This window comes from Ambystoma mexicanum, chromosome 1p (assembly GCF_040938575.1).
Source record: "Ambystoma mexicanum isolate Mex_15411 chromosome 1p, UKY_AmexF1_1, whole genome shotgun sequence".
NCBI lineage: Eukaryota > Metazoa > Chordata > Amphibia > Caudata > Ambystomatidae > Ambystoma > Ambystoma mexicanum.
The window spans coordinates 514,262,426-514,334,514 of NC_090921.1; positions in this window are offsets into that span (position 1 = coordinate 514,262,426).

Genomic DNA, 72,089 nt, shown 5'->3' on the forward strand with positions numbered 1-72,089 from the left:
GCCACTAGAGCATAAGGCTTTTTTCTAAAGCCTGAACCTCTAGCTCATATGCGAGTGCTTCAGGCTTCAGAAACAAATGCCTTTTCTCCATACTGATGGCTCCAGCACCTGCGAGGTATCCCATTAACCAACAGATGCCCGTGGGCCGGTGTCACCATTATATTATAGAAGAACAGGTGAGACCGCTGGGCAGTTTGTTTCTAAAGCGTGAAGCTCCTGCTCATCTGCGGGAGCTTAAGGCTTTAGGAAAAAAAGACCTAGTCAAATGCCTGGCGAGGGGCAGCACAGCCATTAAGTCGAAAAACATGTGGCTGCTGTCCCTCGCCAGGCATCCTTTTAGGTAATAGATGCAGAGATCAGCACCCTGTTTGCCAGGGGCAGGGGTGCTTGTCTCTACAAAGAGCTGCCTAGCGGGGGTGCCTGTAGGCCATTAAGGCGGGGCTCGTCAAGGGGGTATGGGTTATCGAATCAGCAGGCGACCCTACGCCGTTATGCCACGCCCTCTCGATGAGCCCAGGCTCGTTTTGCTGTGACAATTAAGGCACTGCACCCAACACAAGACATTCAAAACTATCATGCACACAGTCATTCAATTTATTTAAATTCTGCACTCTTCTCTCCTGTCCAAGGGTCTGGCAGGGCAGCAGGAGGCACTGCTGTAGTCAGACAAACACATGGCAGGGCATGATGGGAATCTGAAGTTTGCCTACTCCTATTTTGGACAGACCATGTTATGTTGGTGGCTTTTATTGCATTTCAAACCACAGTCGAGCTGTCTTAAGCTGTTGATGGTGAACAGGAGAGAGGCTAAGAAGCAGGGCAAGAGACGGAGTAGCCAAGGGAAGAGGGCAGCATAATATTATGTTATGTGATCTCCTTGCATAGCGTTTTACAGCTCTGCCACACCATTACAAAGGCCAAAGGTTGAAAAATAAACATCTTTTCACCCATGTTCTTTTGGGGGGATTGTAGCATAGTGTTGGAGTGAGTGTATTTATCACATTCATCAATTTCCTTTTTTGTCTGTTGTTAACACTGCTGTGTTTGGTTTTGTGAATGTAGCATTGGCAGGTTCATTTTGAGGGAGCCAGCAGTTTCATCAAAGCCCACCACCTCCCTGATTTCTTATTTTTTTAAAAAATTATTTTGTATAGTTTATTACAAACCTTTAAAATATATTTGCATCCTCACAATTCAATCAACATAGAATTAAATTTCCATTCAACAAGTTGTCACATTTTTACTCATTAGTTTCCGGCCCCTTTACCTAAACAAGTTCAGGTGAGGGCAAAGGTTAGTTTTCTTTCTGTCTCATCAAACAATATTTGCCACCAATCATCAGCATTTAAAAAGGGTCTTTAAATAATCAAATCTCCAAGACAGATTGTTCTTTCCTTTCTAAGGGCTGTGCATAACAAGGTAAGATGTTTTAAGGTCTCCTCACACAGTCCACAGAACCTACAAATCTTTGTCAAGTTTTAATGTTTCTGCCATAAACTTTTTCGCTCTTGTGTCTTAAGTAGATTCAGTTTAAATTTAAAATACAGATCTCGCTGACTTGAGTCCGGAAATAGTTTTAGATAATTTGGAATTTTTGTTATATGCTCGTTTTTCATTAGGTACATTTTTCATCAATTATTGAGTTCTCCTTTTATCTTCTGTTGTGATCCAGTCACATCTCCATAATAATTTTTTTTACCAAATGTGGGTTAGTGTGGAGGGTTTCAATGTCGGTATCGAGATCCTTCAGGATCATCTTGCAACACTCTACCCAAGATGTAGCACATTTTGTTCAGTGGTGTTTTCCATGTCTTGTAGAATCTCGAATTGGACGGGGATGTTTATGTTAGTCATTTTGGAGTAAAGATTTAGCTTGTTCCAAAAGATTCTGGCGTGAATTGATATTAGGCCAAGTTCATATCTGATGCATGCTGTCGGAGTCCCTTGTGGTAGGTGTAGGACTTTAGTCCAAAAGATGTTTTCAAGAGTATTCCATAGATAATAGGAAGCACCTAGTGAGCATTCTGCTTCATATATGAGTGCTGGCACTGCTTTTTGTTTATAAAACGCCAAGGCCGGGAGAAGTGAGCATTGCCCATACTTTTTGTATATGATACATGCTTGATTTGTCAGTTGTTGACATTTAGATTTTACACTGGCAACCCAGGGTGCGTCAATAACGCTTGGATTGATGATCATTCCTAGATATCTTGTGGATGGTGTCTTTCGAAGAAAAGTCTTCTCTAGCGACCAACGGAATTTGCTTACTCGACCTTTGTTTTTCCCTCTAAGATTTTCCAACACTAGGATTTCAGTTTTAGTCGTATTGATGGTGAGTCCATTGGTTTGAACATATAGCTCTAGAGCATTTCATTTTCTTTGAAGGCCTATCGGAGTAAGATCTAATAAAATTAGATCATCCACATAGAGAAGACGGCTTACTTGGTGACCATTTATTTTTGGTGGAAATGACTGAACCTGATCAGGAGTGACATCTATATCAGAAAGAAATAGACTGAAAATTATGCGTATGTATGGCATCCGATAATTTACCAGCTCTATCAAGTCTGATCTGTATGTTAGTTTCAGTGTGCAGCTCTCGTATTGCTAATAGGAGGCTTATGGAACAGTTCCAGGAGTATAGCTTGGTTCATACCATTTCATGAGCAATGCTATCGAAGGCGTGTGCAAAGTTGATTACCGCAAGATATCATTTTTTGTCCGATCTTATAGTTTCCATTTTTAGCATATTAACAATCAGAAGGTTCAAGGCACATCCAACTCCTTTCACAAATCCCGTCTGTCTCGGATCCATTTGATTTACAGTGTGGATCCATTCATTTAATTTGCGTGTTAACATTGTTGCATAAACCTTACCCAATACGTCTAAAAATACAATTGGACGGTAGTCCTTCAGATTGCTTCTATCTCCCTTTTTGAAGATAGGGACTACAATAGCACTTTTCCAAGACTTCGGGGTAGAGCATGATGTTGTGGTTTTAGTGAAAAGTACATGACAGAAACTGGCTCATTCGTCTGGATTTTGTTTTAAGATGTAATTACACAACCCATCGGGTCCCGGTGCTCTTGAGGCATTTAGGTTTTTAATGATTGTTAAGATCTCATCTTGGTTGAAGTTAAGATCCCACTATGTCATGACTGGAAGTTTTGGCTCTTTTACGTTTTCCTTTTTACTATATTCGCTGGTGTAGTGAGCTATCCAGTCTTTTTCTTTTACTGCGTTTGTCAAAATAGCTTGTTGCAAAGTTCCATGTTGGTTAATGACACTCCAGAAGTCTCGGGTTGTTTTAGTGAGCTTTGATAACATCATTTCAGCATTACGTTGTTTCACAATTGACTTGTGAGACTTTAACTCATTTGTATACGTTTGTATAATGTGTTTTTTTTTTTACTTTGTGATTCAGGAGTGTTCGTTTTCTGAATAGCACATATTTGGGTTCTCTTTTTGCATTTTTGTTTCAGAATTTCCAGGTCAAATGTGTGTTTTGGTAAAAAGCCTAATCTTTTGAGACCATGATTTTTTTATTTAAATTGGGTGAGAATATGATCATATTCAAGCACATCCTTTTCTTGCTTATAGATAGCTGTAATAAATTTAACTTCGCTATCCTCAGGTTTCAGACATAGTCTTGTGGAATCCGTGATGACAGCATGTTTCCAATAGGATTGTGATTCTGTAGTTAGATTAGCCAGACATATTTCCAACAGTTTGTGATCACTTTCTTTTTTTTCATGGACTTGCATAGTCTTTATTCGTCAGTGCAGGGTCTCGGAGACAAAAAAGTACTCTAGAATGGATTCCTGTTTGTCTCTTCTCCAAGTCATTTTGGTTGGTATATCACCTGGCGTATTGCCATTTAGCATATGCATCTTACGTGCCTCCATCTCCATACACCATTGATTAACTATGGTTAAGTCGCTCTTATAAGCTGGTGTATTTTCTTCTATGCACCTGATCTTCAGGTCACCACAGAGTACAATGTTAAGCAAATCAGCTTGTTCATTGATTTCATCGAGTAATTGCGCTATCATGTCAATAAAGCAGGTTGGTTTCATTATTTTATGTTGCCAGTAGATTTTAATTAAGCAATAGAACCCGAGCGTTGGGGGCATTACCGTCTCAGGTAATGCCCCGGGGCCCATAGGGAAGGACCCGAGCGAAATAATGGCAGCGCACTGTGATGTGATGTGATAGCATGGCAAAGTATGTTTGCCTTGCTGTCACTTTTTCTTTTTTTGTTTTTGTTTTTGGCACTATGAATTACATACATACATGGAGTGTGATGTGATAACATGGCAAAGTGAGTTTGCCATGCTGTCACGTTTGTTTTTGCGCACTGTGATGTGATGTGATAGCATGGCAAAGTATGTTTGCCTTGCTGTCACTTTTTACATATTCACTTTTTACATATTTATGAAATAACAGCTTATGATAATCACAATTGGAGCCGAGCCAGAAATAGAATAGTGGAGTTTATTGAACTAACACATGTGAACATTTCATTAAATACATAGGTACTTTGATGAAAAAATGAATACTTAATTAAGAAAACTGTAGTGCTTTATCTAGCTGTAACATCAAATTACGTGAAAAATGGGGAAAAAGTAAAATTTGAACAGAAAAACTAGTACTTTTTCTAGATGTAACATCAAATTAGATGAAAAATGAGAAAAATGTCAAATTTGAACAGAACAAATGTAGTGCTTAATCTAGCTGTAACATCAAATTAGATGAAAAATGAGAAAACAGTAAAATTTGAACAGAAAAAATGCAGTGCTTTGTCATTTCCTGCCCGATGTGGTCCAAAGGCACATATATCCATGCAGTTCCCGGATTCATTGCCTTTCACACTCCGCCTGTGGAATGATGAGCATTGGAGGCCACCACGTCAGTGAGTCCCTATGGATTCTGATTGTCTTTCTTCAGTTCAGAAAAACGTGCAGAAATCCAAATGGATTATAGCCTCCATGCATGCATCAATATTAGATATGGGCAGAGATGCTGCTTGTCTCTGCATGTATTTATTCCAATCCATACAGGTTTAGACCTCCATCAAAATAAGGACATTTGTGTACAACTCTTAGGCTTTCTGGTCCGAACCACAGCTGTAGTGGTACTCTGAGAGACAGACAGTACCTAGGGCTTGTGCCCCCTACCTGAAAGGATTAGAAGGCCAGAATGAAGCAGGCAATATGTCAGGGTGATGTGGCACCATGGAGCAGGTCTGCGACAGAAAGAGCAGATCACGGACCAGCTGCTTTGCCTGTTAACTCTTTTCTCTGGCCCCTTGAATCAGAGGTTCCACAGCATTTGTGCCGATGAACAAGTGCATGAGATTACATCATCATCCGTGGCTAGATGCCAAATACCTATGTTAAACATTTGAGCATACAAGAGAGCAAGATACTGATAATCCCTCCTTCTAGTGTCCCTTCGCTTTTTTGTAAGAAAATGGGTTAGATCAGAAAATGGAGCCTTAAAAGATTTGCTTGTCACTTTCACATCTCTATTTCCTGCACCACCCCATCTAAAATGAGGGTGACTGTAGACCTCCTAGCTCCTCCAAACTCTTTCCTCTCTCTGCTTCAAGGACACCATACTCAAATGAGTGACCTCTTACCTTTCTAGCCACTCCTTCTCCATCTCCTAAAAACTCGCTCCCGCTTTCCCATCTTCCCTCCCTTCAGTGGATGTCTTGCATGGATCAGCCATTTGCTGATAGATGCAAGATCTCATTCTTTGTTTTCCCATACCACTTGATGATGTAACCAGATCCTCTCATCTTTTCCCTCTTTCACTTCTGACGTCTCTGAGAACAGCTCTGTCTCTCTAGCATCCGACTTTTCATGCATTGTTTTTCCAGATGTTACATTTGTCAAAATAAAAGTTTCTTTCACATGGCTCCCAATTTCTACCCCACTGACCAACCACCTATTCCTTTCCTCCTGACATCACCATTTCATCTCCCAGGTCTCATAACATGGAGGTCGTATCCAAAAGTGACCTCAAAGTACACTACTTCACACTGACACTGTGGCCAGGAACAACCTTCTAAATATTGGGAAGAGTTGCCCGCACCTCTCCTTCCACTCTGTCAAAACACTAGTCTCTAACGTGGTTCTCAATGGACTGTTCTAAATCTTTAGCCTACTCCTGGGGCATGCTCTATATCCTTTTGTTTGCCTCAATACAATACTCAACTTTGTGGCAAGCACACTCCACACATGTGTTCTCCCGCCTACTCATACCATCACAACAACAGGTGGTTCTCTCGGTAGAGATTCTCACTCTTCGAGTTGCTGCTCTTTGTTTTCCAATCTTTCCATGGCTCCTCCTCCTTTTCCCTGACCAAATACATTTATTTCTCCTCTCCCCCTCGGGATCTTTGCTTGCTAACCCTCAACAATGTCTATGTCCATGCACCCCCATACTGCCACCCACATCAGCTCCTTTACCCTACTGGCCCCTCACCACTGGAATGCTATGCCAACCTACATCAAGGCAGTCCATTGATGTGAGGTATTCCAGACCAGGCTAAAGCTCCACCTACTAGTAACAGAAAGGGAATCTTGCATGCCATACACCCTACTTCAAATGAAGGAGTAAATAGGGAAAACCCAGGACACACCTGTATAATTATACATGCAGTCCTGACCTCACCACAGTTTTAATAGTAACTATTAAACAAAACAAAGGTCAGGAAAGGAATCAGTATCAGCAATGGTGGAAAAAACAAAATGACCATAGAATGGGAAAAATTAAGAAAATCTTTCATCAATCACACCCTACATCTCTGTAACTCTTTGCCCCCTCTTAAGGTGTACGTGCATGAGTATGCAATTGCTAGCTTAATGCCTAATGCTTAATGTATTCTATAGTATATTGATGTACGCCATTTGGTTGTCACTCGTTCCCTGTTCCTATCTCCACACCATACCCTTTCCAACAACCGGCCTATTCCTACCCTCACATTATCTGCAAGTTTGTCACTCAGAATTGGGACTGCTTCGGGTGTTTGTTTGTTCGTTGTGCTCTCCTCTGGTGAATGCACCAATACTATCACCCATATAAATACAAATATTCCAAGGTGAGGAGTTGACACAAGTGGCTTGATGCCATCCAAGGACCGCACAGAAAGACCCAACTCCTGTGCTTACAACAGGAGAGTTACTGGCTCAGGGATTACACATTGCCTGCTTTCTGTTTATGGAACGTGGCCTTCTCATGGAGAGATGACCAGGTAAAATTGAGGAGAACAACAGGGTTTGGATAACGGAATGTACTTGGTTTGATTTTGTTCTTTCTTCTGCAGCCCTTTGATCATTGTGCCAAGTTGGTCTTCAGGGGAGTGAATGTGCACCCTGCTTTGTGGGTTTGTGAACCTCCCTGCATTATACTACAGAATGCGACACACACCCTAGAAGGGTTCAGTTGTACATCATCCAGTGTCCCTGAGAGTGTCTCTACCTCTCACCCAGAAAGTGGTGCCCTCTCTAAGTCAGTGACAGCATTTTAAGTTAAGTTGGTGGCAGACCCAAGTTAGCATCTGCTACATTACCAGCACCAAACCATCACGCTCTTGCAGGGGGGTTAGAGCTCAGATACTGTCCCTGTTCCCGTCTATGCCTCCTAAACACAGTGGAGAGCCGAAAGATTTCCAAGGTTTCATTATGCAATGAGAGATTCATTATATGAATTATCCCCAACTTTATACCAGTCATCAAGTCAAGATTGGCTTCATCTCATTTAATCTAGAATGGACGGAAGAAGCTTGGGTGACTCAATTCATAGACAACAACAACCCTGCTGTCCCTCGGAATGACACCCTTGTTTGATGCATGTCAGATCCTGTTTGTCAAACGATATGTTCATCAACCTGTTAGCCACAAGCTGTTCTAGTTGCACTGAGGATCTAGGTGACAGTCAGTGACCTGAAACTCAGTGCCTCTGAAACAGAAGTACTGTTGTTAGGCACAATCCATAGGTTCTGCAACTCCAGCCTCACACCTGCCCTGCCTAACATTTTGGCCAGATGATCTTTTATGCCAGTAAGGCTCATAATCTTGGAAATACTGGCCCGAGCCTCAATGTTGTTAGGTAGATTATACTTAAGCCCTGTGGCCAGAGTCTTTCGGTTTATCTTCATGATTTAGGTAACTGGAATTCCTTAAAAGTGGCAGTGCAGCAGAGCATCACAGGCATCCCATCTCAGGAGGCGAGAGGGGTGGTTAATAGATGCAGTACACACTTTTCATTAATGCCAAATAAGAGACTGCTCACACGCTATGTTTAATAAAACACATATTCTTTATCTAAAAAATGTAACAGATAAAACATTGTACCCAGTTATTATTATTTTTTTTAATTTGGTTTTATTAATTTTGAAACAAAAATAAAAACAAAAAATGAACAAAAGATTTGAGCGTTTCAATTGTTACAACTTCTATTAGCATATGGTTACAACAAAAGAACAAAACTAGAGTCTCATTATACAATTGATCGTCCTTGTGTTCGTTTCCAATCTCTAGTAGTAACAATCAGTAGAACATCCTCCATACCCACCCCCCTCCCTCCCCATGGTTGGGCAGACATCATTGCGGCATCATTTCTCTGTTGACATGTTCATAGCGGGTAATGTTCGGTTCACTATTGTGAGGTTTCCTTGATTCTTGGGTCATAACTGTCCTGTATTGAGAGTTTTTGGGATTCTTAGTTCAATTAAGATCCTGTAGTGTCTTCCGGTTGGGAGTCCGTCGTCTCGGAGATGTGTTTGCTTCGAAATTCCAACCATAAGATCTCGCATTGCGATGCTTTGTTATGCAGGGATGCCGTGATCAATTCCATTGTATAAATGTTGGTTGACAAATTGATCCATTCCTTCTTATTTGGAACCTTTTTGGATTTCCATTTTGTTACTGGCAGTGCACGGGCTGCTAGTAATAGGTGTGGGGCAAGACCCCTGAGTCTAGTCCATTCATCCTCGTTTTTTTCCATTCCGAAGAGAACCAAACATGGATCAACGTCTCTTTGTATGCCGTCTATATCTTTAATCCATGCCAGCACTTCCTCCCAGAATACTTTAATGCGTGGGCAGCTCCACCACATGTGCCAATAGTCGGCAGTTTCTCCACATTCTCGCCAACATCTCGGGCTCAGAGTCTGAAACATCTTGGACAATTTGAGTGGGTCGTATTGCCATCTATGTAGCAGTTTGATGGCGTGTGATTTATATTGGCTGGATAAGGACGTCTTGGATGCGTTTTTGCATATCATTTCCCATTGTTCTGGGTCTATCTCCTCTCCCAAGTCTCTCCCCCATCTGCTTCTAAGATGTTCCGTGGACCCGGTGCCTGCTTCGATAAGTTCTTTGTACATAGCCGATCTCAAACCCTTCATTTCAGACTTAGAATCCAAGAGTTGTTTGAATGGGGTGAGTTCTCTCTGTAGTTTTTCTTTCCATGCAGATTTTGTGAGGACTCCTTTTATCTGGATGTATTGGAAGGTGGATAATGGGCCTATCCATAGGGCTTCAGTTAGGTTGGAATGAGTAATGAATTTGTCCTTCTGCTGGAGTTGCCCTACCCTTTCGAGTCCCGCCTCGTACCAGGATTGGAATCTTCCTACCTCAGGCATGTGATCGTTTATGCCAGGGGAACATAAATGGCTAAGTGGAGATGGCTAGCTGGTGATCATGTTCATTGCCTTGCTTGGTTGCCAGATGTTCCAGATGGTACTCAGTATCGGGTGGCCCTTAATTTTCCGTTGTATCCTTTTGTGAGGGGTCCATAGCCATTCTGACACAGTGGCCGGCGAGAAGTAATGGTTGTCCATGTGGACCCATTGTAGGTGGTTGTGATCACGTAAGTGTGTGATAAGGATACGTAGTTGTGAGGCTTTGTAGTATGCTCACAGGTTGGGGAGACCTACTCCCCCTTTGTCTTTGGAGAGCGTCAGAGTGTCGAATGCAATCCTCGCTTTCTTTCCCTGCCAGAGGAACCTAAGCATACGTTTTTTAGCTTCATCAAAAAACACATTTGGTATCTCGATAGGTAACATCTGGAAAGGGTACAGGAATCGGGGGAGGCATACCATTTTAATGGCGTTAATCCGTCCTAACCACGAAATCGTGAGTTTGTCCCACCTGTTCAGATCGGCCGAGAAGTACTGGAGGAGGAGGGGGAAGTTGGCTTCGTATAGGTCCGTTATGGTTTTGGGGATCTGGATGCCTAAGTATTTAAAGGCAGAGTGTTCGAGTTTGAGGCCTAAGGGCATGAACTTGGTTTTGTTTTCCTCTTTCGTTCCTTGCAAAGGGAACAATATTGATTTAGTCTGGTATTATGCATGCTTATGGTGAAAACAATAATGAGGAAGACTAGGTGGGAGATTCAATTAAAATGATATTTGTGTTCAGCGCAGCGTTGCCACCACCTTTAAGCAGCAGGTTGTTCAATCGAGCGGATTTCATTGGTTATTAAGCGCCAGACCGCTGGAGCGTGACGTACCGTTGGACAGCAGCATTTATTCTGCTCGAAATGGCAGTGCTCATCACTCCGGCAAAGGCAAAGCATTGGAAGTGATCCAGATTCCCGCCAGAGTGCAGGTTCCTGGAAATGTTCAGATGTACAGATGGAAGTTGGATAATACCCAAGTGAGTCGTTGGCTATCCTGATAATGTTGAAGACTGTATTAAAACAAGACCTAGGGCCTCTTTACGAGGCGGGCTGAATGGGTTTAAAAGCGTTGGTAATGGTGCCGGTGCCGGTAAACCAATTCCACCCTATTACGAGGTTCCTTTGCGGGGCCTGCTCTGAACGCCTGTTATTAGCTCCCTCCCCATTCCCATTGAGCCCTATGGGGGTTCGAATGGGAATGGGGATGGGTTTTTTGAATGAGGAATTACCGGGTCCTCCAAGGTTGGAATGGCCCGGTAATTGCTCATTCAAGGAACCCGGATCCGAGTTTGGAGGCAGCCATGCCCTTATTAAGGGCATGGCTGCCTCCAAACTCGTAATGAGGCACCTACTCTTCCCACTTGAGGAGAACTGAGAATGTGACAAAGAATGGACACATTTTCAAATACTGAGTAAATCTACTGGACAGACGAGCTTGTGGAGTTTATGTTTTGTGTTGTTCAACAATTGAAGTGCAGGATGGCCAATGGACCACACGGCGCCATTCATTGGGCAATCTGTTTTCTTTCAGTTTGAATGGCAATGAGGATTGCAGCTTTTGTCATTAATGGATCATCATTTTCTGTGGTAGTGTTCAGTAAGCAAAGGGTTCTCTCCCATAGTCCATTGTGAGGGAGCTGGAGCATGCATCCTGAGATGGATTTTGGAGGGATTTACCTTGTGTCTATACAGGGGTAGTAAACACATCCTGAATGTCATCGTGGGCAGTAGCAGATCCAGCCGTTGGTGCCATGAAAGGGAGTGGGGGTGGGGGGTGCTGGCTGCCAAGGAAGCATGGGCATTCTAAATGATTCAAGGTCTGTGTTGGTTGATGAATATTTATAATGTGGGGCATTAACAGTTCTCCTGAATTAGTGTGAGTGACTGAGAGTATTAAGGGAGCCCTAAGTAAAGCATAGGAGGTCATGGTGATCTCCCCTCAGATTTTATTTTTAAATAATGGGTTGCAATGGTGCATTTTACGGAACACTTTTTGTTAGAAAAATTGGTAAAAAGCCATGCACTTTATAAACTGATCTACAGGATAACACATACAAAATCCAATAGATGCTAGTTCACAAACAGTCCACAGGATCAATATACAACAATTGTATGATGCCCTTGGCCACAGTATATGCCAGCATTGCCACTGTAAACCACTTTCTTGGTGCAGCACCCACAATATTTGCTGGCAATATTCCAAATGTAAATCAGTTTGACGTAGTGCCCACAATACATAAACCAGCATTCCTTCAATAAATGCCAGAAATGACACTACACGTCAGTTTTATCATGTTCACCCACAATATATGGCAGCATTGGCAAGGTAAATCCCTTTCATGCTGCACCTGCAATATGCCAGCATGCCCATGACAGGACACTAAATGACTTAACCATACAGCGCCCACAATGTCTGCCAGCATTCCACTATAAAACAGTTTAATTATGTATTGCCCAAAAACCCAGGACACACCTGTATAATTATACATGCAGTCCTGACCTCACCACAGTTTTAATAGTAACTATTAAACAAAACAAAGGTCAGGAAAGGAATCAGTATCAGCAATGGTGGAAAAAACAAAATGACCATAGAATGGGAAAAATTAAGAAAATCTTTCATCAATCACACCCTACATCTCTGTAACTCGTTGCCCCCTCTTAAGGTGTACGTGCATGAGTATGTAATTGCTAGCTTAATGCCTAATGCTTAATGTATTCTATAGTATATTGATGTACGCCATTTGGTTGTCACTCGTTCCCTGTTCCTATCTCCACACCATACCCTTTTACCAACAACCGGCCTATTCGTACCCTCACATTATCTGCAAGTTTGTCACTCAGAATTGGGACTGCTTCGGGTGTTTGTTTGTTCGTTGTGCTCTCCTCTGGTGAATGCACCAATACTATCACCCAAATAAATATAAATACAAATATTCCAAGGTGAGGAGTTGACACAAGTGGCTTGATGCCATCCAAGGACCGCACAGAAAGACCCAACTCCTGTGCTTACAACAGGAGAGTTACTGGCTCAGGGATTACACATTGCCTGCTTTCTGTTTATGGAACGTGGCCTTCTCATGGAGAGATGACCAGGTAAAATTGAGGAGAACAACAGGGTTTGGATAACGGAATGTACTTGGTTTGATTTTGTTCTTTCTTCTGCAGCCCTTTGATCATTGTGCCAAGTTGGTCTTCAGGGGAGTGAATGTGCACCCTGCTTTGTGGGTTTGTGAACCTCCCTACATTATACTACAGAATGCGACACACACCCTAGAAGGGTTCAGTTGTACATCATCCAGTGTCCCTGAGAGTGTCTGTGCATTCTGGACTCATCATGACAGATTGCAAGAAGCTTATCTTGCTATTCTGGGCCATGGCGGATGTGCTAAAAGAGGTAGCTATAGAAATGCAAAATCTCCAGGGAAATGTCTCTACCTCCCACCCAGAAAGTGGTGCCCTCTCTAAGTCAGTGACAGCATTTTAAGTTAAGTTGGTGGCAGACCCAAGTTAGCATCTGCTACATTACCAGCACCAAACCATCACGCTCTTGCAGGGGGGTTAGAGCTCAGATACTGTCCCTGTTCCCGTCTATGCCTCCTAAACACAGTGGAGAGCCGAAAGATTTCCAAGGTTTCATTATGCAATGAGAGATTCATTATATGAATTATCCCCAACTTTATACCAGTCATCAAGTCAAGATTGGCTTCATCTCATTTAATCTAGAATGGACGGAAGAAGCTTGGGTGACTCAATTCATAGACAACAACAACCCTGCTCTCCCTCGGAATGACACCCTTGTTTGATGCATGTCAGATCCTGTTTGTCAAACGATATGTTCATCAACCTGTTAGCCACAAGCTGTTCTAGTTGCACTGAGGATCTAGGTGACAGTCAGTGACCTGAAACTCAGTGCCTCTGAAACAGAAGTACTGTTGTTAGGCACAATCCATAGGTTCTGCAACTCCAGCCTCACACCTGCCCTGCCTAACATTTTGGCCAGATGATCTTTTATGCCAGTAAGGCTCATAATCTTGGAAATACTGGCCCGAGCCTCAATGTTGTTAGGTGGATTATACTTAAGCCCTGTGGCCAGAGTCTTTCGGTTTGTCTTCATGACTTAGGTAACTGGAATTCCTTAAAAGTGGCAGTGCAGCAGAGCATCACAGGCATCCCATCTCAGGAGGCGAGAGGGGTGGTTAATAGATGCAGTACACACTTTTCATTAATGCCAAATAAGAGAATGCTCACACGCTATGTTTAATAAAACACATATTCTTTATCTAAAAAATGTAAAAGATAAAACATTGTACCCAGTTATTATTATTTTTTTTTAATTTGGTTTTATTAATTTTGAAACAAAAATAAAAATAAAAACAAAAAATGAACAAAAGATTTGAGCGTTTCAATTGTTACAACTTCTATTAGCATATGGTTACAACAAAAGAACAAAACTAGAGTCTCATTATACAATTGATCGTCCTTGTGTTCGTTTCCAATCTCTAGTAGTAACAATCAGTAGAACATCCTCCATATCCACCCCCCGTCCCTCCCCATGGTTGGGCAGACATCATTGCGGCATCATTTCTCTGTTGACATGTTCATAGCGGGTAATGTTCGGTTCGATATTGTGAGGTTTCCTTGATTCTTGGGTCATAATTGTCCTGTATTGAGAGTTTTTGGGATTCTTGGTTCAATTAAGATCCTGTAGTGTCTTCGGGTTGGGAGTCCGTCGTCTCGGAGATGTGTTTGCTTCGAAATTCCAACCATAAGATCTCGCATTGCGATGCTTTGTTATGCAGGGATGCCGTGATCAATTCCATTGTATAAATGTTGGTTGACAAATTGATCCATTCCTTCTTATTTGGAACCTTTTTGGATTTCCATTTTGTTACTAGCAGTGCACGGACTGCTAGTAATAGGTGTGGGGCAAGACCCCTGAGTCTAGTCCATTCATCCTCGTTTTTTTCCATTCCGAAGAGAACCAAACATGGATCAACGTCTCTTTGTATGCCGTCTATATCTTTAATCCATGCCAGGACTTCCTCCCAGAATACTTTAATGCGTGGGCAGCTCCACCACCTGTGCCAATAGTTGGCAGTTTCTCCACATTCTCGCCAGCATCTCGGGCTCAGAGTCTGAAACATCTTCGACAATTTGAGTGGGTCGTATTGCCATCTATGTAGCAGTTTGATGGCGTGTGATTTATATTGGCTGGATAAGGACGTCTTGGATGCGTTTTTGCATATAATTTCCCATTGTTCTGGGTCTATCTCCTCTCCCAAGTCTCTCCCCCATCTGCTTCTAAGATGTTCCGTGGACCCGGTGCCTGCTTCGATAAGTTCTTTGTACATAGCCGATCTTAAACCCTTCATTTCAGACTTAGAATCCAAGATTTGTTTGAATGGGGTGAGTTCTCTCTGTAGTTTTTCTTTCCATGCAGATTTTGTGAGGACTCCTTTTATCTGGATGTATTGGAGGGTGGATAATGGGCCTATCTCTAGGGCTTCAGTTAGGTTGGGATGAGTAATGAATTTGTCCTTCTGCTGGAGTTGCCCTACCCTTTCGAGTCCCGCCTCGTACCAGGATACGAATCTTCCCACCTCAGGTATGTGATCGTTTATGCCAGGGGACCATAAATGGCTAAGTGGGGATGGCCAGCTGGTGATCATGTTCATTGCCTTGCTTGGTTGCCAGATGTTCCAGATGGTACTCAGTATCGGGTGGCCCTTAATTTTCCGTTGTATCCTTTTGTGAGGGGTCCATAGCCATTCTTACACAGTGGCCGGCGAGAAGTAATGGTTGTCCATGTGGACCCATTGTAGGTGGTTGTGATCACGTAAGTGTGTGATAAGGATACGTAGTTGTGAGGCTTTGTAGTATGCTCACAGGTCGGTGAGACCTACTCCCCCTTTGTCTTTGGAGAGCGTCAGAGTGTCGAATGCAATCCTCGCTTTCTTTCCCTGCCAGAGGAACCTAAGCATACGTTTTTTAGCTTCATCAAAAAACACATTTGGTATCTCGATAGGTAACATCTGGAAATGGTACAGGAATCGGGGGAGGCATACCATTTTAATGGCGTTAATCCGCCCTAACCACGAAATCGTGAGTTTGTCCCACCTGTTCAGATCGGCCGAGAAGCACTGGAGGAGGGGGGGGAAGTTGGCTTCGTATAGGTCCGTTATGTTTTTGGGGATCTGGATGCCTAAGTATTTAAAGGCAGAGTGTTCGAGTTTGAGGCCTAAGGACATGAACTTGGTTTTGTTTTCCTCTTTCGTTCATTGCAAAGGGAACAATATTGATTTAGTCTTGTTCACCTTAAACCCGGAGAGTTTGCCATATTCTTCTAATAATTGGAGAGCATGAGGGTCAGATGCAGAGGGGTTGGTAATGTGTAAAAGTATATCATCAGCATAGAGTGCTATCTTATATTCTTTTGTTCCCAATCGCATGCCTTCTATTCTGGAGTTGGATCGTATTTTTTGGGCCAAGGGCTCTAGGGAGAGTGCAAAAAGTATAGCAGAGAGGGGGCATCCCTGTCTAGTACCACATCCCATGTCAAACCATCTGGAATATCCCCATTAACAGAAATAGATGCCGTTGGGGATGTGTATACTGCTTGTATCCCTTTCCTAAATCTCGGCCCTGTCCCCACCTTGCGAAGGACTGCCCTCAAGAATTCCCACTCCACTCTATCAAAGGACTTTTCTGCGTCTATTGACAGTAGGGCAGGGTCACTTGGTAGTTCTGGTGATGAGTGATTGAGATGTGGAGTTTTGCGCATAGTGTCAGCCCCTTGCCTACCCAATATAAATCCAACTTGGTCATTGTGTATGAGGTGAGGGATCAGTACTTCTAATTGAGTGGCTAGTACCCTGGTGTACATTTTTGCATCCAAGTTGGGCAATGAAATTGGGCGGTATGAACCACAAAGTTTGGGGTTCCTTCCCTCCTTTGGGATCACTGTTATGAGCGCCTTCGTAAAGGAGTCGGGGGCCGTCCCTGTTTCTAATATCTTGTTAAAGAGCTCTGTCAGGAATGGTGTTAGTTGGTCGCTGAATGTTTTATAAAACCCAGCGGTATAACTGTCCTCTCCAGGGGATTTACCTACAGTTAGTCTTTTGATTGCCTCTTGGACCTCAGGTTCTGATATCGGAGATTCTAAGAGCTCAGTTTCGGGGTGAGAGATTTTGGGCACATCTATATGGGAGAGATAGTGTTCTGTATCTGATTGCCTTGGAGTCACTTCCGAGGTGTACAACGCCTCGTAGAAGTTGGCAAAACTCTCTGGGATAGTGTGGAGGGTTGGGGGTTTCGTAGGGTTTTCTTCAATTATCTCTTTCACTTTCTGTTCTGCCCTTTGTTCCCTGAGGCTGGCTGCCAATAGTGCGTCGGCCTTGTCCCCCTTCTCATAGAATTTCTGTTTGAGGAAACAGAGTTTGCGTGCAATTTGTTTGTGCTCCAATAGTCTTAGTTCTTCCCTTTTAAGTTGTGCTATGTTGATGTTATCGCGGTCCGTGCCCAGGTGTTCCCTGTTCTCGCTTTCCAGTTGACATATTTCGGACCTAAGTCTGTGCTCAATGATCTTTCTCTCTCTTTTTTTGTAGATCCTTCTCGTATCAGGATGCCTCTCCAGGTGGCTTTGCCCGGCTACCATATTGTCTGCTTGGAGACTTCCCCATTGTTATTTAGTTTGAAGTAGTCCACAATTTCAGTTGCCATTTCAATTTTAAATACTGAATCTTTCAACAGGCTTTCATTACAGTGTGTCAGGTGTATTGACCCACGTTTGAGTCATTAAGCTGCAACATTTGGTCCTGTGGGCTTAGAAAATCCAAGATGGTCAAAAAGCCCACATGTGCGCCAAAATCCAGGAGAACCGCGCAGTTTGTGCGCACACCAAAATGGTTGCCTAACCTTCCACCCACCAGTGCGAGCGTGATGGGCCAGGGGTGCCATGAGTGGAATGTGTGCCAAAGGAAAAACAGCAGTGCTTGTTAGCTTAAAACAGCCCTTTGAAATCACCTTGGTTTCTCTGAATGCAAGCTTTCAAACATTGCAGGATATTCAAAAATCTCACTGAACACCAGCAGACATTTGGCAGAATGAAGTTTTGTGTGCATACAAAATCTGGAAAGAAAAAGAGCCCAAAACCATGTTCATAACAAAACTGGCTGAGCTGTGGAGGTCAGCAGCTTAAGTTAAACTGAACTGAAAACCACTAAAATCGAGATATTTAAATTAAATGAGGGACCTACTTTTGAGTGTCACATAGTTTGTAACTGTTGAAATGTCATAGTTTTGAACTTAGAATCAGCACTCTAGCTGCATGTGTAAAAACTGTCAGTTTGATTTGAATGTAGAAAACTGGGAACAAAAAGTGACATTTAGCTGAAACCTGGCTTAATGAAACTGGATTCTGCCTGACAACTACCCCCGACAGGAGTTGAAACTGGATCAACAGCTGTGTTCCCAGGCCTGGCTGCATTCTGCTGCCCCACAAAAAGGAGGTCACATGGCCCTGTTGATTGAAAGGGGAGTGGCAGCTGGGGACTGCAGGAAACTGAACAATGGACTCAGGCAAATGTTATATTGGGGGGGGCGTAAAGTGGCTTCCTCTTGGGAGAAACTGGGAGGGGCAGTGCCTCTGCTAGCAGCTGAGCTTGGGGGAAGTGGATAAACCAGTTATTCCACCATGTGATGTGGGAAGCCACACCCCATTTTGACCAGGGCATAATTTTAAAAAGATAGATAACTCATAGTGCGGACTGGTCAAAATTATATAAATAATACCATTATTCTTGTGATTTTTCGGAGCACATTTTAAGAGGTGTTAAGACCCTGTGGTATGTTCCTGGGGATAGTAGCAGAAAAAAGGTTGTTACTCCAAATGTCTGCATGTTAAAAATCTGACACTTTATCATCTGAAACCCATATCCCTGGTGCACATTTGTGTAAAATCTGGAAAGGTTTAGAGGTCTTTATCTGGATGAAAAGGGGAGAATTCTGTCATCAGTGGACATGACATCGTACAAAGACAGGGATCGGATGGTTTGGTGCTACAGAAAATGTGTAAACTGGACCTATAATATGAGAAAAATGGTACATAGATAAATATGTATTTGGATCAGAAACAGATTTGTGTGCAATTTGACAAGGGGAGGTTCCTCTGACCATAAAACCTACAGCATCACTCTGACACTCCATTTCCTTCCCCCAATCATGGGAGAGGGGAGAATTGGGCCAATGACAAGTAGAGAGGGGCAGGCTCAGTTATGCCACGCACACATCCACTTCCAAAACACATAAAAAGAGACTGCTGGGAAAGGTAGAGACATTCAATTCCATTTTCTGCGGGACGCTCTGCCGGGAGAATCCAGACTTCACATCCATCAATCTTCAGAGACCAGAAATTTACTTCAGAACTTAAAGCAACTGCCTAAACCCACAAACTGAGAACTCTTCTCAGCAGGCCTCAGCATCCTTAAAATCATCTGCAAACTATTCCACAGCCGGGCGAGCTGTTTGAATTCTTTGTCAAGAACTGTTGCCGGAACCGCAGACCAGACCCAGACCGTTGTGAGCAGAACCGGTGCCTGATTGACCCGCCGTATCCAGAGAGGCTAGATCAGCAGAGCAGAGCTGACCCAGACGCTGTGAGCAGAACCGCCCAGTCCAGTCCAGTTGACCAGATCTGTGACGAGGCCCATTCATTTCAAAATTAGGAGTGAGTATCCGCCAGAACTGTGCAGAACCCAATCTCTTAGTTAAAATAATCTAATCCAAACTATTTTAACCTAATTAGAACAGCCTCCTAGAAATCGTGTCATCTGTCATTACTATACTTTTTCCGTAATCGCGAGACACACACTCGTGAAATTTACCGCGATTTGCGATTTGGCCCGATTTCTTCATCTGTAGAAATCTGCAGCGTTTTGCTTCTCTTTGCTAAAATTTGTTTGCAATCTGCTAATCATTCATAGAGTATTGTTAAAGTGAGCCTGAACTAATATAAATTAGCCATCACCTACCCTGAACCTATAGAGGGAATTAAAAGCAATTTTAGCACCTTTTCACTTGCCTGCAAACCACATTAAAGTAAGTTGCCTGTGTTTAAAACTCATCCCTGTTTTCTCTAAGCTTGCTGGGGGAACTGGAACTGTGTATTGCATTATAAAGTGTGATTTGTTGGGATTCTTGAAGACTGTGTGCTCTCCTTCCATTTCTTGTATTGCATAGGGGGAGTGAATTGTCAAAAGAAAAAGTGATCATATTACCTTTTGCTAAAATCATAACAAGTTATTTCTGTACTTCATTTTATTCCACCTTGCATTTCCTTGAAACCATCAAGCATTTTCAGCTACCTCATCCTCTACACTACTCCTAAGTAACCAAATCAGTGTACCCCTGTAACATTATCCATTGTTGATCACTGTCATATTCTGAAGTGTGATATCAGTTATCAATTTATTTATAAAGTGTGATAGATATATATTGCTGAATCGTCCAAATAAACCTTTTAAATTTGCAAAACAAACCTACTTGTTGGCTCAGTGGGGCCAGGGGGATTCTAAGAGGGGGGTGTTATACAAGGGTTGTCATCCAGAGTACTGAACTGGACATAAAAATACATCAATAAGGGTTTTCCTCAGCATCCCAGACTAGGCATTGACTTAGCTGTAGTGTTGATTGACTATCGCTTACAAGCGCCACTTCCCTCCTGAAACAGGTAAGTCTGCCCATTTTATATCTGACAGTACCATGTCATGGTCTGACCATGTTATCGGAATTATTTCTGATAGCGTTGTGGTGTCAAGGAGGTCCTTGGTGAGGTACAGGTAATCAATCCAGGTGAATGTTTTGTGCGGATTGGAGTAAAATGTGTAGCCTCTTTCATCAGGATGTTTAATTCTCCACACAGCTTGCAGGTCATATATCTGCATAATGTCTGAAAGTCCAGTGTGTTCACTTCTCATTTGGCTTCTTATCTCAGGGTTGCCTGGTTCCCAGTCTTTGGTCGGGTCTGCCCACTGGTTAAAGTATCCTCCAAGAACAACCTGGCCGGATGCTTCCAACATTATTTTGGGTATTGTCTTTTCTAGGAACTTGGCTTGTTCTGCACTGGGAGAGTATATTACTGCGACTGTTACTGTGACCTTTGCGATTGTCCCAGATATCAGGAGAGCCCGCCCGCTTACATTGGACCAGGTCTTATCCACTTCAAAGTTGATTCCTTTCTTGATCAGGATACCGTCTCTGCCTTTCCTGAGGTTCCTTCCCTCCTTTGGGATCACTGTTATGAGCGCCTTCGTAAAGGAGTCGGGGGCCGTCCCTGTTTCTAATATCTTGTTAAAGAGCTCTGTCAGGAATGGTGTTAGTTGGTCGCTGAATGTTTTATAAAACCCAGCGGTATAACCGTCCTCTCCAGGGGATTTACCTACAGTTAGTCTTTTGATTGCCTCTTGGACCTCAGGTTCTGATATCGGAGATTCTAAGAGCTCAGTTTCGGGGTGAGAGATTTTGGGCACATCTATATGGGAGAGATAGTGTTCTGTATCTGATTGCCTTGGAGTCACTTCCGAGGTGTACAACGCCTCGTAGAAGTTGGCAAAACTCTCTGGGATAGTGTGGAGGGTTGGGGGTTTCGTAGGGTTTTCTTCAATTATCTCTTTCACTTTCCGTTCTGCCCTTTGTTCCCTGAGGCTGGCTGCCAATAGTGCGTCGGCCTTGTCCCCCTTCTCATAGAATTTCTGTTTGAGGAAACAGAGTTTGCGTGCAATTTGTTTGTGCTCCAATAGTCTTAGTTCTTCCCTTTTAAGTTGTGCTATGTTGATGTTATCGCGGTCCGTGCCCAGGTGTTCCCTGTTCTCGCTTTCCAGTTGACATATTTCGGACCTAAGTCTGTGCTCAATGATCTTTCTCTCTCTTTTTTTGTAGATCCTTCTCGTATCAGGATGCCTCTCCAGGTGGCTTTGCCCGGCTACCATATTGTCTGCTTGGAGACTTCCCCATTGTTATTTAGTTTGAAGTAGTCCACAATTTCAGTTGCCATTTCAATTTTAAATACTGAATCTTTCAACAGGCTTTCATTACAGTGTGTCAGGTGTATTGACCCACGTTTGAGTCATTAAGCTGCAACATTTGGTCCTGTGGGTTTAGAAAATCCAAGATGGTCAAAAAGCCCACATGTGCGCCAAAATCCAGGAGAACCGCGCAGTTTGTGCGCACACCAAAATGGTTGCCTAACCTTCCACCCACCAGTGCGAGCGTGATGGGCCAGGGGTGCCATGAGTGGAATGTGTGCCAAAGGAAAAACAGCAGTGCTTGTTAGCTTAAAACAGCCCTTTGAAATCACCTTGGTTTCTCTGAATGCAAGCTTTCAAACATTGCAGGATATTCAAAAATCTCACTGAACACCAGCAGACATTTGGCAGAATGAAGTTTTGTGTGCATACAAAATCTGGAAAGAAAAAGAGCCCAAAACCATGTTCATAACAAAACTGGCTGAGCTGTGGAGGTCAGCAGCTTAAGTTAAACTGAACTGAAAACCACTAAAATCGAGATATTTAAATTAAATGAGGGACCTACTTTTGAGTGTCACATAGTTTGTAACTGTTGAAATGTCATAGTTTTGAACTTAGAATCAGCACTCTAGCTGCATGTGTAAAAACTGTCAGTTTGATTTGAATGTAGAAAACTGGGAACAAAAAGTGACATTTAGCTGAAACCTGGCTTAATGAAACTGGATTCTGCCTGACAACTACCCCCGACAGGAGTTGAAACTGGATCAACAGCTGTGTTCCCAGGCCTGGCTGCATTCTGCTGCCCCACAAAAAGGAGGTCACATGGCCCTGTTGATTGAAAGGGGAGTGGCAGCTGGGGACTGCAGGAAACTGAACAATGGACTCAGGCAAATGTTATATTGGGGGGGGGGGCGTAAAGTGGCTTCCTCTTGGGAGAAACTGGGAGGGGCAGTGCCTCTGCTAGCAGCTGAGCTTGGGGGAAGTGGATAAACCAGTTATTCCACCATGTGATGTGGGAAGCCACACCCCATTTTGACCAGGGCATCATTTTAAAAAGATAGATAACTCATAGTGCGGACTGGTCAAAATTATATAAATAATACCATTATTCTTGTGATTTTTCGGAGCACATTTTAAGAGGTGTTAAGACCCTGTGGTATGTTCCTGGGGATAGTAGCAGAAAAAAGGTTGTTACTCCAAATGTCTGCATGTTAAAAATCTGACACTTTATCATCTGAAACCCATATCCCTGGTGCACATTTGTGTAAAATCTGGAAAGGTTTAGAGGTCTTTATCTGGATGAAAAGGGGAGAATTCTGTCATCAGTGGACATGACATCGTACAAAGACAGGGATCGGATGGTTTGGTGCTACAGAAAATGTGTAAACTGGACCTATAATATGAGAAAAATGGTACATAGATAAATATGTATTTGGATCAGAAACAGATTTGTGTGCAATTTGACAAGGGGAGGTTCCTCTGACCATAAAACCTACAGCATCACTCTGACACTCCATTTCCTTCCCCCAATCATGGGAGAGGGGAGAATTGGGCCAATGACAAGTAGAGAGGGGCAGGCTCAGTTATGCCACGCACACATCCACTTCCAAAACACATAAAAAGAGACTGCTGGGAAAGGTAGAGACATTCAATTCCATTTTCTGCGGGACGCTCTGCCGGGAGAATCCAGACTTCACATCCATCAATCTTCAGAGACCAGAAATTTACTTCAGAACTTAAAGCAACTGCCTAAACCCACAAACTGAGAACTCTTCTCAGCAGGCCTCAGCATCCTTAAAATCATCTGCAAACTATTCCACAGCCGGGCGAGCTGTTTGAATTCTTTGTCAAGAACTGTTGCCGGAACCGCAGACCAGACCCAGACCGTTGTGAGCAGAACCGGTGCCTGATTGACCCGCCGTATCCAGAGAGGCTAGATCAGCAGAGCAGAGCTGACCCAGACGCTGTGAGCAGAACCGCCCAGTCCAGTCCAGTTGACCAGATCCGTGACGAGGCCCATTCATTTCAAAATTAGGAGTGAGTATCCGCCAGAACTGTGCAGAACCCAATCTCTTAGTTAAAATAATCTAATCCAAACTATTTTAACCTAATTAGAACAGCCTCCTAGAAATCGTGTCATCTGTCATTACTATACTTTTTCCGTAATCGCGAGACACACACTCGTGAAATTTACCGCGATTTGCAATTTGGCCCAATTTCTTCATCTGTAGAAATCTGCAGCTTTTTGCTTCTCTTTGCTAAAATTCGTTTGCAATCTGGTAATCATTCATAGAGTATTGTTAAAGTGAGCCTGAACTAATATAAATTAGCCATCACCTACCATGAACCTCTAGAGGGAATTAAAAGCAATTTTAGCACCTTTTCACTTGCCTGCAAACCACATTAAAGTAAGTTGCCTGTGTTTAAAACTCATCCCTGTTTTCTCTAAGCTTGCTGGGGGAACTGGAACTGTGTATTGCATTATAAAGTGTGATTTGTTGGGATTCTTGAAGACTGTGTGCTCTCCTTCCATTTCTTGTATTGCATAGGGGGAGTGAATTGTCAAAAGAAAAAGTGATCATATTACCTTTTGCTAAAATCATAACAAGTTATTTCTGTACTTCATTTTATTCCACCTTGCATTTCCTTGAAACCATCAAGCATTTTCAGCTACCTCATCCTCTACACTACTCCTAAGTAACCAAATCAGTGTACCCCTGTAACATTATCCATTGTTGATCACTGTCATATTCTGAGGTGTGATATCAGTTATCAATTTATTTATAAAGTGTGATAGATATATATTGCTGAATTGTCCAAATAAACCTTTTAAATTTGCAAAACAAACCTACTTGTTGGCTCAGTGGGGCCAGGGGGATTCTAAGAGGGGGGTGTTATACAAGGGTTGTCATCCAGAGTACTGAACTGGACATAAAAATACATCAATAAGGGTTTTCCTCAGCATCCCAGACTAGGCATTGACTTAGCTGTAGTGTTGATTGAATATCGCTTACAAGCGCCACTTCCCTCCTGAAACAGGTAAGTCTGCCCATTTTATATCTGACAGTACCATGTCATGGTATGACCATGTTATCGGAATTATTTCTGATAGCGTTGTGGTGTCAAGGAGGTCCTTGGTGAGGTACAGGTAATCAATCCTGGTGAATGTTTTGTGCGGATTGGAGTAAAATGTGTAGCCTCTTTCATCAGGATGTTTAATTCTCCACACAGCTTGCAGGTCATATATCTGCATAATGTCTGAAAGTCCAGTGCGTTCACTTCTCATTTGGCTTCTTATCTCAGGGTTGCCTGGTTCCCAGTCTTTGGTCGGGTCTGCCCACTGGTTAAAGTATCCTCCAAGAACAACCTGGCCGGATGCTTCCAACTTTATTTTGGGTATTGTCTTTTCTAGGAACTTGGCTTGTTCTGCATTGGGAGAGTATATTACTGCGACTGTTACTGTGACCTTTGCGATTGTCCCAGATATCAGGAGAGCCCGCCCGCTTACATTGGACCAGGTCTTATCCACTTCAAAGTTGATTCCTTTCTTGATCAGGATACCGTCTCTGCCTTTCCTGAGTGGGCCCGAGCCCCAGAATTCCTTTCCCCCTCTTCTTCCAAGTATTCCTCTCTCCTCCCACCTTGGCAAACTTTGTCTCTTGTAGAAGGAGAATGTCTATTTGAGATCTACGGAATTCCCCTGCCACTAGTGATGTCTTGGTCGGCGAGTTGAGGCCTTTCACGTTAAGTGTTCCTATCCTTAGGGACTCCCTACCCTTCTGCTCTTCAATTGGTGCCATTATCAGAGTACTTCGGTTGTGGATTCGAGACCCGTGTCAAGGAAATATATTGGTCATAACGACTCAGGTCGTCTTGAGTGATCCTTTGTGTAGCCGATAATGCTTCATCCTCTGTACATTTCTTGTCTGCCCAGCCCCCCCACCTTCCACCCTTCCCACATTGACGGCGTCCGTGCGGACCCAGGTAAAGACACTGGTCCTGCATCGAACCACCTTTAGGGACCGTCGCTTCGGGTCCCCAAGATTATTATAACATCATAATCTTGATTGACCCCCCCATTCACCCCCACCTTTGTTTACATGGTCCGAATCTTTTTGGAGCCTAGACATCCTTACACAGTTCCGGCCATGGACATATGTATTAGAGCATATGCCGTCTTACCAGTGTTGTAGTTCGTCAGTTCTCCCCCCCTGGGGGGGTATTACCACTCCGAAATTTCCTCAATCCCTTGACACGTTTCCTTCTGGGGCCCTGTATACGCCATCCTCTTTCTTCGTGACGCGGGTCTCTCCGATCGTGTTCCTCTGCGCTTGATCCAAGGAGGTCGGAGATGTACGCCTTGATCTCCCCCTCTGAGCTTAGATTGATTTTGTTTCCCTTGTATTCAAAGGACAGAGAGAAGGGGTACCCCCACCTGTATCTTATGTTCTTTTCTTTCAGATGTTTGGTGATAGGCCCGCACATGCGTCGGAGTGCCAGGGTCATGGATGATAGGTCCTGGTATATTGAGATTTGGGATCCTTGGAGGGTAATTGAGTCACTGCTTCTTGCTTTCTCGAGGATCCATGTTTTGTCCTGAAAGCGGTGAAATCGAGCAAGGACAGATCTTGGTCCGCCTGGGGGCCCTCTGGCTCTGTGTATCCTCTCTGTTTTAGGTTCATCAACTGCATCATCGGCAACTAAGAGTTTGATGATGTTGTGCAGGGTGTTCTTCAGATCGCTCTCCATCTCCCCTTCTCGTTCTGGGATTCCGAAAATCCTCAGATTGCTCCGCCTCTCCCGGTTTTCCAAGTCATCAAGCTTGAGTTTGAAGCTCTCCTCTCGTTGCTCCAGTTCGGTCATCCGCTGGTCGAGTTGCGCTTCAAGAGTGTCTATGGACGCTTGATTGTTCTCGACCCCTTCGAGCCTTTCCTCCATGCTATCTAGACGTTGGGTGATCTTGTCAATTTTGGATCCAATGCTGGCGCCCATATTCTTTATTTTACCCAACAAGGCGGCAATGTCCTCTTTGGTAGATGCAGATTCACTCCCCGAGGGATTTGGGTTCGCCATGGCATAGGCACAGTTTTCGGCAGAAGTTGAGACGTAGGAGAATGTGGCTAGTTTCTCCCTAATGTCCATCGGTTCTCCCAAAGTCACCAATGCTGTTCGATGGGGAGATGGAGTCGGGGGCAGAGGAGGCACACGCCCCTGGGTCGGGGGCCCTACCCTCTGCACTCCAACATCGGCGCTCTCTGTAAGTTAGGTGTTGGGAGAGGTGTCTGTTGTGCGTTTGTTGATATGCCCAGGGTACGGGCGGTTCAGTAATGCGTATGGGTTAACCGGGCTGCCCTTTAGGCAGTGTTCAGGTCCGGCGACGCTTTGGGGGTGTTTTCCTCTTGTGCAAGGCGAAAGGGGTCCGAACCGCCGCTGCGTGGTGCTGGCACAGTTGTTCACAGGGTAGGTGGGATGGGCCTACCGTCTCTCCGCTCACTTCTGTCTCAGGGCCTAGCCCAGTCCTGCTCTTCGGAGGCTCAGCCGACTCGACCGAGGCTGTCCCGTCTCCTTTGCGGCAAGGAACGTCGTCGGGAGTGTGAATTCCGTGGCCGGGGCCCATGGTCTTTCAGGCTTTCTTCGTTCGGCAGTCCTAGGGTCCGCCTCCGATCATTGTGCAGTTCCCTGCGAGCGGGCCGCGGAGCCGTTATGTGTGGCGTCTTTTTGAGGGACGTATATCTCCGGTTTGCAGGGGTCATTTTCGATCGGGTTTTTGACCGAACGGAGGGGGCGGTCCTCTGCTGGCGGCACACCGATGTAGAATCTTGGGGGGGTCATCAAAGTAGGGGCTCAATCCTTCCTGGGGACCCAAAGTAGCAGAGCTCACGCGAAGTCAGACCACATCCGTGCGCCCCCTGGTGGCCAGTCCGTACCCAGTTATTTTATTGCTGGAAGTAAACATTGAGGGGGAAACTATATTTTTTTAAGCCACTATCCAACACTTTCTCAAAGTATTCTAGGACTGGAGTTTGTTTATACAATTACCCCATCCTAAAATAAGTTGTGAAGACTGTTTAGTGGGTTAAACAAAATTCTCCTTTACCTGTAGAGGTTTATTACCAGCAACAAAATCACATATAACCTAAAACACCACACATCTAGGTAAGTAAACTTCATTAAAAAAAATATCATACTGCAACAGATGAGTATTTTCCAAAAGTGCTTACATTTTCTGTACAGAATCTTCCCTTAAAGAGAAAATGCAATTGCAGGTAAGTAAATCACTTTTCCTATCTAGGCTAGGCAGAGGTTGGGAAGAGACCACAGGGGTCCAGTGGGTTCGGATTTGGGCAGGCTTTTACAGAAGAGTTATATTTTGCAAAATTGTTCAAAGGTGAAGTTGCTGGAGGTTTGGCCACAGAAAACCTGTTGTTGTAAAGAGGGGACCTCGAGATGAAGATTCAAATGAAGAAAGGACTTTTTAACGGAGCCAGAGAGTAAGGAGAGCGATTCCCTGGGTCCAAAAATCAAATTTCCAGCAGGCAGTTTCACGCTTCTAGAGGCAGTCACTGTGCACGTTGTTTGGCAACCACCTCAGGTACCAGTGTGGGAGAGACCCCAAGATCCTTGTAAAGAATGATTGGATTGTTGACTAGTTGGTATCTTCAGGGTTGGCGTCCTGCGCCAGAGGAGATGAAAGGTGTGGAAACTGCACTCAGCGGTAGGTGGCAATGCAGGGTTCCTCTGTCAAACCTGGGCATAGGATTCAGATTATGCAGCTAGGGTCACCATGAGAGGACCCCAGAGAAGGACGATTCTCAAGATGTGCTTGCAAAGTCACACCAGAGAGGTGCCAGCCATGGGAGATGGACCAGGAGGTGCATTCGGCAGAGCAATTGTAGGACAAAAGGCAGCACAGGCCCATGAAGCTTCCCAGGTGGGGTAGATGGAACCAGGGTGCTTGCCTGATGTCTTCGGATGAAGAAACTCTGGTCCAGTTGGCACACAGAGTCTTCAGGGTCCCATCAGCGAGGGGACTCCCACTTGCTGATGCAGGCACAGTCTGGTGCTTCCGAGAGATGAGGCCTTGGAACAGAAGTTGTAAATCAGTTGCCCCCACCATATCAGGAGTGCTAGAGTTGGCTCCTTCTGATCTTCTGGGGATGCAGGGCTACACTGTTGGATTTCATGGAGCATTAAAGGATGCTGTTGCAGAGCTTCGTTTCTACTCCGAGCAGTAGGCATTTCAGGAATGCAGGTGCAGAGTTCCCTTGGTAGACAAGGTGACTGAGGAAGGGGATCTGACTTTATCCCCCTTGGGGGGCCTTGAGTGCACACAGCACCCAATCATAGACTAAGCATAATTCAATCAGAAGGGAGGTCAGCCAAAGCTGGCCATCTCTCCAAAAGCACCCATATGCTTGGAAGGAGCTCTCCCACACTTTCCCAGACAGGCATCTGCATATGGCAGTCAGAGAAAATTTCAGGCTGGCTCCTGCACCCATTCCTGAGATACAGGCATCCAGTGGCCAAAGATAACACTTTCCCTCACACCCACACAAAGAGGGAGGGACAAGGAATAGCCATGTTGCTCCTAATACCAAGGACAATATCCATTGTGAAATGGAGAAGATGGTCAAAAAAGACCAAGCTGGCTAATGTGATTTTCAAGTGGAGCCATTTTACATGAGGCAATAACCACCACCAGCCTAGCCACATAACTAACAAAGAGGGAGTACACTATCTGGGACCACATAGGGTACCTCTAGGGTACCCATGCCTGGGAGGCATTAGGACTCTTAAGGCAGAGCACAACAAAACAGGCCTCTCCCTCTCAGGCCTTGCTTTAAATCTGATTGGGAGAAATACAATTCCAAACCCAGAAAAGCCAGCAAAAAGCACAGGTGGCTTCCTCATCTGGTAGGAAAGTGGGACTTCCACCGAACACATGCCCAGAGAGTGCCCCTCCCTTCATCACAACAGAGCTACAAGTGGTGGTTGGTTTTTTGATTAATTCCAAGCTTTCGTTTAGGTCTGCCAGCTTACCACCTGCAACATCTCCAGAGTGTGCAGAATGGAGCCCTAGGCTTCCTATTATTTTTTAACATAATGAGCAATACAACTCCTCCCTGCTATACTGGTCTTTGCGTTGGCTTGCAGTTACTATCTGGATTGCCTGTGAAATCCTTTATGGGTCCTTTAAGGGCTCCATCCTACTTGCCCCCCAAACTTTGGCTGTATCAACCCAGAAGAATGCTTTGCTCAGCAAACCTATATTTAATGAGAGTATCATGTCATAATTATAATTAGCATCCAGGAGGAGTGCCATTGTGTCTCCCAGCCAATCGAGAAGCTTGGAAGGCCTCAGGTTATTGCCTGCATTCTGATCCCCCGAGTAGCGAGAGGCTGCCATCTTGCCTCGCAGGGAAAATGCCCACTCTCACCCACCCCCTCTCAGGCCTCTCCAACCTCCATCTAATTGCCACACCAACCTCTCATTTACCTGTGGCGTGATGAGATCATCTCTCCTCCTACCCCACCCTTTCCCTCAGTGTCATTGGGCATCATGGAAATGGAGAAGAAACTTTGTGTAGTTCTGTAGTTTTTTTTTTAATTTCAATATTAGCAAACCCGCTATTTCTCAACTTAGAAAAATGTTATTACCACCTTGGAAAGCATGCCAGCATGCTAATAGCAATAATCCTCTCAAATGGTGGGCATTACCAGGTCTGGCAATGACCATGGGTCACGTCTCTAACTCGGTCCAGGGCTTTTACCTGACCTGGTAATTTCCCCCCATCTCAAGGTTTATTGCTTAAGTTCAGAGAAAGGGTGATGTTCTTTGTCCATGACCCTCTTGTTGTGGAACGCCCGCCCTTTTTTGGCATTCCCTGTTACAAGCCCTAAGAATGTATATCTTCTTTTAAACATTTTCTATAACCCAGGATTTTCTGATTATTTCTTTTCAGGCCTAGAGTTTGGGTGACACAATTCTCCAAAAAGTCAGATCAAATCAGAATCAAACAAGGGGGGTAGATATCACTTGTACTATCAAATCCAAATTCTGGGAATGATTGTGCCGAATGCCTGGCCTGAAGACATACAGTTGATAGTGTTTGACACAGGTCTCATAGACGACTGGAAAGATGTTTTTTAGTCAGGTTTGTCTTTCCTCCTGACAGAATGGAAGATCCCATAGCTTTGGTGTTTTGTTCAGACAAGAGGCAAGGTGAACAGAAGGCATTTTTAATCTCAGCGGTATGTGATGTAAAAAGAGAAAGAAACACCCGTCCCACCCATTGTAATCCTACCATTCCTGTCCACTAGCAGTTGCATCACCCTGACAAGAGCTCTTATACTCTCCAAACTGGATTATTGCATTACTCTTTACCCTGGCACCAGCCAGAGAAACCTCCACAAATTACAAGTATTGCAAAAAAACGCTCTCAGAACAGCCTTAAATATTCCTCGCTCGAAACATGGCTCACAAATCCGACGGAACACTAATTGGCTCCCTATCCAAGACAGGATTACTTTCAGAACATTAATGATCACTCACAAGTGTCTAAACATCTCAGCCCCCAATTACCTCATTGACAAATTCTCTAGAAAGGATTCCACTAGACCTACTAGAGCCAACTATGCCAATTGCATTAGGCAGCACTCGCCATCATTGTTCGCAATGTGCTTAATGGCCGCTTCATTCTTTTGCAACCAGTGAGAGGCGGACCTCTACACTGGAAGCTTAGCCCGTGATTGGCCTGACCCATCTATTTACACGCTCCATCACAGCCAGCAGGTGGAAGCCGGCCGTATCCAAGGGCTGTGACTAGGGCCTGCCTGTGGCTGTCCGTAGCGGGCCGCTGGCGCCTTGCGCCTCCCACACTCTGTAAGTACTTACTACCATTATCCTCCTTCCATCCAAGATTCCCCTTACGCTGCAGGTTCACATCAGTATACCATGGTGAGCCACATGTTGCATCTATATCAACGGGTTTACCCAGGAGCATTGTGCAGCCCCACACCCTAAATACCTTCAACTACCCACAGGTTGGTACGATCCGGCACCCAGTATTGAGGTCCCCTTTAAGTCACAAGGACACCGCTACCGCCAACTGCACCCCATCCTCCCACCGTGTCTACAACCACATAATGGGACATTATGTTACTCAATAACCGCTTTTTGCAATCTACCCATTGTGCTGTGACCCGCTCTGAACCATAGGAAATTTGCGCCCAAACTGTTCCTGTCTACCGGTGTGCTTTCTTCCGGACCACAGAACCTTGTGCAGTGAGCTAGTGATTACTATCATATGATGACTGTTGCGTAATTCATAACGTAGCCTTCTGACTGCTGCTTTTATATAATTTACACTATGACCATTGAGCCACTTCATATCATGCCTCCATTGTCACCATACCTTGTGCCCTTGCCAATACCTAGCCCAAGATAACACCCACTAGCCTTGAGCAGCCAACACCATTACGTTGGCTCATGAACCTGCGCACTGAATTTTGCATTTAGCCCCATGCCTTCTAAACCGTGCATTGAATCTTGTATTTAGCTCCATGCCTGCTAAACTGTGCATTGAATTTTGTATTTAGCCCCATGCCTGCTAAACTGCGCAATGAATTTTGTATTTAGCCCAATGCCTGCTAAACAGTGCATTGAATTTTGTATTTAGCTCCATGCCTGCTAAACTGTGCATTGAATCTTGTATTTAGCCCCATGCCTGCTAAACTGCGCAATGAATTTTGTATTTAGCCCAATGCCTGCTAAACTGTGCATTGAATTTTGTATTTAGCTCCATGCCTGCCAAACCTAGCTCTGCACACTCTTCCCTCTAGCCTCACACCACACCGAATACAGTTATGCTAGGTTGATTATTCATCACCATGCTCCCGTTCTGCCTTATCCAAGATAGCACACCATGCACAGGTAGCCACTTCCTTGTATTCAGAAATGGTCTATCCAGATTGGCATGCCCCAGACATTACCCTATACCCTGCCCAACACCATACCTTCCACCCACTTCACCATTTCCATCCATCCTAGATTATGCCCACAGTCCCAGCCTTACCACCAGGATCCCCGGTCAAGAGCACTTTCCGACGGATCTTACAGCAGACCACTCGCTCATCCCTAAGACTACAGTAGGTCCCAAACCCTACCCCATGGATGGGAATGATAGGACTCTTCACGTTATATCACACACTAAATTACACCACCATCGCCACACCCCTACCCTCATGACATCTAAACCACCAAAGCCCAATGACCTCTAGCAAAATAAAAAGTACAAGCCACTTACTGCCTTGACCTCAAAAAGAACTCCCAATACCCCTCACCCTCAGACACCTAAGATTGCAGCCGCAGTTGAACCCAAGCCACCCATTAGCTTCAAAGGCATCTTTATCAATGCCCGTTCACTAGAGGATCATGCAATCGAAATCCATGACTTAATTATTGAACAAAGCCTAGACCTACTAGTAATCACAGAATCCTGGCGGCACCAAGCTTCTGGACCTCTGCTTTTCTTTTGCCATCCTGCCTGACTACACCACCCTCAGAGCGGATAGAGCCCACACCACAAGAGACAGCGTCTGTCCAGTTCCAATATAACATATCAGATTATGGCTGATGTTGTGCTCTAACTTTGTTACTATGCAAGTATCCACTGTCATGGTCTTTTGCCAGGCAGGAGTTTTCACTGTATATAGCACTTGTCTTTTAACATACGTTTTAGAGACTAACTGTAGGTCTCACCCATTTTCCCTATTCTTTTTCTCTTCCCTCTGTTATCCTTCTCTACCTGACCCTTCCAGAGAGACGAAACCCAGAGACCCAGACGAAGGCTTACCAACAAGCAGCCGAAACGACCCTTGGACAGAGCCCTGAGCTTGCTCTGTAGTCCATACCAACTCTTAAGGGGGCTCCTCCCCCTGGTGTAGACCAATGGTTTTTGGTCCTCTGTTGAATATATTCCCCCCCCTCTTTTCTAGAGCTGGTCCATTTAGTACATCAAAGCAACTAATTCAGCTAAACTATTGGACCAACACACTTGGCATTCCAGCCTTAAAACTTCCAGATGCATTTTCTTTGAAAAATATAAGGGAAAAAATACTGAACAAATAATGATCTGGGTTGATTATTGAACTTGTTAGTCCACTGATGATTTTTGGTTGTTGAATTCCATTTGTGTACAACAAATATGTTTGTATGTAGCTTTTCTTGCATGCTATGATGTGAATTTGTAGCACCGGGACAGTACTAACCCACCAATGATTTTGAAATTGGATGCTTTTTTCTGTACTGTACGTATCTTTGTATGATTATTGTTGTAGATGATGACTTGTATTAAGAGAAATAAAAAAAAAAAACTAACAGATTGACTGTGAATACAATAAAGCAGTAACTCAAGATATCGGATTAACTCCGAAGTAAAATCTCTCCTTTATAAGGATTCTTGGCTTACTACTTGAAGCATTTAAATGTAGTAGAACTAACAGAGCAACACAGGCTCACTTACAGAAATGCAGTGCCTATAAATGTATATGTGGTTGTAGCCCCCCACTTTTGGTTCTCCACACCACAAGAGGTGGCATAGCCATCATAGATTAGAGTAATTTACAACTTAGATCAAGTTCCATCGAAGACAATGCAGGGTATGAACTTCTGCTAGCTAAATTCGCTATGAATGAGAAAACCACCTTCAATATTGTTGTGATCTATAGAACTCCCGTTCCAATAGTCACCCCAAAATAGATATTCCACTACTTCTTGCTCCACTCATTAATGCCAACACGAAATGTATTATCCTTGGAGACCTGAATCTAGGTTTCAATGATGACCAAGACAACAAAGCTGAAATCCTACATTAAGCATTCAAAGACATGATCTTCACCCAACTGGTGAATGCTTCTACGCATATCAAGGGCAGAACACTTGACTGGATCCTTTCACTTAATACCAGACCAACTATTGACTCAATTACTTCCCTTTGCTGGACGGACCACTTCTGCATGAAATACCCCTTCATGAGTGATGAACCTTGTCCTCCCAAGACCAAAGTAATGGACACCCACAAAGCTAGAAATCCCCGAAAGCTCACTGTAGAGAATTTTGCTGCCATCCTCAACAAGACATTAGAAACTAACTTAGTTGCCAGCAAGGACCCAAGTACCATTGCTGACTACTACCATAAGTGCATCACCTTTACTATTGACGAAGTAGCGACTATAACAACCAAAACGCGTTGTGCAGACAAAAAGACTCACTTTTGGTTCGACAAAGAATTAGTTTCCCTAAGAAGAACCAAGCGCTCCCTTGAACACACCTATAATAAACATCCCACCCTTGACTCTGCCAAAGCCTTTAAGGACACCAACAAAATCTATAAAACAGCCATTATCTCCCATAAAGCCAATGCCTACAACACGCATATCAGTAATGCCTCATCAGACTCTAAGGAACTCTTCTCTATCCTTAGAGAATTAGAAAATCCCACCCCAATCATGGCCCCGGCTAACTCCAGTAAAGAATGGTGCACCACCATACAAGATGCACTTGCGTCTAAAATTGCTCTACTACAAAACAAAATAATTACCAAAAGACTGGTATTAGCAGATAAAATTGCCATAATCTCTAACCCCCTCACCATCCCCAACAAAAATACTAATTCCTTATTCCACTTTGCCCCGGTCACTCAAGAACTAGTGCTCGACACTATCTCTAAGTTAAAAGGCTCCAATTGGAAAGGGGATGACATCCCAGCTAAACTAGTCAAAGCATGTGCATTCACCCTCACACCGACCATCACCAACTTTGTCAATGCCTCCTTCAACACTAACACAGTCCCAGCTAGCATCAAAGAAACTTGGGTCACCCCACTTCTAAAAATAACAACACTGGACCCCACAGTACCTACCAATTATCTTCCAATAACAACAGTCCCATTTTTACTTAACCTCATAGATAAAATAGCATACACACAAATCCAAGCACACCTTGAACAGAACCAGCTCCTTGGGACTAGACAATCTGGCTTTAGGCCAAATCATAGTATGGAAACAGCCCTCCTGGATCTCAAAATCCAGATGGACACTCTCAGAGATTCAGGCAAACTCTGTATACTCTTGCTGTTAGACCTTTCTGCAGCATTTGACCTCTTAGACCATGACTAATTGTGTACCTCACTAGCCAATGATTTCAACTTCTCTAATGATGCCACTGTGGGTGAAATCCTTTCTAGCCGAACACACCTCTAGAGTTTCCATAGGTAAAGAAGCTGCTGATCCTATCCCAATCGCCATCGGAGTACCCCAAGGATCATGCCTCTCTCCAACCCTCTATAATGCCTGCACAAAGCTCCTCTTCTCTGCATTAGACAATATGGGTGTCATCTACACCAAGTTTTCAGATGACATCCAGATCCTCATACCCATCTCAGGGAATTATGACCAGGACACTTTGACCATTAATAAAATATACGCCATCATCCAAAACTGGATGCTGTTGAATAGACTCTGCCTCAACGATGAGAAGACAGAAGTTCTCATTGTGGAATCCCAATCTAAAATAGATGCCTTCCATTCAGACAACTCCTCTATTAATATCGATGGTAATCTGATCCCAGTACTGAAGCAAGTAAAAACATTAGGTGTATACCTAGACACCAACCTCACTATGACCGAACATATTAGCATGCTCTCATCATCCATGGTTTATACATCCAAACGTATTGCACTAAGTCGACAATTCCTGTCCCGTACCAATTTTCTCACCTTGGCCAGGGCCCGGGTTTTATCCAAGATGGATTACTGCAATGTGTTACTACTAGGGATCTCCAACACCAACACCAATCTCAGTAAATTGCAACTCATGCGAAACAAAGTCTTAAGGGCAGCATTAGGGATAAAAAAAGTTTGACCACATCTCTAAGATCAGGAAGGATCCATCAAAGCCAGAATTATCTTTAAAACACTTTGCATCACACACAAATGTCTTGCCAAAAAAGCCCCTATCTACCTCAACAACGCTTTACAGAAAAAGGAGTCCACCAGAACACTGAGATCCAATGATAATCAACTCTTAGTGTTACCCCGCTACAAAAATACGAGAGCTGGGGGCAGTAGCTTCCATGTCCTGGCCACCAAACACTGGAACTCCCTCCCCATCAACATCAAAAAAGAGACATCTTTCCCTGGCTTTAAAAAACGGCTAAAAACCTGGTTATTTAACCAATACTAGTTTAACAGTTATTCAACCAATACTGATATAACGCCCACCTGTAGAATTTGTAAATTATGTTCACAAGTTTATTGTGTAATCCTTTGTTTTTAAATAACGCCTGCACTCTGTACTACCAATGCCAAAGCTGTCTGTAACCACGCTGTGATACCCCAGGGTCTGGGCGTTTAACAAATGAAAAAAATAAATTAAATAAATGGCCTCATCAGACCTAAATTCAAACTGACCAAAGCTGGAGGAGCCAGCTTCCCAGTGCTAGCAGCCAAGACCTGGAATACTCTACCACCTGCCCTAAGGACAGAACCAGTGTTCCTATCCTTCCTGAATAAGGTTAAAACTTGGCTGTTATCCCAGTCTAATTAATCGCCTCATCCTACTATCGTGACTATTAACCAAACTGCGAGACCGGACCTTGCCCATAGCTTAGAGATGTATTAACAGGTGACCACCTGAGGGTCACATTTCAATACTGTCCCAAGCTATGATATAAACCTTGTATATATTCTGTACAAACTGGTAACTCGATCTTGTTCCACAAATCGTGGACCTGTGCTTAGCACTGCACTCTGCTTCCTCTCCTTATACCTATCTTGGTATCGCCACATTAGCTAGTAATCTATCTGCACTGTATAAGAATACTACCTATGTTCGGACTCTTAAGGCTTGGGCCGCAAACATATGACTTGATCTGTAACACAAGTGTAACATCTGGTTTCTGCTACGCATCTTGCCTGACACTTCTTTTGCCGCCTATCCTGCAAATATATTTCTTGGTTCCTTTTCAACCACTGTTATATACCTTGTAAATCTGCAACTGTATTTCATTGTTCTCTTTGTAACCCTTGTTGTTCACCAAGTAAAAGTGCCCAGATAACTCCGGGTTCGGCGTGCTATACAAGCAAAAAAACAAAAAAACAAACAAATAAACAAAAAAATACATACGAGGGGTGGCTCTTTTATCAACATGCAGAATACCGAAACTAATCGGATCAGAGTTATTAACCCAAGAAATAAAATGTGCTCATTAGAAAATCAATATGGGACATCTCCTGCAAATGATCTTTTTGTGTCGGCTCTTATTTCATTTTATGCTTCCAACGATTTTACAAGTCCTCCTCTGTTTGGACCAAAAGTTTTCTGTCTCAACCAATATCAGTGGGTGGGGGCACGAGCCAGGGGTGCCTCCTGTCTTCATTGTCATTTGCCTATTGTATTGCATCTTTAGCCACACTTGTAGGCTCTAGACATAATCATCATGGTCTGCGCATCACAGGGTCTCCAAGGATAATTTAACTATATGCAGATGATATTGTGTTGTATATTAGAGACCCAGGGCCTCATTACGACCCAGGCGGTAAGTTACCGCCTGGGCCGTGACTTTACCACCATGGCGTAAACTATGTTTACGCCATGGTGGTTGGCGGACTTACCGCCCCATTCCGACCTTGGCGGGGCGGTAAGTCCCCAATCCCCATTTACTTTTCCCCATTCCCATTTTTGCCCCATAGGGCATAATGGGAGTGGGGAAGGCGTTAATTACGCCACCGTAAATTACGGTGGCGTAATTAACCATGGTCCCTTAGCACCATGGATTTTAACACCTGCTAAAAGCAGGTGTTAAATCTGCCATGGCGCTAAGGGACCTCGTACTCAGGCGGTAAAGGTCGGCGCTGTTTACGCTGCCGTAAACCCCTTACCGCCTGGGTCGTAATGAGGCCCCCAGACGCCAACTTGAGGCTTATTCTTGATGAGAACTGGCTTTTTCCACAATACTCTGGATACTGTATTAACTGGACCAACTCTGAACTATTTCCACTAATTGATTCTACTCCCTAACAATTTGCAAGGCTTCAGATGGGCCCCATACGTAATATCTTATTTGCACATTCACATTTCCAGAACTCATACATCTTTATATGCTGATAATGAGGGCGCCCATCTCCCAATGCTCAGTTCTAACTCAATATCTGGTCGAGACATCCCATTTGTTTTTATAGTCGTCTTTCACTCTTAAAGATGATTATATTACTCCATGGTTTATAATTCTTTACAAATATGACAATCTGGCCCGGTGGGTTCTTTTTCTGCACGATTTGCTCGGCAGCATCTGGGTTTCTCTGTGGTTTGGGTGGTGCTAGACTTACCTGGGAAAGCATGGTGAAACTCTTCAACCAGGGTGGTCTGGCAGCCCCTGATTTTGAACTTAACTACCTTGATGCACAGACACAGTTTGCGTCACTTTGGTATACCTCTTCTCAGATTAAGATGCACGTTGAAATTGACCAACATAGTTGCATCCTTTTTAACTTAGAATATCAGAGTTCGGGAGGATATCTCGCGCTCACACCAATAAGTTTTTTATGAAACCTATTATCACTGTTACTAAAATTCCTCAGGATAGGTTCAAAAAAGTCTTCAAATTACACAATGCTCGTCAATTCAATATAATTTAATTTATCTTCCAAAGTAAAGAACAGCCGACACGTGTTTCGACCCTTGGTCGTTATCAAGGCTGTACAGATTATTACATTCATTCAATATAACGAAAAAAGGAATAGAAAAGAGAAAATTCAAAAACCATACCATATGGTGCCAACATGTCAGGTCAGGTTATGGGAAAATTCACGCCATAGTCAAGAAATAAGATGAATATTCAAAGAGAAATAAACATAAAACAATAATTTAGTTTTTCCTTACAAAAAATATGTGTGTTCAACATAACATCCAGTTATCAACTGTTTTCACAATAAAACTCAACCCCAATATATTGGTTACACAGATTACCGATTATCACCCTGTGACACCATTCCAACATGACCAGAGAATATGTGAATATTCAAGATGCAACATTAGAAAATAGAATTGAAACTTACCCTCTCTATGTCATTTAGTAATATCTTCCATCCCTATGTTGTAGACCCTTTAAATTAAATTTAATGGTATGGATTACATAAACGTTTTATCCCATATTATAGCATAGATTGAAATTTAGAATGTTCACCAACCTGAAAATCTATGTTCTTAGAATACCAATTGTTCCAATAGTCTTTATATTCGAAATGTTTTATAGAATCCACACACAGTGGAGGCCGAAGTTTTTTAGAACAAATTCGCAGACACAAAAAGGGAAACATGCGATTTACAAATTTAAAACAAGTCAGATTTGCAACACCACCAACAGGCACTACACCAATACCAGGTGCCACACTAGGGGCAGGAGAGGGGGCAAGCGGAAGCGGGAGTGGAAGCTCCAACGAAGATCAGGGTCGGCCAGGAATTCTGACCAGATCGAGCAGCAAGAAACGTCAGGTGAACCAGTAAATTGTGACTTGGTTATTAATCTGTCAGATAAATGTCTTTCGGAGGCTGAACACGCTGTGTTGAATAAAGGGTTTTCTTTTGCACCAGGTGTTAGAACAGATTTTGTGAACTTTCAGATAGATATTTTCAAATTTATAAGAAAACTGAAATTAAAAAAAATGTTTGCCACTCAGGTACAAATATTTCAACCTAAGACCACTCTGAGCCCACTTAGCTCATATACTATTTCAGACATTCACAATATCACCACCTTGACCACCTTAGCCCAAGACAGTACAGCGGATTTTGAATCTATTTGCCTATCACTTGGTGTTAATACCAGACACCTTAATCTCAAAGAATTGAAGCCAAAGTCCAAATACACACCTAATTTAGGAACAGAGAATGTAATTGAATCCTTCCATAAGGCAATCACTAAGGATATACATAAGCATATGGACAGTAGATTCTATAAAAGAAAGCGAACTAAAACTAATTTGAGTAAAGAGGAATTGGTAGCTTTAGAAGCTTTAATGAATGATAAGTGCATAACCATCAAAGAAGCGGATAAGGGGGGTAATATTGTGGTGATGAATACGCAGGTTTATATTACTATGGCAATGTCTCATTTGAACACTCCACAATGTTATACCCCTCTTAAATCTAATCCAACGAAGAGAATTGTTTCTGAACATCTGGAATTAATCCAGTTATGGTATGATAGAGGCTTTCTAACAGAGGATGAAAAGAGTTTCCTGACCAATACAGAACCCACCATGCCCACTATGTATTTCTTACCCAAAATACATAAGACTTATGAAATTTTACCAGCAGTCAGACCTATAATGAGTGGGATAGGGTGGGTCACGGAGGGTATGTCCCAATATTTGGATGAAGCTTTAAAACCCTATGTTCTCAAAATGAAATCTTATATCAGAGACAGTGCTCATGTTTTGAAATTTTTCAAATCCTTGAAATGGGAATCAGATTATCTTTTGGCTACCCTCGATTTTCAGCGCTTTATACTAGTATAGATCATGACCTAGCAGTTCAAACAATTGACTACACCTTTGGGAATTCTTCTGCTTCTTATATGCAGCATATGCAAATGCTTAAGAGTTTTCTTGAATTTACTTTGCAAAATAATGTATTCATTTTCAATGGACAGTATTATGCACAAGCCAAGGGAGTGGCCATGGGTGCTAAATTTGCGCCATCTCTGGCGAACTTGAACACATATTTACAATCAGGAGATCTTCCAAACGAATCTAATAGCATGGAGAAGATATATAGATGATGTTCTAATTGTATGGAAAGGGTCTCCTGCTCTATATGACACCTTTGTGCTACATACCAACAACAACAAATTTGGTATTAAGTTTACAGGTCTAGCAAGCACACAAAGCATTGACTTTCTTGATCTGCATATTTTTGTGAATAATGGGCAGATTGAAACACAGACATATCGTAAATCAACAGAAGTTAACTCAATACTGTATGCAAAAAGTAGTCATCAGAGATCTACAATTGATAATATCCCGGCGGGTGAATTTTATCGGGCCAGGCGAAACTGCAGTTTAGATTTGGATTATCAGAAGGAGTCTGACCTGCTTACGCAAAGATTCCAAAAGAGAGGATATAACCTGAAATGTATAAAGAAAGCGGCAGATAAGTACAAAGAATGTAGTCAACTGGAGCTTTTATGTGACCGTGTGAAAGAGAAACCTGAGAGTGATTGTATTTCCATAATAACTCAATTCTCGCAAGACTCATCCTTACTCTATAAAATGGTATCTAGACACTGGGATATTTTGAGACTCGATAAGGATCTGTTACCTTTTTTGACTGAGAAACCTAAATTTACTTTCACGAGAGCACATAGTATCAAACAGAAGTTGAGTCCCTCTTTTTTGGATGTTCAGGCAGACAGTACTGAAGGAACTTGGCTAAAAGGAAAGAAGGGATTTTTTAAATGTGGTAATTGCAATCAGTGCAAATATGCGTATGTTAATTGTGACTCCTTTACAGATGATAATGCAATGACAATTAAGATTAACCAGTTCATTAACTGTAAAACGTGCTTTGTTGTTTATGCTATTATTTGTATATGTGGTAAGCTTTACATTGGCAGCACTATTCGGCAATTGAGAATACGAATAAGGGAACATTTGGCCAGTTTAAAGAGTAGTGATGCTAAGACACCAATGTCCATTCATTGGCAGCTGCAACATCAGTTGGATAGCCAGGAAGATATTAGATTCATTGGTCTCATGCAAGTGAAGATGGGTAAACGGGGTGGTAATCTTAGGCTTAAACTTAGGCAACAAGAGAGCAAACTAATTTGTTATTTTAGAAGTACTACAGTCGGTCTTAACCAGGACCATGAAATGCATGTTTTCTTATGAAGTAATAACATGATTGACATTCCTCTTCTTTTCTGATTTACAATGAATGAAATCAGCATAATTGGTAATGCCATCTATTGTAATTATCACAACTTGTGATGCCGTTCCAGCCTTACCAGAGTATTGTTACATGGGATCAAAAAACATAGGATCTCAGGTACTCATTAGTGAAAGTACAGCCATGGAAATGAAATAGAATATTTTTCATGAATTATATTATTTAAATAATTTAAGGGTTACAATGGGATTTATATGTTTGGTGGACGTATGCATATCATGAGGATGTAACTGTAGAATTAGTTGTGGTTTTATTGTACTATTTTGTATTTACAGAAAGTTAAATTCGAGTTGAAATAGCCCTTTCAATTTAAAGTATTGGGTAACTGTAACTGAGTGACACTAGCCAATGAATAAGATATATTGGCAATATATCATGCTTTCTTAATAAGGGGACTCTGTAATAATGCCTATATAACGCTGAGTGCGCGTGTGTATGGCGCCGTCACACGCGCTTGCGTGTGACGTCATTGCGCGTGCGTGCGCGTGATGCCATCGCGCGCGCGTGACGTCATCGTGCGTGCGTGCACGTGACGTCATCGCGGTGCGGCCCGCGTTCCTGTGAGTGTCAATACATATAAATGGAAGGGGAAACTCGTGGGATCCCCTTAGCATAACGAGGTTCTGGGATTCAGCCCATGTAAAGGTAAGCTCATGGAAAATAAGAATACTAATAGGGGTATGGTATGGTATTTTAAACAGGATATATTCTATTTAACAGAACCATCCTTTTGGAATGGTTGAGGGAGGTCCTTCAATAACTCATGATGTGCATATGGGAACTGAACATAATGCAATATTATTATATTATATATTTTCTTGTTCAAAAATAAATTTAAATGGCATGAAGGATTTATTGACCGATGAGTATTTTTAACTATGGAAATGATTAATATGGGGATCTATAGTTAACCCTATGAAGCATAGTACAATAAACATATTTCTTATAGGTGAAAGCCATTTTTGGACCTAAAACATTTCGAATATAAAGACTATTGGAACAATTGGTATTCTAAGAACATAGATTTTCAGGTTGGTGAACATTCTAAATTTCAATCTATGCTATAATATGGGATAAAACGTTTATGTAATCCATACCATTAAATTTAATTTAAAGGGTCTACAACATAGGGATGGAAGATATTACTAAATGACATAGAGAGGGTAAGTTTCAATTCTATTTTCTAATGTTGCATCTTGAATATTCACATATTCTCTGGTCATGTTGGAATGGTGTCACAGGGTGATAATCGGTAATCTGTGTAACCAATATATTGGGGTTGAGTTTTATTGTGAAAACAGTTGATAACTGGATGTTATGTTGAACACACATATTTTTTGTAAGGAAAAACTAAATTATTGTTTTATGTTTATTTCTCTTTGAATATTCATCTTATTTCTTGACTATGGCGTGAATTTTCCCATAACCTGACCTGACATGTTGGCACCATATGGTATGGTTTTTGAATTTTCTCTTTTCTATTCCTTTTTTCGTTATATTGAATGAATGTAATAATCTGTACAGCCTTGATAACGACCAAGGGTCGAAACACGTGTCGGCTGTTCTTTACTTTGGAAGATAAATTAAATTATATTGAATTGACGAGCATTGTGTAATTTGAAGACTTTTTTGAACCTATCCTGAGGAATTTTAGTAACAGTGATAATAGGTTTCATAAAAAACTTATTGGTGTGAGCGCGAGATATCCTCCCGAACTCTGATATTCTTGTTTACTTTGTACAAACTTTGTGGGAAGTTTGAGGGAGTGATATCACTTGCTGCCGACCCCATCTTTCTTATATATATATTTTTTTGAAGTACGAGAGTGGAAAATAGCGCACGCAATTTGATAGCGATCCCACCACATTTGGTATTTCCCTTTTTAACTTACATTCATTAATATTACCAACAAATATGATAATACCTGCACTTTTGATCCAGTTAGAACTGCAAATTCCTTTGCTAGATTAGTTTGGGGTACCGGCTCCTTGCAGTCATCATATACCCATATGGGATTTTCCTGATATCACTCAGACAATTGACAAAGATATTCAGGTTAGATGAGACAAAGAGGGATCTATTTTGCTTGGCAATATGTTTCCTGAAGGAAGTTTGGAGGACATTTCCTAATGAATAGGCAATGAGCCTGTGCAAGTCTTGCAATATTGAGGGAAGTGTTTAGATACACCTGGTCAAATGTCTCCCATGCACCAGAAATCACCCCCAGGTTTTATTGTTTAGATTTTGGGGCATTCTAAACTAGTCTCAACGTTATGTAATTTAGTACACGGGTTCGGGTTAGATTTTCTCCCTATGGGAGTCTGACCTTAATTGTAAGATATTTGATGAATGTTGAAGAAATGTTATCTAATGACTAAAGATGTTTCCTTAATTGCCAGGTATCATCTAATTCAATTCAAAATTCTTAACAGACCGCATTGTATACCAGCTAGAATTGCACAGTGCAGGTAGTATGTGCCCCAATTGTCCTGTGTCAGCAGCTGATTTTATGCACATGTTCTGGCCATGCCCCAATATTACTTCTTTCTGCTCTGAAATTGCTACTATATGACATAATCCCAGACATACCACCTACTCTAAACCCAATTGAATACCTTTTGGGCAATATTGCCATGGTAACTATTCTGAAGCCACGATTTTTCAATCTTGTCTTCCTTATTGCCAAAAGAGTATTCTAAAATACTGTAAATCCAGTAAAGGGCCATCACAAGTAAAATGGCTAAGATGTCCAAAAGGCATCTGGGAGGGATTCCACTTATATATGGAAAGTGGTAAGAATGTTTAACAAACTGCTATGCAATACAGATCATTGTGCTTTCCAATTTTCTATATTGCTTTTCTGTTTATTATATGATTGATGATATTTTCTGGCCATCCACCCTACTAAAACCTTGTTTGAGTTTGTACTGTCACAGTTATTATCTATTATGTGTTGTACACCTTGCTCATTGTTAAATAAAGTTTCTTTAAAAAAAAACACAAGCAGGATTGCATTTAAACCCTTCAGAACAAAAATGAATTGGCTCCAAAACAGACTCATAGACTAAGCCCTTTGGCATCACCAACAGAAATGGGGATTTTGTGTGCAGATAAGCTTGGAAATCCTTTCCAAGACCTTTACATCACAGACAGGAATGGATTGAAGAATGTTGCTCCATCACAGATTTACAGGATTCAACCTTTCTAGCATCAGTAGAAATGGGGATTTGGGCAGATTCATCCAAATTGCATAAAAAATGGCAAAATAGCAAATAACAAAACTAATATGTTTCAAGACTGCCTCCCAAACAAGATACCTTCCGCTGTAGGAGGACAGATTATATGGCCTATTCATGGAACAAATGTGCGCCGAAAAATGTTGCACAAGCTGGCGCAAGCGTGAAAAAGCAAGCGCACGCGTGCGATTCATGGAAGGCCCTGCACATGTTTACCCAGGGACGTGCGCCAAATCCGTGGGTGGCGCACACCTCATTGCAACATCCCGAACGCCGTGCGCGGACGTGCACAGCTAAAGCGCACAATGTGTAGCGCACACACCAAAAGGGGGCGGAACACGCGGAATGGGGAACAACATGTGAAAATGAGGGCATAACTGGGGAAGTACTGCTGGGAAATACACAGAACGCCCACACGCAAGCGAACTACACGTATTCATGGAATCGAATACGGGAAACCCGCTCATGCCAAAAAATGCGCACAGGCGTCAACACGTCCACCACACGAAGGCAGGCGGAAGTGTCCCCGCGCAGTATAAAAATGTGCGCAAACAACAAACACGTATATACAGCTACGATGAATGCCCCATTTGTCGCAGCACTGATCGTGGGACACCGCAGGAGGAGGAGAATAGCCAGGCCCCGCATTTTTTTGCCCCGGACCAGCCTTTTTGGGATGCTTGAAGACCAGGTATATGGCAGGTATAGGTTTCCACCTTGTATCATCCTAGACCTGGTCAGGGAGTGGGAAGATGACCTTACATCACCCACCCTGTGCTCCCAAGCATTGAGCTCCTTGGAGAAGGTGATCAATGTCCTGCATTTTCTTGGCCACTGTGTTGTTTCAGCGGACAACTGCCATAGCTGGGGGTGTCTCATAGGCCACGCAGTCATGCTGCCTACACCAGGTGTTGGCAATAATGACTGCGCGCCCCTCAGTCCGCAGGCACATATACATGCCCAGAACACCTGCAGAAAGGCAGGCCGTGGTCCAGGACCTTAACAGGGTGGCACACTTCCCCAAAGTGCTCGGTGCCATAGATTGCACCCATGTGGCCCTACGTCCACCTAGGGCCACTGAGCACATGTATCGAAACTGCAAGCACTGGCATTCCATCAACGTGCAGGTTGTATGCGATGCCAAGGAAATCACGACCTCTGTCTATGCAAACTACCCTGGGTCTGCCCATGACAGTTTCATATACAGAATGTCCGCCCTGAGCCGGGCCCTAGAAGCTGGGAAGCATGGCGACCCATGGCTCCTAGGTGAGTACAAATGCCTGTGCACATGCATGCATGTCACACACAGACAAATACACAAACCCAACTAATCACAACCATTATCACCTCCCCAGGGTACAGTGCCTACCCTCTGTGCAACCACATGATGATGCCAATACGGAACCCCACCACACCACCCCAGGTAAGATACAACGCTGCCCATGTTGCAATCAGGGCATAGTGGAGCAAACATTCGGAGTGCTCAAGTCACGCTTCCGCTCCCTTGACCGCTCTGGTGGGCAGCTACTATATACACCCCCAGTAGTGTGCAGGTTAATTGTGGCAGCATGTGTCCTGCACAATGTTGCAACATGGTGGGTCGTACCGGTGGACATGGTGGTACCCCCAGACCCCCAACCACAGGCACAAGTGCAGCCCATGGGAGGGGAAAGGGCACGTGGCGAGGCAGCCCGGACCCAGCTTGTGGCCACATATTTCACCTAAACTCCCACTCCTGCGGAGTGCACACAGGCCTGGCACATACCAGGTGACAATCGATGATGACAAAGAGACAGTCAACTTTCACAACCTTACCACCCTGAGAATGTTGCCATGGAACTGCTACATTCTGTGCATCCCTAGCTACTTAAACATAACCAATCCTGTGTGACGAAAAGGAACACATGCAAGGTGTGTATCACACCACCCCCCTTCAAAACAGGCCATGACAATCACTGGTATGTCACCCAAACCCTCCCAACCCACATCACCCTTGTCAGCCACACCATGACATGGCATGCAACAGTAAAAGCTCAACACATGACAGTTAAATATGATGTGACATGTGATAAATGGAAAGAGGGCCAAGACAATCACACCTGACATGGAATCAGATAAAATGACTGACCAACAACCTCCCACACATACAAAGTCATACACAAATGTATGCCACCAGTGGTACCATCAACAAAACACTGAATGCCTGTTGTCATGCACATTGGCCAAGCCAAATTTGCTAATCCCTAACCTGTGTGATGTGTGTGTCTCCTGCAACACACTGCTCAGCACACAGCACAGTGAGCAGCCATTGTGTTGGAGATACACCTTGAGCATCATATAAAAAGGACAAGCAACAAAAATAACATACTGACGCATGTACACGATCCCCAAATGGTAAGTGATCATGCGCTGGAGGGACACAGCATGCCAGAGAAGGCAATCTGTGTGCACGTGTGGGCATGGAAGGGTGGTTGTATGTGTGGTGGAGCATTGTGTAAGTGTGTGTGTCAGTAGGACATGCACTCAATACATGCATGTGAAATCAAGTGACCCTCAGTGTCCTGTACACATCACATGTGAACATTGCCCATGTGTACACCACAGCATGTCAAACCACAACAATCCCCTGACACCTGAAAAGTAAACACAACACAGGAACAGCCATTGAGCAGCAGAACACATCATGCACATAGTACCCCACAATTAGAATGTCAGAGAGTGCCCAAACACTGTAGCCCAAGTGTACTGTGCCACAACAAAAGGCCCTCCCTCATTGAAACATCACCATTACCTTCTGAAGAACTGTGTCTGGGGTCCGTTGCCTTCTTCCTTCTAGTCTACCTGGCTTCGAGGTCCCCCTGCCCCTTGGCTTCCATGTTCTACCTTGCATGTAAATAGGGTCCAGCCCCCTCAGAGGCCACCTTGACTGTTAAAAATACCAAATCGCAGAGAACTCCAAGGAGCCAACCCCCCAAACCAGGGAAGAAGCCTGTAGCCACAAAAAAACCCTGGAAGAGTCTCCAGTAGATTAATAGAAGTCGCTGAAAATTGCCATGTACAAGTCCAAGCAGAATGATAAAAGTACAACCCAGGTATCACAGTTCAACAATGGTTCAACAGGATGGGTAGCATTTTCAGTGCACAATAATCAATGAGGATGCAACAACTGATGGGTAGTGTCATGAACCAACCACCCCCACCGTGGCCTGGGCGCCTGCAAGGTTAAACTTACACAGGCCTCGAGACCCTGGCGGGGAAAGAGGGTTAGAGATCCGTTCTTTGGATAGGCATCGGTATTCAGGATAACCGGAAAGAGGGTCAGGAGAGGGGAGGTAGATGGGCAAGGGAAAGTAGGCCAAAGACAAAATACAACTATTGACAATAACACATACTCAATCAGAGAAACCATTTTCTTCATGCACATTGTACAAAATGGGTGAAATACAAGCCAAAGAGAGACTTATCTCTGGGGTGAGTGCTGGCCGCCTTCCTGCGCACTCTCAGGTCCGGTAACAGGAGCAGTTCAATGCTGCAAAGAGAGTGTGAGTTACTATTCTGTGTGTGTTTTCACCACACACAAAACACCATGCCTAAAAATTAGCGACTCCTCCCCAAACCCCAAAAAAACACTCTTGTCTGCTGCTTTGTTTGTATACTTTTGCTTGCCCCCATGATGGGTCATACACTGTCAATGCGGTAAGGCAGCCGCATGTGGCCCGCGGTAAATGGAAGACCAATGTGTCAAGGATCACATATGACACAATGGTCCTTGGGTGAGCTGCTAGACGCATGTGGTGAGGTGCGACTTCAGTACAAGTCATGTTCTGGCAGCCGCAAATTTCCATAGGTAGTGCATGTGGCAGTTTGCATGTGCAAATGATATGTACTGCACTCGAGTCTGTGCGTTGCTGGGTGCCCCCCATGCGCTGAATTAGTTTCTGGCTAGGAACTCTACTGCTCTAATAACTTAGCTTCTATGGAGCAGGGGGGACTCGAGGATATGGGCGACGCCCCCTGTGTGTGCCCCTGACAAGTTTGAAAGCTACTTGCCATTTGGTCCTCAACATGGCTTAGCTGTACTGTGCGCATCTTCCCCAATGCCTGGCCAAGCTCCCCAGCACTGGTGCTACTTAGCATGCATGTGTGAGGGGCCTGGAGGAAGGTCGTCTGGGATGTGGCCCCTCGTGCTGCTCACCTTGCTTGGAGCTCCTGGAAACACGTCTGCTTCTGTCAGACGTCTGAGCACAAGCCCCCTGATTCTACTTGTGCACGCATGCGTACGTGTACATCACCCAACATGGCCAGGTTTTTGTAGTTCTTGGCCCCGTGTCTGCTGGGAAAGGCAGTTTGGAGGCTCAATTTCCTGCAGAAACGGCATACAAGCTTTTAATAAGGCTGGACCTTTTCCTGTGTGTGTGTCTTCATGCTGGTTGTCACTGGGCCATGTCTGAGACCTACCTCTGACCTCCTCCCACCAACAGTGTGACTTTTACAGCCAAAGGGTGCAGGCTACTGTCTACAGCATGAAGTGCATCAAGCACATATACAGGCAAGAAAAGAACATACATCAATAAATGGACATATCAATAATCTACTCACCAAAATTGATTGCATACATGCTGTGGAGAAAGCATACAAAATCCCCACTAGGGGTGTTAACACAACTAGTACAGCAGCAGACAGCCCACAGATATGACGAATGTCCAATGCCCTTGTGTAAATGGTTGTAACACCGAACCATCCTTGCAAGCCCATGGATAGGGGAATCAGGAGTGGCATATGTGAGTCAGGACCCCAAGCTGCAAACACATACATGAGACAAGCTTGAAGGGCCCAGCTGGAACAGACAGTGGATGCTTTCAAAAGCCACAAAGCACCACACCGTCACATAAATGCACAATAGACAAGCAATTTTAAACTATATGAACTAATTAAACTAAAAAAATCAAAAATGGCCATATACGACTGGGGAGGAAGGCACCCAGGAGGGGGGAGGTACAGGGTGCACCTCAACACCCACATGCGATGATGTCGAGATCAAAAATAAAACCTCCATGGGCTCAATGCCTGCACGGCCCGACCTGAGTGGGAGATAAGTCGTCATCCTCCTCACCCTCTGACTCAAAATGTGGACCTGACACTGTACCCTGATAACGCCTATGCTCAGCTTGCCCCTCATCGGCAGCAAGTCTGTGGGACTGGTGAGCCTGATTCTGTGCGGCGATGACACGTAGGTCAGCATGCAGAACCTCGCGTGATACGCGTGCTTCCTCTTGAAGGTAGCACGTGTAACACAGAGTTCTTCCTGCATGGCCTGGAATGACATCTGGAACACCTCCCAGCAAGCACGTCGCTCAGCCGAGAGGGTATTCTCAAGCTGTTCCAACCTCTCCTCTGTCCGCTGCCTCTGGGACATCAAGAGCACACCCAGACTAAATCGGAGGGATTTATGGTCATCCCTCAGGGCCTCCCTGTGTGCCTCTGCATGAGCAGCAATTGCTTGATGCAGAGACACCATTTCAGCCCGGCGTGCCCTGTCTGTGGCCGCCATGCCCAGCCTGAGGGAGCGGGCCGTTGACTGTGCCGCCCGCTGCTGGAGATCCATCTGCCTGGCGGGGGGAGCACAGATTGGGCCACACGTTCCATGCTCTGAGCGATATTATCAATAGCTGTCCCCTGGTGTTCGGAATTGGCAACCATAGCTTGCTCCCACTCAGTATACCTCGGTGGCGCACGGCCACCGGTTGCTGGGCTTGACACCCGTGGTGCCAAGGAGCCGCGGTCCTTGTTGGGTTGGCATCGCCCACAGCTGCAGGACTACATTCCTCCATTGACGTGATGCCCCAGGCACATCAGCAACTGGTGTGGAGTGTGACCATGTGTCCTGATCCACCACAGGTGGATGTCCCACCTCCGTCTGGCCCCTCAGTGCAGGTGTCGCGGACAGAGGATCATCCACATCAGAATCACTCACCGTTGACGAATGGATATGATGCGCATCCAACTCGACATTGTCGTCAGAGTGATCATCCGGGCTAGACTCATTGCCAGCCCTAGACACGATGGTCTGGAGCACAAGTGGATTCTCGTGGCCTACCACCCCACGACCCCCACTTGTGCTGGGTTGCTGGTGTGATAGCAACCCTGTGTCTGGTATGACATCACCTTCCTCTGCCTCCATTGCTTCATCATCTGAAAAGTGGAAAAAACAAACATGAGTTTACATGTCAGAAGCACATAACCCACACACACATAGACATCACATCGACAGCCAACACATGAAGCAGACATGTCACACACAAATTAGAACCTGGCATGCATCCAGTGGCATTGATATGCAAACATATCCCAAAAGCAGAAATGGATGTGTCTAAATAGCAAAGCCTACACAAGTACAAAATGTAGTATATCACCTCCATCAGACACCACCTCGGTCAGACACATGTCACAGGCAGAAAAGACAGATGGCAACAAAGAGATGGCACATACCATAAGCATGTCTGAACTGCAAATTTGACCACAGCTGCAAGTGGATCCAAACAAACAATGACACACGTAATATGCATGTACACATGCATCACTAAACCATCATCACCAATATAGCTTCAACCATCTGCAGCTCGGCCCATACCAGGTGTCATTGGCCATGTAGATATAGTGAATGTCCCGAGCAAAGCAAGGGCCTGCAACCAGGCATGAGGGACGATAATGGCAGGTACGGTCCGAGCTGCAGGCCATGAAGCCTCCTCAACACCCCTCAGGGCCTGATTGAGCACATTGTGCTATGAATGTGCCATAATCCATTATTCCGTGTGTAAATTCTGCACGGCCAGGCCCCACCATATCAGCTAAGTGGGCCTGGCCGTACACATACTGCACAACAGTCCACCTTAAGGATTATGCCAGTTGAACATAACGAGCGCAATGCTGAAATCTCACCAGCATTAACGTCAATCAACTACATATCAGTCAGTCAACAAAAAAGCTGCAGAAGACTCATGTGTAAATGAACACTTTTACACACACATAAGTGAGTAGCCGCAATGTTGCACTACACAACAATGAAGCTGCTTGCATATGTAAATGTGAAAGCGTTCCAAAACACCCCTTTCCCTGCACACCTGTATTGTGAACATGAACAGCATCCAATACAGCAAAGCAAGCAGCTACAACGCTGCTTGCTTTGATGTATGTGAAAGTGTACACATACAAACGTGAAGGCAGCTCCACAGTCATTACATTGACCTATCAACTTAGCTAAACACCCACTAGGGAGTTCCAATACTGAGTACATGTGTCACAGGATGCACCTGTGCCCGTGGCATACATGACAGAGAAGGGATGAAAATCTGACTATACATGCCAGGTCCCTTTGACATTGCAGCAGTGAGTACGCATGTAGAACAGTGTAACATGGCTCAGAAGTGGGTTGATGCAGTGCAGAACATGTGTACCTTACCCACTATCTCCATGAACAAGTACATTATGATGTCAATAAATAAACATGAAGGCAGTTTAAGGACAAGTTCAGGCATCATGTTCAATGTGCATGCAATGGGTCGCATGCCTACAGGCACCCCCCCTAAGTGAAAATGCAGGGAGGCATTACATGGCAGTGAAAGTGTGACCAGAGAACTTTGTATTGGCAGACAGTGTTGACTAGCATCAATTGCATCATCTGAGTCAACTGACAACACAGCAGATGAGAATGGGACAGTAAGCAGGACACATGATGAACGCTCAGTAGTACACCCATGTGTGCAGAAGCCACTACACCAGTTCAACAGAGTCAGGACGCCAGAAACAGGGGGAGGCCTGTGCCCCACATAGACTGTGACACCCTAAACATGTGCGTGCTGCAAGACTGAGCCAGAGTGGGCATGGAATGGATGATCAAATGCCATTAAATGTATGTCATCCTGGACACGTACTACAATGATCATCCGGGCAAGGACACATAGGGGCATGCATGGAATGCACATGGAGCATGAATGGGCACTCATGTCCCTGCGGAGCATCTGCCTTCTGCACAGTCCCAGTGAGACATCCTGCATCAAGGACAAAGTATGTAGCCCACTGTATGCGTCTGAAAGGTTGGCAGGGAGAATTGTGCATGTACCCAGGAGTGTTGAACAGGCCATTGCAGTACTCCAACATGACATCCACCAGTGCCATGGTGAAATTGGGGTGCAGTGGGGTGGAGGGACAAGGGAGCATGCCTACGTGGAGTACCCGCATGCAGGCTGAGTGGAAAGAAACCCCAGGCTACATGCAGAAGGGCCAGTGAGCTAGAACATGGACCGGAGGGGCAGCCGAGTGACTAGCATGTGAGTAGGGTGCAGGTGTGGTGATGAGGACAGTCCCCGTCTGCTCTACATGTCCAGCATCCTGCACAGCAGGCACACATCAGTGAAGCATTGCATGACTCGTACATGAGAACCATATACACATAGCATGCAGTGGCAGTCAAGCATAACACATCACACAAGCAAACCATACATGGTCTGGACAAACACGCGACAGCACTCACTGGACGGGGCATCAAAGTCCAGCATCTCTCCCACTCCTTCGTACAATTCTGTTGGTATGAACTCCGCAGCGACTGACTCGTGCAAAGTGAGCTCTTCCTCCTCAGGTGGTGGCCCACTGCCAGTCACCAGAGTCATGTTATAATTAGAGGCACGCTTTTGCTTAGCAGAATGTCGGAGGTCATCCCAATGCTTTTTGCACTCCTGAGCTGTGCGCACCTCATGTCCGATTGCCCTGACACCCTCCGCAACATGCTTCCAGTGGGTCAAATGCTGGGCAGCAACAGTGTGACAATTCGGGCCCACTAGCTTTTCACGGTCGTGTCCCGACACGTAGTCCACACGGACGTCCATTTCCTGCTTGCAGAAAGGCTTCTTACTCGACGTGCCAGAGGCCGGAGCCGTGTCTGGGGTCCCAGCCTCTGCTGCAGATGCAACCTTCCTCCTCTTGAGCAGTGGTCCGGTCCCTGGCTGGCAAATGCCGTCCTGATCAGTATGGGCAGTGGCGCTGGTGGATTGAACAGAGGGAGTGGCAGGTGGGACAAGGACGGAAGCCCTGACTTGCGTCAGTGGCTGCTGGGTGCCCTTGAATGGACCCTGCGCAGCAACATCTGCTGTGCCAGGGTCATTCACCGGGACTGTTCTGGATGGTAGACTCACAGCTGGGGTGGTGTTGGCTGCATCTGCCCATGCACTTGCCAACACCCGGCTGCTCGGGGCAGCCGATGACAATACTGCCCCAGGGACACGTGCCTCGGTCAGGGCAGCCCTGCGTGCACTTACGGTGTGCCTCCTGACCTCCTGAAAATCATCCTGGGACTATTCATGTGCCAACGCAGCATGCGCTGGCCGACCCTGAGCCTGGTTGGTGGTGTCCACAGCTGCACCTGCATGTACCACAACCCTTGGGCCTGTGGCAGTTGCTGAAACGGACTGCCGGGTCACATGGGCGCCAGTGCCAGATTCAAGAGCTGCATCTCCCAGAGCCACAGGGGGTGTTGGCATGACTGCACCAATACATGGCACAACATCGTGCCAAAGTGGCGCACCTCTGCCTCTTCCCCCTCTGCAGCCAACCTGGACACCCTGGAGTCCCCCTACTCCCTGGTCACACCGACCACATCCCTGACCATGCCCGCCACGTGGAGTGCGCCCAGCTGAGGCGCCCCTCACCTTTCGTGGCCTCCCAACCATGGCACAGATGTAGTAGTGCCGGCACAGATGTAGTATTGCCAATGGGAGGTTTACATGACAATTGTCCTGGGCAATTGGGCTGAAGGGGGTGGGGTACTAGATGTTAACAGCACCCCTGCACCTGCAAGGCTGTATGTGACCCCGGTGATAAAGTGATGGGTCACGCAATGCTCAGGTACCCCAAAAGTGCAGTAAAACTGTGCATGCAACCCCCAAAGCCCACGTGTGTGGAATTAACCTCCTGCAGTATGCCGTGGCACCCAGGGACACAAAAAACACATTCGCGTTGGACAAATAGCATGCGCGACTCACCGTCTGACTAGCATGATAATGAAAAACACGTGTAGCCAATACCCCCACCAAAAGAAGAGATACGTCCTTGATCCGCTGTGAAGTTGTGATGGCGTGTGAAATAACCAGAAGTAGCAACACATGTCCGTCTCCACGAAAGGCATGTACAACGAACTGCTGGCCCCGCTCACCTTTAACCCGTGCTGAGGGAAACGCCTGCGTGCGTCACGTCACTTACGCGCTTAGGCCCTTTCCTTGAATTACACGCATTAACACGCGGACATGCTGTTTTTCACGTGCTGAATCACTATGCACCTGGGATGAGGGTAACGCCCACGCGTGTTAGGTCACAGACACGCTAAGGGCCTTTCCTCGATTTACACACTGACGTGCTGTTTTTTCACGTGCCAATTCACTCCGTATCAAGCTGGCCACGCGACAACACACGGAAGACCACGCTCTTGCCCAGAAGGCCGAATTACTGCCCCCCAGATCCCCGAGCCGACTCCCACCAGCCATCTGCTGCTGCCTGCCTGCCTGCTGGCCACGTGCCCTGCTATTTGGTGCCAGCACATCAGCCATCTGCAGGGGTCCAGTTGCTGTGACCACCCCTGCTGCAACAGAAGACTCCCGACTGAAGTTCCATCGCTCCACAGCCCAGCACCAGGACCCAGTTGCCACCCACACCTGCCTCGGGGGTTGCCATGTCGGGGGAAACAACATCAGAGACCACTGGCAACCCCCAGCCAGAGAGGCAGAGGGCTACAAGCTTCAGTGCCGCAGAAGTTGGTATCCTGGTGGAGCAAGTCCTGGTGCATAATGATGCTCTCTTCGGAAGACCACATGCCGACAATGAACGACGGAAGAGGATCTGGAAGGACATTGTGGCTGCCATCAATGTGGAGGAGGTGGCAGCCCGTGACATAGCACACGTCCGGAAGCGCTGGGAGGACTTCAGTTCCAGGACACTCAGGAAGGCCCGCCTCCTCTTGGAAGCAGCGCATGCAGAGGGGTGCCGGGTCCGCCTTACCGACAACCAGATGAGGGTCCTGGAATGTATACGCCAAGTGCTCCACCTCCGGGTCCTTGAGAGGCAGACCCGTCTGGAGTCGAGCGGTAAGTGTCCATGTGTACTGATTGGATGCAGTGCATGTTCAGGTATGCCAGGAGTGTGCAGCTTGGACATATGTCTGGAAAGGCCCATGTATGGTTGTGTATGTGCAGGGACATGAGCCTGCTGCATGTGAGTCCAGTCATGTGTGAGGCACATCAATGGTGTATGTGTTCAAATGCATGATGCACAAATTCATGTGGGGATGCACACATGTTAGCATTTCTGTGTATGTGCTGTGGCAGGGTTGTGATGTGACACATGGATGCTGCTTCCACCTTCATGTACGTGCACGGCATAAATGTGCGTGTGTGTGTTTGACATGTGTGCGAATGTGATACGCCATGGATGTATGTGACACAGACATGTGGGAACCCGATCGGCAGATGTGACATAGTTGCTGATGATTGCACTGTGACAGGTGGTGGAGATGTACAGATGCATGTATGTCTGGTGGCTTGTGTGCATGTGTTCGGCACTCCCCGTGTTGCATGTGACATTAGGCTAACCTTCGGATGTTCATGCTGTTGTATGTGTATTGATGCTGCTGCCTGCTGCAACTTTCCTGTGAATTTGCACATGTGTGTGGGTTCATATGATATGTGTGTTGCGGAGTGTGATGCCAACTGTGAAGTTTGAGACTGCCACTCATGTGCAACTGTCATGTGTGTATCAGACCATTGTACAGTGCCCTGATGCCTGTGTTCTGTCTCTCCCTGTCTGCAGTGTCAACTGATGAAGAGTGCGGAGACGGTGCTGTGGAGCACAGCGGCAGGGATCCCACCGTCAGCCAGAGACGCAATGGCCAGCTCCCCTCCCAGTTTTACATCTCTTCGGGGAGTGAGGAGTCTGGTGCCGTGTCCGTGGCCGCAGCTGCCAAGGGAAGGTCCAAGAGGCGGAGGTTGGAGGTGGACTCCTCGGCAGCAGAAGGGGCAGCTGAGCCCGCACAAGGGCCTATGGAGGAAGATGGCACAGAGTCATCCAGGTTGGTGGGGGGTACGGTTGAGGAGGAGGCTGTGGAAGGCCCACGCACGGGGCCTGGAGGGGTGAATTCCACTGGTGCTAGTGGTGCAGTCCAGGGGCAGGGACAGGAGGCAGCACAGGCCGCCAAACATGCTCAGCAATGGGACAGGGCGAAAGACAAATGTGCGACTGTGCCAGTGCTTCCCCATAACAGCAACGGAGAGGTTGGATGACCTGAAAGTGTGGGTACGCAGCAACATAGCAAACAGGCAGGAATGCATGGCCACTGAAGGAGCATCAGTGCCAGACCCATAGGCTGCCACTGTGCTGGACATGGGGGCATTACTGGAACCACTGATTTAGAGGTTCTGCCAGGACTACAGGCTAGAGGTGGCGAGCATAACAATATTTCATGTACATTACATACATTATGGCTTGGGATGTAAAGCGTACAGTATTTATTTATTTGATTGTTTTTTTTTTTTATAATGCACCTAATACCATACCTGATTTCAGTTTCTAAGCATGGATCCGGGATTCGAACCTCTGTTGCTCTGCAGTGTGATGGATTGCAGTGTGATGTCTGATGTATTGTGAAGTTGAGGGCCACCTTGACAATTAGAAGAACATGGTGTCAGCCACATGATCACACCTCAGCAAAGATCCACACAAGCCTGCATTTAACTCCTACAACATACACCCATCACCTTTTCCACCACACCTTGTTCCAAGAGCCACTAGCAATAAACCCAAACCATGCACTCTTGCACTCTGCTAGCAGGAAATCCACAAATAAATCCCAAGGACAGGTGCAAGGATTTGACATGGGCATGCCACATAGCAGGCCACACATGTAGACCCAGTGCGCAGGGAGACATGCTATGCGAATTACCATGTGTCCTAGTGAAGTAATGTGTTGAATGAATACATACTTCATCTCACCAATTTGTTTCCACAGAGGACATGGCCCGTGATGAAAGGGGGCTGTCCAGAACCCAAACAAATGCCACATAGTAGACATGGTGCCTCACCTACCGGCACATCCAAAGCCACCACTAAACCATCCATAACAACAGTGAAGAAGGATATCCAAAAATCGGCTGTGACTCCTGTAGCCAAAGGAAATCAAGGGAAGGAGATGACCACCACTCAGCCACCACCACCAGCATAGCCATCACAACCTGTCCAGTCAGCACAATAGTCCAGGCAGCCCAGCCAACACAAACTGTCCAGCCAGCCAAGCCAGTGTAATTGACCAGCCTGCCCAAACACACTGACAGGACACGTGGCTGTTGGGGTGACTCAAGGTGAATTGTGCTTCACCCCCCGCCCCCCAACTGGTGTACTTGGACATATGTGAAGACATCATGAATGTGGCCACAGCCACCAAACGCACAACACCTATAGGTCTAGGCATGAAAGACACTGGTTAGGACCAAGGTGGCACAGGTGTGTGGTACCATAGATGCTCACTACTTAGCTGATGACTATCAACATGTCAGTTCTGCACAACAGTCCACACATCCCATGGCAGCCCACATGCCCTCTGGGATGGGCCAGTCTGCCAGGTTGGACCACTCAGTGAGGCACAACACAGTCCATCAGCAATTGCTTTTAGGAGATGGAGGCACAACTCCAGTGGTAGGGGGTCCTATCGTTGCAACACCTGTATGTGCTGCAGGAAATCAGAAAGGTGAGAACGCTGCATGCCAAGAAGCTGGGACAGCATGTGTTCCTTCTGGCTGGGAGAATGTACAGCCTTGTGAGTGTTCTAAAACTTCAAAGCCAGTGAATGAATGGGATCACAAAGGCATCCCAGCAGGGCTTCCATCTGCTATCTGGGATTTTGCAATGGATGGGGTGGGCCCTGCAGCAATTCCAGCCTGTAATGTGAAGGACCTCCAGACCATCAACCTGTGCGAACACCACAGTTGAATCTGTCATTGGCAGCCATCCACATTGCTCTACATGGTGTACACATCCCGCCCACACGGGAGCGAGGAAAAAACACACCAAAACCTGTGCCTACACATGCAATATTAGCACAGACTGGTTGAGGGTGTGTTTGGATGCTATCGGAGAGAGATGAATGGGGTTGGGTTGGGGTTGACTTCAGGGGAAGGGTGTGTATTGGAGTTGATTTTTGGTGGAGGTGTGGAAAATACAAGACATGTGAGTCTGTCATTTAGGATAAAGGGTGTTTGTCACACATCTATGCATCATAGAATTCATGTACCAGTGTCAACTTTGTCTATTTTAACAGAAAAGATGTGCATGTTGATGGTGCCGTCTTATGCATGTCTGTTCAACTCTACACATGCATACTTTTTCTCCTTTTGAGATCACATGCCTCATCTTCTACTGCATTCACATGTACAGCTCACTACCAGTGGACATAAAGCAGGTACAAAGGTAGTTTGGGGCCTGCCATGCCCCAATATATGTATAACATGTCCATAAGGCAGCTTGCATTACATAGAAGCGTGCAATGAACACAATTACATGCAGCTGTGTTTCTTTCCCCTTGCCTTGCAGCCATTACCGCCTCATTTTCACTGGAGGTAACTTTTTGAGGTGTTTCATGTGTTCATTTACCCGGTATCTGAAGTTGGAATCATCCGGTATTTACCCCATCTGTTATTTCAGGGTCTCCTAACCTGGTATTCTCTGCATGTGGTGTGTCAGGGTTACTGCATGCGTTACATTCAGACACGTCACATCCAGTGATTTCGCAAGTGGTATGTAACTCTGAATTGTGCAGAACGGTGACACATCCAAACTTGTATTCAGGCCACCCACGGACCAGCCTTTTTGGGATGCCTGATGACCAGTTTTATGGCAGGTATAGGTTCCCTCCTATATCATCCTAGAGCTGGCCATGGAGTGGGAAGATGACCTCACATCACCCACCATGTGCAAACAAGCTGCACACAGACCAATAGACACTGTTAACAAATGCCAATGACAACCATTCTCACATCTACAGGGGACAGTGCCTACCCTCTGAGCACATATATGATCACGCCCATACGCAACCCCAACACACCTGCTGAGGTAAGGTACAGCACTGCCCATATTGAGACTCGGGGCATAGTGGAGCGCACATTTGAAGTGCTCAAGTCACGTTCCTGCTCCCTTGACCCCTCTGGTGGTGTTTTGCTATATGCACAACCAGTACTCTGCAGGATCATTGTGGAAGTATGTGTCCTACAAAATGTTGCAACACAACTAGGCGTCCTGGTGGACATGGTGGTGGCACAAAATTCACACCCATAGGCACACTGCTTGGGTATGGCTGGGCAAAGGGCACGTGGAGAGGCTGTACATACCCAGCTTGTGCAATCTGTTTTATCTAATATCCTTCGCCTGTGGAGTGCACACGATCCAGCCAAATTCCAGGTGCCATTCAATGATGCTAATGGGCCACTGCACTGTGCCCACAAAACCACGCTGAGAAAGTTCCCTTGGAAGTGTAAATTTGTGTGCATCCGTCAGAATTAAAAAATACATTACATTTTATGTTTCCAAAGGAAACTCATTGACGATGGAGTACACCACTACCACCATGGCAATCATTGATTTAACTCACCCTTTAGGCACAAAAAACATCCCATATGACTAACATACCCGTCAAATGTGTAAGCACTGCTAAGTCCTGAGACTCATTAAGCATCATGTCTGAGCTGCAAGCCATGCATTGCTTCCAAAAGTAACATGTCCACACAATACAAGAAGCACAATGGCATATTGCTGTACACATGTCTGAGAATGTGCATGATGTGCACAAACATGTCCCTATTGTGGGGTGTTGAAAAGCAGAACAGTAAGTATCCACATGTGACAGATTCTGACAAAATGACCTCTATAAACCCCATCTCAAAGGAACCACGGAACAAGAGGTAATTGACAACTGTGACAAAGAGGGCGACACACCAGAATGGCTGTATCCAGACATTCAGCAATCAATGTAGCCATTCCATAAGGATCAAGACAAATACACATCTTACCTGTCCCCTTGGCATGCAGTTGACAGTAAAAATTCATCCCATGAAATAGCCATCATTCCCTGACAGAAGGATCTGCAGACAATGAAAAAATCGAAAGTGAGAGCCGTCAGTATATCCATGCAACCAAAAAGCACAGACCCACGTGCCCCCCTCAGTGAAATACAACACATGCAAACAACAACTCACAAGACAACCATCAACATGTGTCCCAACACACATGCAGCAACACCTTCACACTGCATGCCATTCAAACACACAAAACACACACACTGACAAACAACATCAACCCGCACACTGCATGACCCCCTGAATGACATGCAGCAATTGTGCATGTCACATATCCCCATTTCCAAGCCCATGGCACATACACGACACAATCATCAGTCAACATGCTGCTTGAAAATGAGAAGATATCAGAAAGGCATATAATTGAGCCCCCAAAAAAGCAGGAACTCCCCTGGAAGACAAGCAATGACATGATCAGGCATGCCATTACCAGCATAGTTGTGGGACACTTCAGTGAATACAATCATGGGAGAACATGATGCAAAGCACAAGAAGGCCAGCACCCAAATACTCACCTCTTGCTCTCCATTATTATGCCCAGTGTCTGTTTCTGCTCTCTGGTGATTACACAAAAGACACCACAGTAATCAATGCTAGCTATAACCTAATTAATCACTGGATGGCATTAAACGGATTAGCCTTGAACAACTCCAAAACAAAGATTATAATTCTGGGCACTGGCCCCAAACTCTGCCGTCTAGATCAGGCCGGTGCACATGTCCAAATTGCAGACTGTATCCTCCCTACCCTGAAAAAAGTAAAAACCTTGGGTGTCACTATCGACCAAGAGCTCTCTATGAAACACCACATTGGCTGTCTGGTGTCCTACACCTCCTACTACATCAAATTCCTGAAACAAATCAGGCCCTACCTAGACGTTTCAAGCTGTGCCACAGTGGCCAGGGCCATCATTTGTAGCCGTCTTGACTATTGTGCAAGCAGTTTGGTAGGTGTTGGTAAAGGTAAACAAAACCGCCTGCAAGTGGTGCAGTACAACGCAGTAAGGGCTGTAAAGGGATTACCTAGAACGGATCATGTACCATCGGCCCAGAGAGCTATGCATTGGCTCCCCATTGCCAAGAGAATCCAGTTTTGTACCCTCTGTATTGCACACTCCTGCCTTTTTGGCCAGAACCCTTCCTACTTGGAAGAGCAGTTGAAATGGCTTCCCGGCAGACGTTGTCTGGGGTCAAACAATTCAGGGTTATTTTCGATGCCAAAGGCCAAACTGGTGATATGTCAGAGTGGCTGCTTCCCATTTTCTTTCCAGCATCTGTGGAATACCCTCCCACCTGACCTCTGGCTCTGCCCTAGCCTTCCAATTTTCAAGAGAAAGTTGAAAACTTTTCATTTTGTGTAATCTCTCTGGGATTATAGTTCACCCGGGACCTCCATGTACCCTCCAGATATCATCTTTGTTTATCTGTTGCTTGCCTTGTTGCAGTGCTCCTATGCCTCAGGGTCTCATATCTTCAGCGCTTTAGAAATTAAATAAATAAATTAAAATGCAGGACCATGTTGGAGGCAGCATTTCACAGAGGCCAATGTCAGAAGGAAGGCTGGCCACTGAGGCAACTGCCATGGAAGACATAAGCAGACATGACAAAGCAATGTGAAACTGCCAACAAGGATAAATGCATGTAAAAGGTAGGATGCAAGAAAAAAGTGCAAGGTCAATGCAGACTTCATTGTGACAGCATACAATCGGTTCAATTGTACATTTAATTTAATGCATCAGCACCATGCACCCAGCTGCCGTCAACTTGAAGCTGGAAACACTATGGTGCAGCATGCATGGGATATGCATGTGAAAACACCAACACTGCACAATGGAGTGTGCCTGTTCACAACATAGCATCCCAAAAATGTGCATCAATGGTTCCATGTTTGAGGATCGTAACTCGGGCTGCACACTATAATGTGGAACCCTGAGCAAGAGAGGCAAAATGTGCCGTAGAACCATCACTCCCCAAACATTGCATGGGATGCAAAGTGTCACTTAGTACAAATGTGCAAAGTGCAATGAAACACACACCAGCACAACCATCAACACCTGTCACAGGCCACAAACAGCTGGCCGTGCCACCCACTCCCAACCACCCAAGAAAGGCCCACACAGCTGGAACCCCTACAATTTTGAATCTGCAACCTGTGGCCCCATTAAACCATAGAAACCACACCATGCCCAGCCTTACGACCAGAACCACACTATGTGACACATGCAACCATGAAGTAGTACCGGTGCCCCACAAGACAATTCAATCCAAAGTGATCATACACATGTCAAGACCCCCAGCCAAACACCACACTAGTGTCTGCAAATGCCCTCCACTTACCTGCACACGAAACCCACCTGCCTTGCAAACAATGCAACTCACCGGGAGACACATTCCCTAAATGCAAAGAAATGCATATTAACAACAGAAAGAAACTGCACATCCATGACAACACATGAATGGAGGATGAAAATATGCTGAGACCACCCACTGCAGAAGGACCACAGGGTGTAAGATGGTGACAGGACATAGATTGTGATCTGCCTATGAGTGCAGCGCAGCACAACAGAGAGAGAGTGACAGTGAGAGGGAAGGCCAAGTGAAAAACACATCAAGGTGTACACTGTTTGGATTGGAGATGGCCAAGGACATGCACCACATCACAGTAGGTCCATGCATAGCTGAGTTGACTAATGGAGGAAGACACTGATATGAGTACCATTTGAAAAACCATTCTGGCATGGTATGGAGGGAGAGGGTTAGGGTGCACATCAACGTCCACATGGGTGTACATCCAATTAAAACAAATAATAAAACTAAAACTAAAGAAAAAACCACTCCATGGGCTCAGGTACCTCATGGCTATGGTGGCCAAGGAGGCATGTCTGTGCGGGCACCCCCATTCTGCGTTGAATCTGCAGGTATAAGTGGTGCTGGAGACTTACCACGCAGAGCCCTGGCCTGGTGCTCAGTGGCAGCCGTCATGCATTACACTGATGAATGCACCAGCAGACTGAGGGCTGTGAGGTCACTATGCACAACTACATGGGTGGCAACGAGTTCATCTGAGATTGTCTCCCTAAAAGCTAACACCTCCTGGTAGAACAGTCTACTGGTTGCTGCATGTTCCTTATGGATTGCAGGCCTTCGATCCAACATCTCACTCCTCAGAGCATCCCTGTGTGCAAGACCCTCTGCAAGCAGGGATGCCTGCAGACACTGCAGATCTGCTTGTCGGCCGCTGATATTGGCCTCCATGTGCAGTCTTTGGGGAGTGGCATGTGGACTGCATGACCTGCAGCTGTTGCGCCACCTGTGTTGCTGGGGGGTTCATGGATGTGGCCACCCTGTCCATGCCTCAGCCAAACTCTCAAAGGCATCACCATGTCAGTGTGCGGAACGCAACATCTGCGGCTCCCGCTCTGTCTGCCCAGCCTGCACTCGTCCCCCACTGTGCGGGGCCTATGCCTGCCTGATGTAAGGGAGCACGGCCCTTGCTGTGATGCCCCTGTTCTTGGCTGTAAGTCAGCAACACTCCCTTGGACATCTGTCCTAGGACCAGAAACCAATACATGGGAGGGTGGCCTTGCAGCCGTAACCTCCACAGATGGGGGTGCCACCACTGGCTGGCCTTGTGAAAGCACCTGATCCCCTGCAGATTCAAGGGCCCCAACTGCTCCTCCCATTGGTGCACTCTGCCAACATTGAGGACAGCACATCCAGTTCAGCATCAGAGCCATCTGAGTCCAAAGAGGCAGTAGAGCCTGCAGCACGGCTGAGGATTGTCTGGAGCACCAGTGGGTTCTCACGGCCTGCCACACCACGTCCTCCACTTCGTCTGAAGCACCACAAACTCTTCTTCATCCTCCTCCTCTTATCTACCTCTGGTGCATTCTCACCTGCACATGGACAGAAAAAGACATGTGGAGTCATGTGCAACTTGCCTACAGTAAACATGTGTATCACATTGCTGCCATGCAACAGAATGCAGGGCATGTCGTCATAGGAAATACAGCAGCTATACACTATGGACAACAACCAATTGGAGCATGGCATATACAGACTGGCAACAAAATCCCCTGCTCAGGGCCATGCTGCCAGTGGACACATTGCCAACCAACATGGTCGTTAAGAAGCACATCATGGCCCATGGTACCACACACTGTTGACTAACACCAGTGAAATGGACATGGGTCTCTGTGAGGTGCAATTACATTACATGACAACAGGCAGACACACATATCCACATACAAGTCCGCATCCATCACATGCCACACTGGTGTTGTCTTGGCACAGGGACTGGAGACAATGAGATCATGCCGTAAGTCTGGGAAACAGGAAATAGTCACAGGTGATGTATGGCTGTAAGAGGACCACCTAAGCAAGATCCGTGAAGTGGAGAAATTAAGTTAATGGAGTTGTAGATAGGAACAGTGACCCATATGTGGGAGAGGGGTGTGGACCCATGGAGTGTGGGCTGAGTGTGGGAGGGTAACAGGGAGGAGGCCTCACAACAATTTGCCTCTGGAGTCATTGCCATTGGTGCAGCGGGCATGTGCACAGTCTCGACATATGCCCACTTTTTCAGGGCATGCCATAAGGCATGTTGGGTGTCAGCTTGGATGTCCTATGTGGCATGGCAGCACATATGTACATGTGCGAAAAGAGATTCAAAACCCGTATGGCATGAATTATAGCTAAGATTTTGGACACATGAACATGTCTAGCAGAGTAGAGTCACTCAAATCAGGGATGCAGCAAACAACTGTGCACCTTGTGGTATCATGTTGCAAATGTTGGGGGGTATGCTTGTGGGGGATGAGTAGTGTCACACGGACATATTTCACTGATGTACAACACATGGTTTGTATCCACTATTGTGTCCACTGGACAGGAGTCAGTACACCACATCACATGGTTTACCCAGGGCAGTCATTCCAATGCAGCCAGATATGCACCACAATCATACATCTCGGTGATGCATTACTTTGCGTACTCAGGATGCACAATGTTGGTCACTCACCAGACGTGTCCTTGTAATTTTCAGGCCTTCCACGGCTTGCACCTGCTCCAGTAGAATGAATTGGCTCACAGCCTCTTCATGGCACATGTTACGGTGGTGATTGGTCACGTAGTCCATGAGGATCTGGAGTTTTTCATCATGGAAGTTCTTCTTCCTTAGCGTGCCACTGATGTGTGCCATGTCATGTGGTTGCGACAGTTCCTGCTGTGCTGGCTTTGCTTTCTTGCGAACAAGGTGTTGGTGTCACCCCTGTGTAGATGGGACCACTTTGGGGTCCAGATGCCAGACCACAAGTTATCTCGGGCATGGAATGACCCCTTGGGGCAGCTGCTTCCACAGCACATTTCTGAACCCTTTGGGGCTGGGACAGCTTCTTCTACAGCACCTCGCTGACCCTGGCCCTGTCTTCCCCCTTTCCCTCTTGGGGCCTTTCTACTCTTGTCACAGGTGTAATGGAAATATGGAAAGCCCACCAAGTTATTGTCCTGGGCAATATGAGTGAGGGGGCAGTCTATGTGATGTGAGATGTAGTTATGTGGTCCAGCAAGGCTCAAATGTACCCCAGGTGTGGATAGTACTGTATATGTAACGCACAGGCACCCTGAAAAATAAAGTGTACGCGGTACCAGGATAGCTTCCAAAATAAAAAAAAGTGGTACGCGATACGCAGTGGCACCCAGCAACAAAAGAAAATGCATACGCGAACCCTGGAAAGCTATCAAAATGCGATACACAGGAACACCCAGAGTTGAAACAAATGCGTACGTGACTCACAGTTAGCCTTGCAAAAATCAAAAGCAAATGCGTATATGCATGGAGGCAAAGCCCCCACCAAAATAAGAAGTATGTACGGTCCCTGAAGTGAAAGGAATGCGTGGCACCCCAAAATACGCGTGTACTCCACTGGTCTGTCTCTTCCCCTTCACACACACACGTCCAGAGTTGCTTTTACACGTACTTATGTATATCCGAATATGGCGGGCTCAACGCCTGCATGCAGCCTGTGTCCCATACGTTACGCGTAGAGGGCCTTTCCTCTGTTTTCACGTGTCCACGCTTTTCTCTGTTTTTACTCAAAAAATCCCTTCACTCTGTTCCTGGCTGCCTTCATTGCGAGACACGGAAGACCCATGTTCCTGCCTCTGTGCCATTTGACCTCTCTCCTCCTGCCCTGTGCTGCCTCCAACTGTGCCATCTACTGCTGCCTGTACGTGTGTGCCTGCTGCCCACCTGCACTGCGTTTGGAGTGCCTGCTGTCCAGCCATTGCCTGTGCTTCTTTCTCCAGCCCTGTGACCAACTCAGCTGCTTTGTTAGACTCCCAATGTGCCATACCACCACCACCGCTCCATAGCCCACCTCCAGGACCACCTTGCCCACCCACACCGGCCTGGGGGGTTGCCATGTCAGCACCATCATCCTCGGATGAGAGTGGTAACCCCATGGCAGCGAGGCAGAGGGCTGTCAACTTCAGCACCAGGGAAGTTGACATCCTGTGATGCAACGCAGCACGGAAAGACATTAGCAGAACTAGGATGGCATCATGGATACCATCAACGTGGAGGGGTGGCAGTCCGCACCTTCAAGACCGTACACAAGCACTGGGAGGATCTGAAATCCAGGACCCACAGCAAGGCCTTGCGAAACATCCATCCCGGTGCTACAGCGCTGAGGGACCATGCACCCAGGTGCAAGCTGTCGGGAAACAACATGCAGATTCTGGAGAGGTTCTACCAGCGCTGCATTTTCTGAATTACGCCAACGTCTGGAGCCGAATAGTGAGTAGCCATGCAGTGCACTGCTCTACAGAGCATGTGTATTGTACATGTACCAGCATGTTGGCAGTGACCCCCTTAGGCTTGCAGCAAGTATGTTTCTGAGACAGATGTCTGCATGCATCCCCCAGACATTGCTATCCATACATGCATTCAGACATCCTAGGATTTTAAATGTGCTCTTACTTGCATTGTGTGTTGTAGTGCTGGCTTGCAGGCAGACCATGTACATGCAATGTTACTTGTGTGGTAGGCATGCCAGGATGGCAAGTGTAGCAGTTGAGGTAGTGTTGCCCATGTCATGTGCATGCATGATGCTCATATGTATGTGCCCAAAATAGGAATGTGTGACTGGGCATCACTCACGCCTGGATGCAACACCTGCATACAGATGTCTGGCTTAGTCACGTTGAGGCATTGAAGTTCGAAGAACTCTGATGTGATTGGTAATAGCGCTGCTTGAGCCCTCTGAGTTAATGTGTGTGCATGACATGTGTATGTGCTTGGGCCATGACATGCTCACATGTGTATGTGCAATTGATGCATGTGTGTATAGCATACGCAATTGATTGGTTATGACAGTGGCATGTAGTCTGATGTGATTGTGTGGAGTCATGGCCAGGCAGGTGTCTGCATGGATGTGGATTGCATGTCCATGTGTGTGGGTATGGAGGTTGATGGTTGTTCCCTTGACAAGTCATGTTCCTGTGAATGGCGGTGATGCCACGCTGGCTTTGGTGCAGTACACTGATGTTGCTGTTCTGTGTCTCATTTTCCACAATTGCATCTGATGAAGAGGGCAGAAGTAGTGCTGTGAAGCATGGATGCATGGATGCCTACGCCAGGCAGAGGCGGATCCACAGCCACACCCCCGTGACAGCTCCTCTTCAGGGAGCGATGTGGCCGTGGCAGCGGCGGTGACATTGGGCATGGCTGCTGGGGGTGAGTCCAAGAAGATGAAGGTGGGAGGGTACTCCTCAGCAGTGGTGGGGCCCGTTGATGCCGCACAGGGGCCATCCATGGTGGAAGACACCTTGGAATCATCCAGGTTGATTGAGGTGGGAGGTGGAGGAGGTGGCCATTGCAGCCCAGCCCATGAGGGCAGGTGGGTGTGTTGAGGTGGGCATGCTTACTGCAGTCCTGTCAAGGGGCATGAGGCTGTGCAGGTCTGGAAGGGTGTGTCAGCAGATGCTCCAGTCCTGGTTGATTCTCCGGTGCTTCCTGTTGATCATGCCGGTGTTCCACTTCATGGTTCTGGCAGACCATGGAGGTTCAGGTGAGCTGCAGACATGGATTGCACTGGTATTGTGGGAGACTGTCAGGGGGATTCCTGGGAGGGGGGTGTCACAGGTGAGGGGTCTGGTGGGTGGTATCCAGACTGTAGGGGGCTGCCTGGGGGCGTGTCACAGGTGAGGGCGGATCGTGGGTGGTGTCCAGACTGGAGGGGGCTGTCTGGGGGGGTGTCACAAGTGAGGGGGCTGGTAGGTGGTGTCCAGAATGGAGGGGGATCCCTGGGGGGCACAGGTGAGGGTGATGGTGGGTGCGGTCCAGTTTGGCGGGGGCTGGTGTGTGGTGTCTGGCCTAGAGTGGTTGATGTGCAGTAGGGGGGTATGCAGCCAGAATGGGTGCCGAGGGTGTAGGGGGTTGGGCTCACGTTTTCACTGGGGTGCATCCTGGGCTTGTGAAGGTGGGCCCACGTTTTCACAGAGGTGCAGTTTGGGATTGCCAGGTGAGGGGCGCGATTTGTACCCTAGTGTAGTCCTTTGTGTAAGCACCAGTGTCATAACTGTTCCATTCATGTGCAAAAACAGATGGAACTCCTCAGAATAATTGATAATTCCTAAAACTGGAGCTTTACAAATTGTTTTTTTCAATTCATCAAACCCTCCCTCCATTTCTTCAGTCCATTCTACTTTCTCCTTGTTCACGTGGGCTTTTTTCAAAGCCTGAGAAAGGGGTGTTGTGTATGAACTATAATCAAATACCCATGCTCTAACATAGATGCACAATCCCAGACACTGCTGCATTTGCTTATCGTGTGCGGTTTCGGTGTTTTCATAATCACCTCAGCTCTTTCAGGTGTGACTTTCTTTCCTTCATACGAGATTAACTGGCCTATATACAACATCTCCTCCTGGCAATATTGCAATTTCTCCTTGTCTACTTTATATCCTTTTTGAGGATAGTCATTAACTGAATCAAATCTTGTCTGCACTCATCTTCTGTTGTGCTACAAACTAAAATGTCATCTATATATTGCAGCACAACACTATTTTCCCATTTAATATTTCCTAGCTCCATCTGTAGGACCCTATTAAAAATTGATGGAGACGCACAGTACCCTTGGGGCAAACAAGTACTCTTCAGCTTATTCTAATGAAACGTGAATGACGTAAGGTCTTGAGAGTGCTTATGCAATGGAATTGAGAAAAATGCATTTTTCAATTCAATCACCATGAAATATTGAGGGGATACTACATAAAATCGTCAAGGATTCAGAACTAGAGGAAACTTTGCCTATACAATCTGGTTAATTGGCCTCATGTCCTGCATTAATCTCCACGACCCCCCTTTTGATTTCTTCACAGGATACATTGCACTGTTACACTGTGACTCTGACGTCACTGAGATACCCTGTTCCATCACAGCAAATATAGTCTTAAAAATTCCCTCATCTGCCTCTCGAGACATCGGGTACTGTCTTGCTTGAGGTAAAATTGCTCCTGGTTTAAGATTAATCTTAACTTCTCCCACCCCCTCAATAGGCCTACGTCATAGGAGCCTGTAGTCTATAAAGAGGTTGGCACTTTTTCCATTTTCCTCATCAAAAATGTTGGGCGCTGCCACACTATCACCATTCACTGTGGGATTTCCCTTCTCACTATTCTGATCCAATATGTAATACTCATCTTGAATACTACTTCATCATCTGATGGATCATCTCTAAACATATCTTCGTCTGTGACATTGGTCAATCTATACCCTTCCTCAATGGCAATCACTGTTCTCCATGGCCTGCCCTCGTCATCGGTTCCTTCTAGCATGGCCAATTCCCCTCGCACTTTGGCTGCCTGTAAATCTAGGGGAATACTCTATCCCCCCTCTTCATCCATAGGTACCTATAGCCTGAACAAGAACTCATCAGGTATCCTCATAATTGTGCCCACTATGCCGGGTAGCC